Source organism: Metopolophium dirhodum, chromosome 7 (assembly GCF_019925205.1).
Source record: "Metopolophium dirhodum isolate CAU chromosome 7, ASM1992520v1, whole genome shotgun sequence".
In the NCBI taxonomy this organism is placed as follows: Eukaryota; Metazoa; Arthropoda; class Insecta; order Hemiptera; family Aphididae; genus Metopolophium; species Metopolophium dirhodum.
Genome location: NC_083566.1, coordinates 17,638,895 through 17,710,983, shown reverse-complemented (window position 1 = coordinate 17,710,983; position 72,089 = coordinate 17,638,895). Strand labels below are relative to the sequence as shown.

Here is a 72,089-nt window from a genome sequence, read left to right as displayed (position 1 = left end):
CGGTCTTCGAGGGGAACAATAAATTGAGGCCAAATAAAGGCTGCATACTATTATAGTTGCGGTCATGACGATTTTTGAGATAAACAGATATAATAGTTGCGGTCACACCAATTTAGGTAATATCTTAGTTGCGGTCGTAGCTTATCAAAGCTGTATATAATGCACACAGCGTATATATGTGGGAACACCACTACTTATTAGTAATGTTTATAAATAAAATAAATTAAATTGTATACTCCGATAGTTTCGAATATTTGAGACATCCACCGTTATTATGGACTGAATGTTCGTCTTCCATAACACGAACAACCTATGCATGCGAAAGTTTTCATTCAAAGCTCAATAGCATGTTTTACCACTCTCGTCCTAATATTTTTATATTTATTGACGCTTTAAATTAAATTCAAACGAATGGCTATTTAAAAATGAATTGTACAAAAACCAGTCGTGTTAATAAAATTTCAATAGAAAAAGAGCATTTTTTAGCGCAACAAATACAATATTGTGAAGAAGGTGAAATAAATCGGCTTGAATATCTAAAGTCAATTTCCTTTAAATTTATACCTACAAAATTTTAAAATTTAAAATTATTATTATTATTATACTATTATATATATATTATATTTTGACACAAGTTTACTATTATATACTATATTTTAACACAAGTTTAACCACGTAATTTAAACATAAGTATCAACATTCTTAACCATACCTACACAAAAAATAAAAGTGTAGACAGTCCTAAGTATGTAACCTTTTTGATGGGTGACCGCAACTAGTATGTAACCTTTTTGAGGGGTGACCGCAACTAGTATGTAATTTTTGATTATGACCGCAACTAGTACACACCGCAAATAAAGTATACTTATATCGAGTATCGACTATCGACTATCAATATAAAGGAGCCTCAATTGCCTTCCCCTCCGGGAACGCCACCTCAAATGTATTTAACATAGGCGTGGACTATCCATATATTTATTATCTATGGGCTTCATCCATAGCATGGATTAAGGTGTCAACAATCAAAGGATCAACTCGATAATCACACACTTAAGTTCGGCAACCTGCAACTCAGGATCTTTTTATTCAAAGTGTCCTAATGAGTCATAAGAAAGTTAGTTAGGTAAACCTATGGTTAGTTGAAGCCAAAGAGTCAATAGGGCCTTTGCAATTCAAGATCTTTTCCTACGTATTCGGCATTGTTAACATAACTATTCTACCTTTACACTTTTTCTTCCCCCGTCTCCCACAGCTATATACAGGTTCAGCCACTCTCATTCCACACCTCCATATGATCGGTATTCTGTCTATCCATCTCTTCTTCAGTCTTCTCGTCCATCATTTCTCCCCTAAATTAACTTCTATAGCCACTCTCACTATCTCTTATCATACAGTGACCGAAACACCTAAACCTATTCTCTCTTGTTTTCACTACAATATGCACACTACCCTACACTACCCTTAATTAATTAATTTCTTATTCTATCCTCTTTTGTACCTTAACACCTTACTTATTATTCTCATATCTGCTACTCTCACTCCGCTTACCTACCCTAACCTTACATTTCTTTTTCATCTTTCCCTTTCATACACCAAACATTCTGAAATCCTGTTGACCCATTTCCTTATCTTCACCATATCACACACTTCCTAATTCCTATTCACTCAGTCTCTAGTTACCTACAAGTCATCGTACTTGATTATCGGTGAAAATATTTAAATATCATTGAGCGAATTCCCTACTCGAAAGAATTGCTTAAAAAAATATCATACCTCACCAATTTTCTAATTTTGAACACGACTTTATTGATAGCCCAAATAGTGTTATACCAGTATAGTTACAATACAAATATTGAAAATTTTCGGGCAATACATCCCCTGATCAATTAACTATAATAAAAAAAAAGCCTACTGAGAAATAAGAAAATACATACCCCGTGACGGAATCAAAATCTGCTACGAAACTTAGTCTTCGAAACACTGAAACGTTCACACATTTCAATCTGCTTATGATATATTATTCCCAGTTTGAAAAGGTTCACTGACGAATACCATTTCTGAAATAACACGCATCTTATGCAGTAAAATGTTCTACAATATTATAATGACCTATGCGTTACAGTCTACAGATATTATATAAACCTACCAATAAATACCTAATATTAATTTTTATTACACAGAGTTTGTATTTTTAAATGTTGTATTCAAGGATTTATTAGTTTTATTTTTATACCTAACAAAAATTACATTTATTCACAAGTCAGTTATCAACTAGAACTCGACTATGAGTAAGACAGCGTTTGGATTGTCCGGACTGGCGTATAATTCATTATTATTATACATTGCACCTTTGGTAGGCAGTAGTAAACGTATATGCTTCTACGTTACTTAGTTAACAGATTTTCCGCGACAATAAGTATTTAATTCAAGTCTAAAAAGTAAATGTAACACCAAAATAATATAAAAACAAACTTACGCATAAACATCGACTCTTCCAGTGAAACCTAGCTGTACTGCAGCACACGCTGTCGTCGAAGAAACAGCTATCTTCATCCGTCTACATCTAGCTCCATCTCCATCTCTCTCTACATCTCGCTAATTGAGACTTATCTAGTATACTATACTAGTATCTTTATGATCTGTAATATATTCTGGTGTTCGATGAAAAAGATTGAAATAAGATAAAAATACATATTTTTTTGGTTTTGAATATGAAAACTGTGAGATGATCAATATGAATTTTGTGAGAAATCTAGAGGTACTAGAAAACTGAGACGAGTGTGTTGAATGAAATAAATTAAAAAATTGATTAACACAGCAATCGCTTAAAAATGAATTTAATTCAAATAATGAGATCAACCTTATTAGATCATTTAAATTTTCCAGAACAAGCCCCCAGTTGTTGGTCGCATGCCAATTTTAACCATATACTAGACCATAAGTTTATAGACATTCTATAATGCATTCTGCTGCCGGTGGCCCTAGACACTGTTGGGGAAATTATATTTCTTTAGTAATTAAATTACGATACGAATTATTAGCTACGTAGGTACTTGTGCAATACTCGACTACCAGAATTTAAATTAAAGAATGTGATATACCTAGGTAACATATCGATCGATTCTAAAACAGAAACTTAACCTAGGTACAAATTATATCACAATATCAAATAGTGAAATGTGAAAATTTGAAGAAAATTTCCTATAGGTATATCCCGTAAAACCCCCAAAATAAAACGTACGTTTGAGGTGTTCTCTTAAAACCCAAATATTTAATGCCCGTATGCATAGAAAATGTATGTTTCACATTTAACGAAAACTAAAACTATCTTGACGGAACTGAATTACGAAGAACGTATAAAACAAAAATAATCGTCACCAAGTGATAGGTATAATCTGCTATGTACTTACAAATTATATTAAATAACATTAATCATTATGTATTTTCTTATTTTGTTAGGTAGGTATAAAAACCTACCTTCCTACTTATAAAAGCATTACCTAATCATTGATTTAAAATTTTAAAAATTATTCTACTATAACAATAAATGAACAGTTGTAAGCAAAGTATTATAATTTTGTATTTTTCATAATATCCTAATTTTTGTACACCTATAACAACTGGATTTTAAAAACTACTCTACGTCTAGCGGGTATATAAGTTTGTCTGACAATAAATATTTACATTAGGTCTACCGCGTCAACAGAGTAGTAGGACAAAACTTACGTAATTATTTATTCTTCCGGCGAAACGCGGTCCCTTTGAGTGTATAATATTGTCTAGTGTCAGAGCTGTGCGTCTTCGCCAAGCAAAATGCAGCGCACGTCTTCATATCTCCGATCCAAAAGTTCAGTCTGGAAGTATTGAGATTAATGACATTTATAAAAATAGGCACCTTGCTTAATAACCAGAATGGAACGAAATATGTGAGTACGTATTGGAATCTGTTCGTCTCAAACGATTGTCATTTGCCATAGATTATTTATAATTATAACCTAACCGTCCCAATTATAGAAAATATATATATGGGCATAACCGATGGATGATGGATATTTTTACATTATCTTCAAAAAAACATTTATTTGTTTCTACTAGACGCAAATGCGGTAAATTGAATTCAAATTTATAATATAGATAACGATTTTTTTACTTGGTAACGAAATTGTGTCACTCCTCCTTAGAGTGGTGCGCCCCTTAGGTTAAGAGCCCTTGAAATAGTGCATGTTAAAAAATCAGCCATATCCCCCCCCCCCACAAAATCATTTGACTCATTTAGCTACTTTTTGAATTAAGAACGATATATTGAACGTACAAAACTGTACCTACCTACATAATAGTTATCAACCTATTAACCCATCAATAGTATTATATTTTTTATTGTGTACACTTATCGATTGGTATATACAAAATAATGTTAAGTTATAAATAGGACGTGGATTTAAATGCATTAAAAATAAGAAAAATACCTTAAAAGTACGATTTAATGCACTTATAATATTACAAAGCTTAATAAAATGGCCAGAAAAATTAAAAGTCCAATTTAAACGAATTTAAATTGAATTTAGATAAGTGCATAGGTAGTGTATTCGTTATATTTTGAGTTTCATTATAGCACATCAGTCAATCAGATGACTATTTAATATTTTAAAATAAAAAAATTCGACAGTAATTCCATATTGGCAAGTGTTGTTTTCTATAACTGATGACTGAAGTTATAGTATCGAACATAATAGGTACGTAAAAAAATAGAAATATAAGAAAAAAAATTACCTTTATTTAATTGTATTTAATTTTTTTCTAATAAGTTTTTATAAAATTGACTTTATCCTATATAAATGTTCTAATTTCATTTTTCAATTCGTTGATAATATATGAAACGAATTCTTTGCTTGGAAAGCAATGTTTTAGAAAATTCAGAAAATGCAGTTTATATTTAAATAATATAAATAATAATTTCTGATGCATTGATGCGGAAGAGTGAGGGGGTGGACAATCAGCCAAACCGAAATCTAACATCTTAAACACTTGATATAAACAATTTTTCACACACGCGTCATGGTATGAAAATAAAAAAATATTTATAATTCATATTTATACCGATTTTCTACCGAAAAAATAAATTACTTTGATCTCAATATTGTTTATTAGTCAACGATATCTTTGCTCAGAATCGTTTTTCGTTTGTTCGTTTTGTATTTTAATAATTTATACGTGGATATATTATTATTACTAATAATTATAGTAGTTGTGTTTGTTTTATTTCATTAATTTACTTAGTACTATACCAATAAATTATATATTAATTAATAATTTTTAAATCATTGTGTTCAAAAAAATAAAAAAAAAATGTGATTTTAATTAGATTCTTGTAATGTACCTACCTATACTTAAAAAATAAATAAATATAATAATAACTGTTGGACTTTTAGGGACATAATAGGTAACACATTTGTGTATGTAGTACTACACTATTTATATAGGTATATTTATATACCTTTACGAGTATAATATGAGGAGGTATATTATTCATAAGTGCGCACACGTCAGGATAGGCAGTTGACCATTCCGTGAATATACTTTTATGTGTACATGGTTATACATTCCTGATCCCTATGATATTGAATATATATATTAGGTGAACAATAGAAGTTAAGTATGTGACACTAAATTAATAGTTACCTATAACTTATAACGTTGTATTTGGAAAAAAAATTACCAGTTATTAATTAAAATTGTATCTTATGACTATTATCAGTTATAAGTCATAACATATATTTCTATAAATTAAACCAAAATATTTATATATTTATATTAAGTACCCTGTATTGAGGTATGCACCTATTAATTATAATTATTCTACAAACAGGGACTGGAAAAACGACGACGGCGTTTATATCTCGCGTATTTTATACATTTCTAGTCCGGAACTAAAATATGCGCCTACAACACTTGGATAGCACATTTTTCGTGACATTAAATATTTGTTTTAAGTCTTAAAAGTAAATTTAAGCCCCAAAAGAATATAAAAACAAACTTACTTTAATTATCGACTCCTTCGGCGGAATCCGTGACGTGTGTGAACTGCGACGCCCATGAGGAAACGCTCCAGAATACAGCCAGAACTTAGAATATTGTGATCTATGAAAAATAAAATTATACGAAACGCAGTAAGTTTTTTGCTCATCTCTTCTTTGCTTATTGAAATTTTAGAATTTTTAATCGACTGTGTCTTCTGCAACGACTTTGAGATTTGCCATAGATTAAATAAATAAATGATAGATATTATACTAGGTACGTCAATATGATAAATCCACGGATATAATATAATGCAACTTTTTATATCAAAGAGTTCTATGTTAAGGAACAATTTGTTCATTGAAATTTGATATGACAATAAACCAAAATAGTTTATAATTTTGAATTTTAATTTTAATAATATGATATAGGTATTATTTAAATTATTATTTTCGTATATCAATTTAATTATTGATTAAGGTGGTGAATAGATATCAGAAGCACAAGAATATTTTTATAAGAGCATATTGTATTTTATGAATTATTAAATAAAAATGTGATTACTGGATTTTAGAGTTAACATAAAGCCATAAACGTATACAGTAAATTCATCAAATACTATAATACCAACTATATTTTTACAATGATGTGTGTTTTTTTTAAAAATATTTTTAATTATTTTTTCTTGTGGTCTGTGTAAACGATAAGTATTCGTAATAAAGATTCAATTTTCATATATAATATTATATTAAAGTATTTAGTAAATAATAATAGATATATGAAATTGTGTTTTCGAATAGCAATTTATTGTTTGTATTAATACCTACACCATAATAGGGAACTAAAATTTTGTAAATGATGTACAAATGTATTTTTGGTGTTTTAAGGCTGCTGTAAGATCAATTTATGAGAATCCTTGCATTAAATTGTTAGGATTATTTGATATGAATAATTATTTTATTACATATTGGTTTATTACATATTGGTAAGTCGATCAGAAACTATATTTACACTGAATGTTAATAGTAAAAAGCTATTAAAAAATCTATTATTTGTATTTATTTGTTAATAATTAAGACTTAAATATTAGCAGTAATCTTGTTCCTTTCACAAAATGTTTTTTAATTATTTTTAATTTAATTTACATTTATCCCAAAGTGATCTCTGAATAATCATTCAATGATGAATTTAATAGTTACATTCTCGGTTACATTAATTGGATTATAAATTTAAATAAACTACAGTTTCCAGCTTCTACTACAACATTATTTTATATTTTATTTTATGTTTTTAATTTTTTAAACGCAGTCTGCACCTTGTGTTGGTGATTTTACGCGTAAAATAATAAAATTGATACTAGTGATGAGTAGGTAAGTACCTTATTGTTTAATCAAATTATTTACACGATTATTAACTAAAAAAATATCTATGAAATATAAACATCCGCATTTCCATTAACTATAAATTCATAATTGTATGAGCTATACATGTTACATATATTTTTCGAAAAAACTATTTAAAAAAACAAGAATAATTCCTATTTGATGTCACACGGGTTGAACTAGCAACTGACTGCTACGACAACTGTGCAATTTTTTTTAAGCATAATACGTTTTGGAAACGTCCAGAAAAGAGTTTGTTTTAAGACTGTCTGTCTTGATAACAACTAATTTAATTTAGAGTGTATTGTTATATTATATTATAATGCAATTAATAATTATAGTAAAATATATAATTGCAAGACATTTAATACCTATATCTATAGCCATCTAGGGTATAAACTACACTAAAAAAGGTGTAAGTATGCTAATAAAATATATGAGGTGTATAATGTATTTATGTATATAAAAATATAAAATATAAAGATTAATAACATTATATTGTTTTAAATACTTCGCGCAAACCTAAGGTGATACACGGCGTATAGTATAACATGGAAAAAGGTGCGTATTAAATTTGGCGTGGTGAAACGAAGACGGTCTCGCGTATTTTATACATTGCGCTTTAAACTTATAAATGCTTCTACGTCACCTAGTTAACAGATTGTCCTCGGCAATAAATATTTAATTTAAGTCTAAAAAGTAATTGTAAAATAGTAGGTAATAATATGAAAACAAACTTACTCGTAAACATCTACTCTTCCGGTGAAACGTAGCTAGATCGCCGCCATCGCCGAAGAAACAGCTATCTTCATCCATCTTCATCTAATCATCTCACTCCGATGAGCTGAAACTTGAAAGTATCGAAATATTTTATGAAAATAACCTGATCAAACGAAATTTGCGAGTTTGTGTTACAACTTATCCGGTTTAACGAACTGTCTGTTTGTGGCCTATTATTTTTTTTTTCACTGAAATCAAAATATACAATATATTATATTTCTAATACAATAGTATTTCTGAAACTATTAGAATTGTTAACCGTCGCCGACAAATTTCGACAATTGACGATTGCCATAGATATTATAAAATATATTATGCCATAGATATTATAAAATATATTATAACATAGATATTATTAAATATATTATTTACTATGATAAATCCAAAGAACTTATATATTATTATATAAGTACTCAGTATACCTATACGGTATATTTATAAATCGTATGTTCTTTTACAGAAATCTTTGTGATCTGCAATGCACCTATTCTGGTTTTCTATTTCAATTAATACAGTTACGTTATAACTATAATATAATATAATATAGTTCGCATGCCAAATTTAACTAAACAAACTGGTCCGAAAGTTTATGAACATTCTAATACATTCTCCCGCCAGTGCCAATAGACAAAGTGTTTGAGAAGTTATATTTTTTTGGTACCTAATTAATTTACAATATGAATTATTATAAGTTACCTATGTAGGTACTTGTACAAAACTCGACTACCTGCAAATCATTGGTTTTTATGGTATAGCCTTACGAAGTTCACGATTTTCGGTGTTATACGCACCCGTACAACGCTTAAAGTTTACCGAGCTTAAGTATTACAAATTAATTTTTTTTTTAATCTAGGTAAATCAACTTTTTAAAATTGATGATGCAAAAATAAATCTGACACCCACCCATGGTGGTTTTACATAACAAGTCGAGGGATGTTTTTGATTTTAATTGTTCGAGCAAGCGCAGTGTGGTACACCGGGTACATATGAAAATACCAAAAATTTCAATTAGTTATAATACATATAACTTAAAAATAAGACTGACCGTCCAGTTCAGACTTCCCTGTCGTTTTCAGTTAAAAACTAATTATTTCCGGCAATTATTTTTTGCAATATCGTTCTTAATTCGTTGTTACTTGTAATATATACATATGCCTATTTTAAAAATATTATTCGTCGGTAATTGAAACGTCTAAAATATATTATCATATACAAATACGATAATAAACAAATAATAATAATTCAACTTAACCGGCTACGGTATTAATAATATTTAATAATATCAATATAAATATAGTATACAATATCCTAGGCTGACAAATCGTCTCCACTTAAAATCGTTTTTCGTATACTATGATATTATATCACTGAATTCAAATTTAACACTATCCATAACAGTCACCCACTTGTAACCTACTGTTCAGCAGAGTCACTTCCAATTTTTTTTTTTAGATTCTGAGGGAAGCGATGAATGTATTGATTTTACAATGATGTGTGTTTTTTTTTTATTTTTTTTTGTGTCTGTCATCACCTTTTAGGACAGTAAAAGTGCTTGAATTTTCTTTAACAGTAAATTTTCTGATAGGAAAGTGAATCTAGTTGGTACTTTGGGGGGGTCAAAAGTAAAAATTTCCCAGTAGTTTTCACAAGCGACGTGAAAAACAAAAGAAAAATTAAGGAAAAACGGGAATTTTTACGCAAAATCGATTTTGGTTTTTGGTGTAACTCTAAAACAAATGACCATAGGGACATAAAATTTTGACTGAATGTTTATATAAGCATTTTCTATACACCATAAAATTTACAAAATATTTTGACTCTTTTTGAGCTGTTTACGGCCATTGTCAGTTTTCAATTTTTTTAGTTTTTTTTTCTATAAATATCAATAAAATTTTATCTGTTGATTAAAAAAGCTTGAAAATTTAATAGAAGGCTCCTAGGTTATTGTTTCAAAGGCAGATGAAAAAAATTAAAAATCCTTAGTCACAGTTTTTAATTATAAGCATTTAAATTCAAATTTTGACAAAATACGGAAAAATCACGAAAAATAGCAAATTATTTTGAGTTGAGAATTCATAAAAATTTTTCTTTTTAAATCTAAGATTTGAAAATGTAATATAAGATTACTCATAAGTTTGTCTACCTTTATCAAAAAAAAAATGTCTAGAAGAAACTTAAATTAAATTTTTATGAACGTCTGAAATTTATATTTTTACAACATTTGATATTTACTCGATTTCTCATGTAACAATTTTCTTATTTTATTGTAATTAAAAAATGAATGACTGTAGATACTTGAAAATTTCACTGAATGTTTATATTAGAATTTTCTATATACCAAATTTTTAATATTACCTAAATTTACAAAATATTTTGACTCTTTTTGAGCTGTTTACGGACATTGTCAGTTTTCAATTTTTTTAGTTTTTTTTTCTATAAATATCAATAAAATTTTATTTGTTGGGTAAAAAGCGTGAAAATTTAATATAAGGCTCCTGATATATCGTTCTAATAGCAGTTGAAAAATATTAAAAATACATAGGCACAATTTTTTTTTATAAGCATTTAAAGTTCAAATTTTGACAACATTTATCAAATTTATAATTTAATAATTATTTTGTAGTTAAAAATTTATAAAATGTTCAACTTTTGTAGCTAAGGATTAAAAATTTAAAACAAGGTTCCACGTAAATAGGTTATATATAAATTACTTTATTCACTATAATATCATCAAATATACTTGGTAATATCATAGGCTGATTGACCGTTTTCGCTCAGAATCGTTTTTATTATACAATGATATTATATCATTGAATTCAAATTTAACCCCATCCATTACAGTGACCCACTTGTAACCTACTGTACAGCAGAGCGACATCCACTTATCCACCTTTTGGCGTGGTCAGAAGTTCAAATTTCGAAAGTGGGGGGCCATTGAAATGGACCTTAAGATATCGTCGTTCACATGAGCGACCGTAGTAATTGTTTTTCTTGTGCACGACAGTCGTCGCTAGTCGATCGTCGTAACTAAATACCCCTACGATTTATAAGCACAAAATGTATAGTATAACTTAAAGGTTTATATTAATTATTAAAAGTGTTTAATTATAATAAAATATAAATGGTAATAAAATCGAGCGTTATATTTTAAATGTCAAAATATACAGTCCACTAACGTCACAATACAATCGTGGCCTTCATGGCTACAGGAACTATTTATGAGAAATCTTGTTTAAGATTTTAAATTATTAGCTATCTATGTACATATATCTATATGTGTTTACAAACCAACAGTACCCTCCCCTACAAACAAACAGCTAATGGCCATAGTTGCCGGACTTCATGATCAATGAAAAAAAAAATGAATTTATTTTATAATATTGTTCAACCTACAAAATAATATGCAATTTTTCGTGATTTTATAGAATTTTGTCAACTTGAACTTTCAAACAAAAATTGTACTTTTGTATCTTTAATATTTTTAAACTGTTGTTATAACAAATTACGAGGAACCTTGTATTAAATTGACAAGCTTTTTGACCCAAAAAAAAATTTTATCAGTTGTATCAGCTGTATTTATTTGATTTTTCTTGGAACAATTTTCTTAATTGTTGTCCAAAAATGAATAACCGTACGTACTTGAAATTTACACCAAATGTTTATTTTATCAGTTTCTATACTTACTTGATAACATTTTTAAAATAATTTGACCCGGTCTTGGCCGTTTACGGATTTTCTTTTATTATTATTGTTCAATTCGCTTCAACAACAAATACGTTATATTAGCGTATAGAATTTATTTTTATTATTATTACAATTTCTATTTCTATTTCTTTAAATGTTAAATTAATTACTAAATTAGTTTATTTAGTATTAAATGTTATTTTAATATATTTTTGTGCATTATCGTCATCATCGACACAAATACACTATTGGCAGCGCGTGCGGATTCGACAGTCAGACTCTTGTGGATCGATGAGTGGGTAGACCCAGTACCTACTTACTTTTACGTAAACACAATATGGGGTTCATAGAACAATAGTTATTTCGATTTCGGGCCCGTTTATTTTTCCGAACACCATTATTATTATTATTGATATACCAATACTGTATACTAACGTGGTATACTATATTGTATTACAATATTTTAACGATGATTTATTTATCCGAACTATCAACTGTATTATATACTGTTGTACTTGATTTATACTTTTATAGGTGAAGTCTTTTAGATTCTGATCGTAGGCGTATTGATATTTTACAATTATGTGTGTTTTGGTGTATGTGCGGAATAGGTACACGGCGTTTTATGGTAGAAAAATGCTTTGTTCTTGAACATTGGGTATGATTTCAGATTGAAAATTGGATCTAGTTGGTACCTACCTTTGAAGGTTGACATTAAAAATTATTTTCTTAATAGTTGGGAAAAACTTTTTATTAGCATCTTCTATATAATATATTATATGGTATACATTTCAAATTATAGACATTTTAAATTTTCTATTTATTTTTCCTTTAAATGTGTAAATAAGTACCTACGTAATTTGTTATTTTTGTAATTTTCTTCATAATCTAGACTAAGATAGGTTATACCTAGACTAACATTGAATTTGCATTTAAAATAATATTTTTAATTGCATTCATTTTTATATTAATCTTACTAATAAACGTTGAAATTCTGCAGCGTATAGTCCGGATTAAAGTCTGTTGAAGTTATCCTTCTGAAAAACGCGGTAGGTGTCTACAAACTCAACAATATTGTAAAATCGTTTAGATAATTTTGTCATTAATTGTACAGTGATTGTTGTACAAATCGCGAATTATATCAAAAAATCTATCTACTTTGTATCTATAGATCACGCGATGTGTACAAAAATCACTGCAGTACCTACACATTGCGAAATTCTTCTTCACTTCTTGCCTTTTAATTATTCAGCAGATTTTTTTTTGAGAATTTTGTTGTATTTAAATCAAAATTCAAATTTTTAAGGATATTATGTTAATGGGTAATGGGTTAAATAGATTTGGGGGCTTAGATGATTTGAACATTTTAGGATTACTATATTGATAATCTATCAATATCAATAATTTGTGAATATTATCCAAGTATAATGAATACCAAATCTAATATGTATTAGATGTAGCTTAAATTTTTGTAAAACCATATTTAAGGATTACTATCCTTAGTACAAACATTTTAATAGCTCAGAAACTACTAATTAGAATTTTGATTTAGATACATAAATATATATTTGTATCAGCACAGCACACTCCTTAAATAGGTAATTCAAAAAAATATCAGAAATTTGAAAACATGGTCTTTAGGTGTACTTAGAAATTCTAAAAATCAGAATTTGAATACGTGTAATATTAGGGAAAAAATTTGGGATGAGCATGTTTAAAAATATCACTCTGTATACTATATAAAATATTATCTATACTTACCCCAGTTCTACATAAGATAAAATACCTAACAAATATATATAGTAGGTACCGTAGGTATGGGCACACAGTAAATAATATGTAGATATATACATAATAATATATACTATATAATAATATAGTACCGTGGTTCAGACTTTCAGAATTACCTACTACTTCAAGTGGGGTTGGCCCCTTTGCGGGTTTTCAAAAACTCAACAGCCCAATAATTGACTAATAGAGCCTTAGAGCATCGTGAATTTAAATTGTATTTATATTGGTACAATTGATCATCAGTTACTGCTTTGTATAATGGTATGTAATATCATTGGATAGGCAATTAAACTATTACAGTTATGATTTATTTATGATATGGTTATATATTTACGTATATAATACTAATAATTACTATAATGCTATTATAAATTACTATACAAATATTTATGATTGTAGTCTCGACCGAGACCATGATAAATTAAATGTACCATGACCGAGACTAAAAAATAATATGAACGCAACGACGATTTGCCGCCATTCGGTCATATTTTTATTATCATCGTTCCTTATTCGCTTTTTTCCGTTTTATCCTCCATGAGCACGTAGATCAGATGCTAGCTCACCAATATTATCAGACAGGCACACCGAGCAAGACGAGGTACGAAATCGGCATTCGCCGACATTCGATTTTGATAATAGAGAAAATATTAACTACAGCTACAGCACCACACGCGTTTTACAGGTTCGACATAACTTTATAATATACCATAACTATACCCAGAAGACAGACTCGGCCCAGTCGGTCCATCAATAATCGTCGTTGCCAAGCGGAAACATGGCCACAATGTTGAAGACCAGTAAATTAATCTGTTACACGCGTAAGTCCTACAATTTTTCTTAGTCAATATCCTAGGACGTGATTTTTCTAATATGCCTACGTACCTATCGTTGCTTTACTTCCAGTGCCCAAGAACAAATCGCCTGCACAGCTGAACAGATACTTTCAAACGCTGCGCGTGAGTATGCGGGATCGGGCGTATATTTATTTTTTATTATCATTACCGACTGTTTGGGTTTTGCACAGAAATACAATGTTCCCCTGCAGAGGTGCCTAAACGACGTCTTACGAAGACAGAATGCCGTCGGTCCGGTCGTGGGTTGTGCTCGAATGTACGCTGCGCCATCTGAAAAGAAAGTATTCCAGAGGGTCAAACCGCATTGTAACATTGGCACTATTGGACACGTAGATCACGGCAAAACCACACTCACGGCTGCCATCACTAAAAGTAATGTCACATTTTAACAGATCTCAAGTGTCAATGTACCTATTGGGTATTATGAACATTGGCTAACTTTGTATTTTTATTGAACTCAAGGTTTAATATACATAACTGATTATTACTCGGAACAAATACTTTTTTTATGTAAATAATTTTTTATCATCTTTTCAAATATACGTAAGAAATTTAGGTATATTACCTATTGGACTAGGTATATTATAAAATCTTATCATTTTAAATAAATAAAATAGCAAACCCCTCATTGCCAATCCAAATTAATATTTCCTATTATAAAAAAAAATAGAATGATAATGAATTTCTGTTTTTGACATTTGAATTGTAATTATTGTAAAAACAAAGTCATTTTTGTTTGTAAAATTGTAGGTATACAAATTACCTATACATTATTATAATATATTAATCATGTCCTTATAGTTTGATGGACAAAATTAAATGTATGTTATGTTTTGTCATAGATATCAAATATTCCATTACACATTACACTCATAAGCGTGCCACACGGGGTAGTTATGGCAAACACTTGATGACTCAGAAAATTTTCTCCCCTCAATATTCAATTATATTATGATAGTCGATCATTTTATTTTTATTTATAAAATACTTTTTACCACAGTAAATGTAGTTAAATGAGGTTAACCTATCCAAATTAATTTGTATAACTTACGCTTGAATAAAAATATAATAAAGATGTATGTGTGTGTGTTAATAGGTTATGCCATAAATGTCTGTGCACGCTTATGATTACACTATCATTAACAATGTCATCAATTTTAAAAAGAAATAACTAGTCAGATATTAGAACAAATTATAATTAATATTCTATACATAATACAATAGGTAAACTAGTACAACTATAATTTTCCTGTCCAAAAAGGGGGCACTTACCAAAAAATATTTTAATTTTTTTTATTGTTTAAGTGGTTAGTCTGATTTTTATTAAATTAAATATTATTTACTAGTATTTAACATTTTACAACATTTGGTTTTTAGTTTTATCTACAAAAAAAATGGCTAAGATGAAACAATATGCTGACATTGATAACGCACCTGAAGAAAAAGCCCGTGGAATCACCATTAACGTTGCTCATGTTGAGTATGAAACTGAAGCTAGACATTACAGCCACACTGACTGCCCAGGACATGCTGATTATATTAAGGTAAAAAAAAAAAAATTAATGAAATATTTATTTATTCATTGTTTTTATTGCTAGAACATGATCACTGGAACTAATCAAATGGATGGAGCTATTTTAGTAGTAGCTGCAACTGATGGTGCTATGCCTCAAACCAGAGAACATTTATTATTAGCTAAACAAATAGGAATCGGTCATATTATTGTTTTCATTAATAAAGTTGATGCAGCTGATTCGGAAATGGTTGAATTAGTGGAAATGGAAATTAGGGAACTACTTACTGAAATGGGTTTTGATGGCGAAAATTTACCAGTTATTAAAGGTTCAGCACTATGTGCCCTTGAAGGAAAAGAACCGGAAATTGGTAACACAATATATATATTTTCTATATTTCTTTTAAAGTTATGTAATTTAGAATTTTATGTGTAGGAGAAAAAGCTATTGAAGCTCTACTGGCCGAAGTAGATAAATATGTTCCACAACCAATACGTGATTTAGATAAACCCTTCATGTTACCAGTAGAACATGTTTACTCCATTCCAGGACGTGGCACAGTGGTAACTGGCAGATTAGAACGTGGCATAATTAAAAAAGGAAATGAATGTGAATTTGTTGGTTATAACAAAGTTATAAAATCTACAATCACTGGTAATATTATATTCAGTGTTCATTAGTTGGGTCCATCATCGATAATAAAGAGATTGATAGACCCTACTATACAAATAGTTTTTAATATTAGTTATTTCAGAATATGATAGTAAGCACTAGACAACAATATTTGTTGACTTCATGTTATATATTATAATAATATTATATGAATGGTTAATAAATAATAGATTTTAGATTCATTAAATAAAAACATTAACACGTGTGATTTATTTAGTAACCTTATGTATTAATAATAATTTATATAAAACTTTTAATTAACCAGACCAACTTTTTTTGAGTAAAAATGTATTAATCATCTATGTACATTTTCTTCTTAAAGAATAAATAAAAATAAAAATAAATAAAATGTACTCACCCATTTATTATAGTTTATAGAAATAATCAGATGAATTGACTTCGGTTAACAAAATATCTATTGTATGTTAAAATCAAATAATTAAAATGTTGTGTGATTTAATTAAATACTATTTTGGTCATAAATTTATATTTTATTAACAGTGTAACAAAATATAGTTACTGGTCAGTTATCTGCCTGCTACAAACCTTAAAAAAGTTATCGCTTTATAAATATTTATTTTTTACATGCACTGATTTTGTCCAAAATATACGTAAACTTGTCTTATGACTTAATTGCTCATGTATAATACTGTTAGCTAACAATAATAATATTGCATTATTATTAAATACTATTGTTTGATTTGATTATTATATAATATTATTTAGATTGTAGTGCGTAAATTCATATTTTTTCGTATTAAATAGATTTTATTTTAATTTATTTGTTACAGACTTATGTAGGTACTTAATAGTTGACACTAAAATGTTTGTAACTGTTGTGTATGTAACATAGTATATAATAAATATATGCAATTAGAATTTAAAATTTTATTTCTCCATTAATTTAAAATAATAAATCATCTAATATTAAAATACATATTTTAAGGAGTTGAAATGTTCCACAAAATCCTTGAAGAGGCTCAAGCAGGAGATCAGCTAGGAGCTTTAATTAAAGGTACAAAACGAGATGATTTGAGACGTGGCATGGTATTGGCCAAACCAGGAACTGTCAAAATGCAAGACTTTGTCTCCACTCAGGTATATGTGTTAAACAAAGATGAAGGTGGAAACGGTAAACCACTTGTACCCTACCAACAAATGCAAATGTACTCAAAGACTTGGGATTGTGCTTGTCAATTGAATATTGTTGGCAAAGAGATGGTTATGCCTGGTGAAGATTGCTCGTAAGTATAAACATTTTTACAAGACTATTAGCATAATTATTAGTTATAAGGTACAGTTAATTAAACAAATTACCATATATGGTTAAATTTGTTACATTATAAGAATTTGACAAACTTATGGACATTGAAATTAAACCGAGGCATTAGATAAGAAAGGTTAGGTTATGTTAGTTTAATTGCTGTTACGGTAAACAATAAATGGAGAATGAAGAATTTTTTCAGCGTAATTTATTTTACATATTATATAAATTAAGATATCACTTAGTGTCACTAATAAACACAGTGTCAAAGTGTATCAGCAGTTAAGACATATTTTTAAATAGGGATACAATAAGATACAAATATTGATCGGTTTTATAATTATTACTTAGACTAATTATTTTTAGCAAATGGTTATGGAATATACCATAATCTATATTTTTCATTGGTAGATTCTACACTGACTACACTTCATATCTTATAATATTGTCTGTTATTGCCAATTATTCAACCTATTAGGTCATTTGTACTGTATATTTTGTAATTCTCAGAAAATAAAAGGTTTCATACATCAAAATGTATGAAAATAATTGTACTAACATTTATTTCAACCCCGCTCCCCTCCCCCCCACAAAAAAAAAATCTGTCTACGTGCCTGGATATAGGCCTGATTAAGTTGTTATTATATGCTAATGATTCAAATAAATTATTATATTATGATTGTTTTTAAAAATGTGGTATGGTCTTTTGTGATATCTTTATTATATATAATAATTACAATTAATGCATTGTTCTAGTGTTGAGTTGAAGATGATCAGACCCATGGTTCTGGAAAAGGGACAACGATTCACGTTGCGTGTGGCTGGCGCTACAGTCGGAACTGGAGTGATTACTGAAATTAAGAAAAGACTATTGGATGATGAAAGGCGAGGATTGTTGGAAGGTAAAAAAGCACGAGAAAAGAAAAATGCTGAGTAGGTGATTAGTATTCTTCAACGGCATTGCAACTCCAGTATGTACATAAAGTCATCGTTTCTTTGTAACTCTGTAACTCGGTCACAAAGTGCATTATTGATAACATTGTAGTTTTAATATATTTAAATGTAAGCACTATCATATGTTTTAATGTTTAACAGTCATGTTATACTTTTGAACGTATTTTAAAAAATAAAATACATTTTATTAAAACATCCGTTTTATTTTGTACTATTGAATATACAATTCATAACTGATTTGATAATTCTTAAACACTGCAAAAATAAATAATGTATACTGTATTCGGAATGAGATTGTACCCTGGCGGCCAAGTTGTGCGCATGGGTGTGGCTTTGTTCCATGGCAGCGCCTAACGCGTCTCCGTGATGGGGATGGTGTCTTAATAGGTTAATTTATTTTCCATGTGTTACTGTTTATAAAAATGAATACCTAATGCTGACCCTTGTACACAATTGTTCTTGATTTGTTCAAATTATTATTATAACTATTTTCCCATCGGCTATTATTTTTGATTCTGAGCAAAATGATGCGTGTATTGGTTATACAATGATGTGTATTTGTTTTTTTTTTGTCTTTAGTGTAGACCTTAGATCATATACAATAGATGGAGCTACGTACGTGTTGCTGGTATACTGAGTTGTGTTCACCACCCATTTCATTTTAGGGAACAATGTGTTATTGCGCATGTGTCACGCCAAAAATTACTATAAAATAATTAATAAATGGAGGGGTTGGGGTTATATTGTACACAGCAATTATAGATTAAAGTAGCTCTATCCATTGTATATGATCATAAGTACTGTCTATATAATGAAAATATTACTCATAGTCTGTGGTATGTGGTATATATAACCTATATGACTATATATATAGGTACAGTGTACACTATATATTATATCGGATTATATATAGCTTGTCACCATTCTTCAAATAACTACCACATTCTTGGTTCAAATTAAATTATATAAAAGTCAGTTGTTATGCACTTGTCAGTGACAAGAGGTGTATTGTGATAAAATTGTAACAACTGACAAAGCTAAAATCAAGAACACAATTTTTGAAAAATCAAGTACCTATTTGAAGTTTTTTTTATCATAACTTCGAAATTAAGTTTGAGTGACTTTTAAAAGTACCATAAAATTAAGCATGCAAACACACACATTTTGAAAAAAAAAATCCAAAAAATTGCTTGGGGTTGAGAGCTAAACTGCATTTATGCTTATTATAGTAATATTTAATGTATACAGAATGTTCAAAAAGTTTGGAAACATTCATTAAACCAGTGGTTCCCAACCTCTTCAATTCTACGTAGATTTTCAAAAATATCGTAAACCCTCCTATAAATTGTTAAACTCTCGGTGAACGGAGTGGCGAAGAGCTAAAATGTAATTAAGGACAATACTGAACACTGCAGTCGTGTGCAGTGTTCGGACTTATCTAGATAGTTATTTGTTCATCTTTTATCTTATCTAGATAAATAGTTACAAGACGTTCATCTTAGATAATTTTTTTACTAATCTAAATAAATTCATCTAGATACATTTTTTATTGATAAAAATCGCGAACTTGTACAAACGTATTATAAATATTTATACAGATTCTCAAACCAAGTTTATGGTTTATAAATAATGTAATTATTTTTATTTATATCGTTATTATTATTATGTTCCTAGTGTCCAACTAAAATATAGAAATAAATTAAAAACCCATTTTAAAAAAAATTTACCTTATTTTATCTGGATAAACAAGTATTTATCTTTAACTTTATCTAGATAAAAAAAATACTTATCTAATCCGAACACTGGTCGTGTGCCTGTTTTGCCTATACTATACGCCGGGCTAGTGGGCAATACAATGTTTGAGTGAATTATTTAAAACAATATATTATTATTATAATTATTATTTTATATTAATAAAATTGTATTTAATATACGAGGAGCTATAAAAATCTGAAAATAATGTCACGACAAATATTTAGACCAAAAAATATTTCAGCCGAATAATATTATCTTTGACGACATAGTATACGTTTATCATCGTACAAATATTTTGGTCGAACCATATTTTAGACGACGAATATTTTGTCCGAACTGTATTTCAGCCGGAAAGTGTTTGACCGACACGTATTTTAGCTGTCGGCTATAATATTGTCCGCCAAAATATTTCTGTGCAAAAATACAACCTGCTGGAATAATATTTACCGGCTAAAAAATGCATTAATTATTAATGTTGAATTCTCTAGAACCAGATTCGTTCCAAATTAATATTACGTTTTTATAAAGACAATTCGATGAAATGTCAAGCAGGAATTAATCATCGTTCCGTGCCGAGAACTATATCACGCGAAAGTAAGTATAATATGTAACCTGAAAAATGTTTCGTTCGTCAATACCTGCACAATAACATAATATTATTGCATAATAAATAATAATAGGTATCTACATGGATATATTATACATTATTATGCCACTAATTGCCGTGCTGCATCGTTCGACTATAGGGCCCAAAATAATGTCAAATACCGGGCCACTGTAAGTTTTTTTTAACGATCGTATTGATCGTTCATTCTCTACCGGCTGCTATAGTATAGACAATTGTGGGTTATAGTTTAATTTTGCCTTCATATTATTTAAAATGTTTAAATTACACTAACCCTCCCCCCCCCCCCCTCTCCACTATATGTTCAACCGACCTAACCCGACATTAAGTTTTCAAACATATGATTATGATGTATCTTAAATAATGATGTAGGTACCTATGTATTAAATCCGCTTGTACGTTTAAATTCAAAGGTCGATTTATGAATATTAAATTAAATCCACGTATAATCAATTATAAATAATAATATAATATACTGTTACATGATATTATATACAATAGTATTATACAAATCGTGAATAAAACATGAATTTATTTTGATTGATGTCCAATATGTTTATGTATAATTAGTGTAATCATATACTTGTCTTACAAATATATAATATTTACCTATATATAGGTACAGGATCATGCAATATGTAGTTGATCGGTCGACGAGGCAAGTCATCAGTTTCTCCATAAGTATCCTTCATTCCTGTCAATATATTATATATGTGTCTGATTGTTCTAAACACTGTCGTATTCAACTAGTATTGCTGGTAAGTTGGCAAACGGGTAAACGTTTATTTTTGAAGATGTCTGAGTAGAGAGTATAATATAGCTTTTTGAGCCAATTGTTCTTTTACTACCCATCGAGGGACGTCCAGAAAGTAAGTGTACGGTATAGCTCCCACGGTCGTATATTATAGTAAATAATAACAATTTCAGTTGTAAATAATTTTAATTTTTAATGTGAACTTTTATTCTTATTAGTCATTGTTGAAATTCAATTGTAAAGAATAATTATTATTCGTAGTTCCATAGTACAAAGTATACGCACATAAAAGTACTCAGAAATCCATTAAGGCTTAATATTTTCTAATATTAAATACTTATATTTGAACATAATAATATAATATGAAAACCGATATTAAAATAAATGTTTAAATTTAGGTCGTTTTAGAAAATGGTTACCGAGACAAAAACGGTATCGAAGAACGAGGACAGCTTAATGATAAATATGCGATTAATGAAAAAAACTGGATTCTATCAATTATTGGATTCGCGCAGTCTAAAAGTGTTTGGCCACAACGTATTCAAATGCATGTCCGTGGTTCAAATGTCGGTCCTTTTGTCGGTGGCTGTTATATTTGTTGCAAACATATATTATTTTTCGGACGACATCAATACAGTAATGATGTATTCGATTTTAATTACATCCGATGCGCTCTCGATGTTAAAACTCTATTACATACTACAACATTCAGATACGATATGGAACTGCACACATATGACGTCTATCGACGACTTGTGTTACAGGTATCACGATAGGCGTATACTCGAAGAGGGCCGATCGAAGTCTACATCGTATTCGATACTGATTATGTTTATGTGGTTGAATCTCGTGGTATCTTGGTCATTGGGTCCGCTGTTTGCAACAAATTATTTTTTAATCGCAGAACACAAAGACGTGATTTACCGTTACCGTTTCAACATACTGAATTTCGTATTCCCGGCAACCGATCGATTCTACAACGACAATTTCATGATTTATTACGGGATAGAATTTATCACGCTAGTGCTATGGTGCCAATGCACAATGAATTTCGATGTATTAATGCTGTCGATGAATATTACGTTCAAGTATCAGTTGAAAACTATTGCGAATTCTTTCAGTGCATTCAATTTCACACGATATAATGACTTTAAGAGTAAGTTATTATACCTACAAAATATTACAATATCTGTGTTATAATTTGTTATAGAGGATAGGTATTTAAATAACTTAATAACTATACTAGTCTACATCGGTTACCATTTTTTTTTTTCATTATCGTGTCGACATCAAGATAATCGTACAAAAAATGTTAAACATCACAAAGAATCAGAATCGATGTTTGATTTCAAGAGTTTGATTTACGACCAACAGCGTGTTATTGAGTAAGTATATTTAGGTATAAGTGTATAACCTATAGCTACTGTGGCTATATTCGTTTAAAGTTTATTTCTCATTCAAATATTTAATTCACGTGTTGATACAGTTTATTATATAGACGTATAAAGGGGGGTCATATGATAGTATTATACCCATAACTGACTATATGGCGTGTATATTCTTATTTTTCAAAAGTATTGTAACCAAAATAATAAAATATAGGTACCTATATCGGGCTATATACCAGCTATACATGTATGGCTATATATAGATTATTTATATATAGTTTTTTAACTCACAAAATGTTCACCAAAGATTTAAATCAGTATTTCGACGCATTTTGAGCTATTTAAAGCCATGATAATTTTTTTCTGATCGTGTAAGCTATTTTTCAGTTAGAGATTCATAAAAGTTTTTTTTTTTTCATAGCTAAGATAAGAAATGTTTATAAAAGGTTCCCAACAAAATTGTCTACTTAATAATTTAATAAAAAAAATAATAATTTTTGTCCCAATTTTCAAAATTTCAAGGAAGCTAAAACGGTTGAGGTCAAATCGTCAGTAGCGCCTAGACTATTTTATGCAATCGTATGAAATATACTTTTTTTTTTATCGAGGGGCATTTATACATTATTGACCTCTTCTGACAATGATGTTAATAGTGGCTACATCGTAGGCATATACCTAACTATACTTTTGATTAAAGTAATTTTTTTTTTGTACATACCTGGGTAGTAGAAAAGATTTAAAATCATTTTTATAAAATAATAAATGTATTTTCCGTGAACTCTTCAATCTTACATATTACATATAGTAATAATATGTAAATAAGAATTATCTACTTCAGGGAATCAAAACTCATTATAGTATACATACCTATCTACTGTTCAAGCGCTTGAAAAATAATTGTTTTAACGCATATGATCGATCTGTGACTATCTAAGCTGTTTATTCCATCAAATTTATGATGTGATTCGTGAATAAAATAATGTGATTATTTATTATTCCAGAAACATGAGAGACATTTACCAAGTATTTCGACCTGTGGTACTTACTCAACTAGCTTCCGAGTCTTTAATAATAATGCTACTGTCCTGTATCATAATGCTGGTAAAATTAATTCTATTTAGTTTATTATTATAATCATTATACGTATAAATGGCTAAATGCGAGAAATTTGATATTTACTGGTGGTACTTTAATTTGCATTATTCAGAACTACTTTAATGGTATTTCATTGTTATCTGCGTTGAACTTGAGAATATTTGCAGCGATATCGACGTTTTTATTTCACATATATGTTATCTGCTACTTATTCGACAACGTCAACGAACAAGTACGTTATACATAGTTGAATAATAAACTAAATTTTAATTAGTACTATTATTACGTATAAAAAACTGTTAGTTATTTTTAATAGTTTATTGTATATAACATAATCATTAATTCGACGCTTTAATTTTTCGTACACGCTTAATGTAGATTGTATAGGTAATAGGCATACACGGACATACGTTATTGTATTAATAATATTATTGTTTTATTACATATTCTACACTACTGCCTGCAGACTGTCTGCTATACTTGAACTAGTTGAACTGACTGGCCACCTGTTACGTGCAGACCAATCTCAAGTGACATCGTACAATTTAGTTTTGTATAGACAAAACCTATATATTATTACTGTAATTTATATCAAAAATCGATCTTCTTTCTACCCGCATACGCTTTATACTCAACAGGTCAACACTAGGTACACCAATACCGGACTACGCTGCACATCTACTCAACGCCTCCAAAAGTCCACACGTTACATTGTTAATTATTATAGACTATAGTATAAAATACAAAATACGAGGCCTGTTGGTAGTTCTTCGAATCTCGAATGATTTAATAATATTTAATACATTTTAATTATTTAATTTAGGTACATAAAATACCGCATCGATCTACCCATCGACTTATTGTAACGTTACAATCTTATCTTACGTCGTTCTTCACATTATTTTTTTAGAAAGATTCGATGAATCTTGCTTTGTACAGCAGTGATTGGACGACAAGCGATCTACAACATAAAATTCTACTACTTCAGGCCATGCGGATGAATAACGCCGAAAATCTGAGACTACAAGTGACGAGAAATGAAATAGTAAATTTTCAAATGTTTACATATGTACGTATGGTTTTTTCTCTTTTTATCATAGTGGCTATTGCGGACATGCCATTTATTCAGAAATATAATTTTACGTTGTAATAAATTATATGTGGACTGATTCATTTGTTAATTTGTTTTATTTAAACGATTTAGAATAAATTGTGATACAATTTTAAACTATAAAATTATGTCTATGTATTAGGATTCTCGGATCACCAAATATTTCTAAGTGTTTAGGGAATAACAAATATGCAATTTATTTGTAACACGTTAACGAGGTGTATCCTTTGCAGCTACATTTTTGATAAAGTACTGCGTAGTTACATTAACAACAATCTTCTTCATAGGGTAAAACTACCTTTAAGACCAGACATCCAATCTGTCTCTGTCCTCTGCAGCTTCTCTTCATCCTGTTCCATGTTCTATCGCTCCAAACATCCCTGATGACGAGGTCTACTCAAAGGTAGTTTTCCCGCAAGATTATTTTTGATCATTGTCCTTATTATTGATTTCTGTTTTCTTCATACATGTCCTCCCATTTCAGTCTTCTGAAAGATATTTCTTTTGTAATGCTAGGGTGTTGAAAAAGGACCTGGGGTTCCCGATTATGTCTTTTCCTCCATTCGTCGGTTTGACTATTCTTGTATGGTCCGAAAATTCTTCATAGAATTCTCCCTTCGAAAATACCTAATCTTATTTCTTCCATTTTTCTAAGGAGTCATGCCTCTGACCTATAAAGTACCACTGTGCGATGTTATATATGTTATATTAATATCACTGATGCACCTATTATTATAATATTCGATCGCGCTTATAGCATTTATCATTGGTCATATTCTCGTGCAGTGGCGTGTCCAAGGTATTATTTTGGAGCAATTGCTCCTTCAAAACTGTTGGTTGGTGGGTGGACCCTCTGCCACAAAATACCTAGTCACCTAGGTGACTGGGTATATCATAGAAATATCATATCCGATTACACAAATGTACGCATATTTTGTAAATTTTTGATTTAAAGTTTTTTGCTGAGTTTGAAATGCCGTTATAAACATTAATGGGGTAGGTGGGTGGGTTACCTTGTATACATTTTTGCTCCTCACCACCAAAAATGAGTTCAGCATGCCACTGTTCTCGTGTGATTACTAACCCTTGTTTAATCTTACACGCTCCCCACGCATTATCTCGTTTCTTGGAAATGATTTCTCACGAAGGTTCCTTACTTTTATATAACCTGCCACTTAGCATTTCGTTGTGTTTGCGTTCCTAGCAGAAGTATTCGAATTCGGAATATATTGTAATAACAACCGTCCTAACCCTGAGGCTAGTCGCTGTATAGTAATTTTAGGTAAACTCTCATATTATTATTATCATGTGGGTATATGTAATAATATGTAATATGTATAGCTAGTCTCCAGTACGTAGCAGCTAGTATATAACTTAATATATTTTAATCCAACAGCGTAGGCTGCAGTTTAAACGACTCTAGTGCAAGCAACATCAAATAGCGATACAGTGCATTATTTTATAATACATAAGTACATTTAAACCCAATGATGTTATGTTCTTAAGTATTTTTGTTTTTTTTTTACGTATGTTTATATAGATCATGCGGACAACGTATTCGATATTATCGGTGTTGGAAAAAATGTGTGCAAACGAGACGTAAACTATAATATTATGATGAAACTCGTAGTGGGCGTTGAATTCGAACGTTTAAAAACAATAGAAAATATTATATTGTTATAATAATAATATAGTCTATAGAATTCAGAATGAACACATAAAATAGAATTAGATTGAATGTATAAATCCTGTTTACCGTTTGACATTTTGAATGTGTAATTCGTATTTTTTCAATCAAAATAATGCCAATTACGAGCACAGCTGGGTTTCAATGATAATTGTTTGTGTATTTCATTTACGATAATATATTAATATTGTTGTTGATGATTGCAATAAAGCTATTCAAAATAAATTGTTTTTATTTTTCACATTACTTCACTAGAGCTTATGGGCTATTAGTCGTCAGTGGCGGCGATCCTATAGTTCATGTGCAGTTACTAGTATACTACACCTTGTAACATTGTCCAATTTTTTTTTTTATTATTAACGTATAGATCACCATTTAAATAAATAGTTAAGTGCACTTTGAGGCGTCACAATAAGCTCCTTCCTTTAAAAATTTAATAAATTAGTTCGTTTTAAAAATTGTTTTCAAACCCTATCCTAGTTAGAACAAACATATGCATATGTGGCATGCCAACATATCCGTACATTTTTTTGGCAAAATTGTTATTCGACATTACCGTAAACTATCTAGCTTAGCTTTGAAGTTCCCTCGGAAATCCTTCCACCACAATATTATCAACAGGTATGTCGCTAACACAAGTTTGAAAAAAAGTACCTAACATTTTCCATTTTTTTTTCTATTACCGTATAAATCACCATTTAAATAAATAGTATAGCGCAGTTTAAGGCGTATAAATAATCTCCTTCCTTTTAAAAATCTATATAACATAACTTTCAATTCCATTCCTAGTTAGAAGTTTAGAAAAAACATTATTTCTGAACATTTTTTTGTCAAAGTTGTTACTTGATGTTGACGTTAACTATCTAGCTTAGTTTTGAAGTTCCCTTAGAAATCCTTCCACCACTGCAAAATTCACTAAAAGTAAAATTTATATTAAAAAAGCAATCAACAGGTACCTATGTCGCCAACATTTAAGTTTGAAAAAAAGTAACATAAATAATTTTTATAATTATTTATAATTTTCCAATTTTTTTTTCGTTAAACGTATATATCGCCATTTAAATAAATAGTATAACGCAATTTTAGGCGTCAAAATAAGCGCCTTCCTTTTAAAAATCTATGTAACATAAACTGCGTTATAAATACTGTTTTCAATCCTTTTCCTAGTTAAAACAAACAAATTAAAAATTTTTTTAGCAAAATAGTTATTTGACGCTGCCGTAAACTATATAGCTTAGTTTTGAAGTTCCCTTGGAAATCCTCCTACCACAAAATTCACTAAAAGTAAAATTTGTATTAAAAAAGCTATCAACCGGTATGTAGACAACACCTACATTTGAAAAAAGTAACATTTTCCAATTTTTCTTCTCTTAACGTATAGATCGCCATTTAAATAAATTGTAAAGTGCACTTTGAGGCATCAAAATGAGCTCCTTATTTTTAAAAAATTAACATAAATTTCGTTATAAATACTGTTCAATCCCATTCCTAGTTAAAACAAACATTTCTGACAATTTTTTTTGGTTAAGTTGTAACTTAACGTTGCTGTAAACTATAGATATAGATACAACTATAGATATATCTAGCTTAGTTTTGAAGTTTCCTCGGAGATCCTTTCACCAATTCACTTAAAGTAAAATTTGTATTAAAAAAGCTATCAACAGGTATGTCAAAAACACCTTAGTTTGAAAAAAGTAAAATTTTCCAATTTTTTTTTCTATTAAAATATATATCGCTATTTAAATAAATAGTAATATTGTATACCGGTAATGATTAAGTTAATTTATTTTATACTATGAAAATATATGATTTGGTTTAAAACCCCTCCCGATAATTTGTTCCAGTTACAGCATTGAGCTCAGTATAATGTTTTGTACAAAAATACATGACGTATATGTACATTATTGTTTTGTAAGTATTTTATTTTCATATTTTATGTTCACATTAAGAGTTATGATTTTTTTGTCAGTCAACATTAATCACAATTTCTTAGGAAAAACATTTATCATGTACCTCTACTACAAATTACACATTTACATTTTCCGTAACATAGCAACAATTAGCAAACAAAAAATCTAAATATTAAAACTCCACTATGCCGTATACACCTTAACTAAAAAATGAAACAAATTGAAGTCATAGCGGTACTGTCGGTCGAGTCGGACGAAGTTCGATTCACAGTGGTATCGACCAGGGACGGCAGCGAAGTGGTCACATCGGCAGAGACGTTTACGTTAATAACCGCAGAGTCGAAAGACCGGAGAGGCGGCAGAAATTGTGAAAGCTCAGATCAGCAGTCTGTGGCGGCGGTGTCGTCATGCGTCGTGGGGACACCCACACCGGCCACCAACGTGGTAACCGATGGGGGGGTGAGCTATACCGCAGAGAGGGAGTCGCCGATGAGTGAGGGCGACGTAGAACAGGACCCGGACGTTGTTTGGGAAGCGGTGCTGCGGGTGATCGGCGACGCGTTGGACAAGATGTGTCGGGACGGCATTCCGGTCACGTACATTAAGTCAGTAGCCATCATAAACGAGATGGCCACGTTGGTAGCGTGGAACGCGGCCACCGGCAAAGCGGTGCACAACTTCATCCACTGGACAGACGTTCGGATGGCCGAAGGTGGGACCGCCGCGGCCGTGAAATGGTTGCTCCAGCGGTCTTTGGCCGTGCAGTGCGCCGCGGACGACTGCCGGTTTGGCACACTGGACGCGTGGCTGACGTGGAAGCTGACGCGCGGCCACACTTACCAAACGGACGTGACGAACGCGTCGTACACTGGGCTGCTGGACCTGGCTACGCTGAGCTGGGACTTCGACGCCATGCGGTCCCACGGTCTGGCGCCCGCTGCTTGGCCCGCGATCCGCAGGCTGGACAAACGCTCGGCCTCGGTGATCGTTGTTGACCGCCTGTACGGGCTGTCCATTCACGTGACGATGGCTCGTCCCAGCGCCGTGCTATACGCTCAGGCGTGCTACCGCCGCGGGCAGGTGGCCGTCACGCTGACAGACCGGACGGCTGTAGTGCTAGGCGCGTACGACCATGGCCCACCACGCTTGCAACCGACCTTAGGGCCATGGCCCGTGGTCGGCTACTGCGAGCCAAACATGGCTGACCGGAGACGTCCGACAATCGTGTACGGCTTGCTGGCAGTGTCCAGGGCCAGCGCCGTCGTGTGCTGGTTGAAGAATATGGGCTTGACCAAGTCGTGGGACGATTGCATGAACACCTACGCTTCGGGTAGGCCGACGATGACCGAACATCAGGCGTACATGGTGCCGGCGTTCGGTGGCCTGCCGTCGGCGCCGTACGGACGATCGGACGCACGCCCTGTGGTGTGTGGCATCGGTGGCCACACCGGGCGCGTACACTTGATCGCCGCGGCCGTCGACTCGATCTGCCACAGCGTCAACGACATTGTCCGGTGCGTGGTGGCCGGTTCGTCATCAAAACTAGCAGACCCCGTGTACGTGGACGGTCAGTGTGCTGAGCTGGGTGGCCTGATGCAGCGGTTGGCAGACGTGTCTGGCAGTCGGTTAGCGGTGAAACGGTTGGACATGGCCGTCAGCGGCGCGGCACGGATGGCCGCGGCCGCGATAAACGTCGATTACGCGGACCGACTCGAGGCCGTCGACTACGAGCCGACTTCCACCGACGGACAGCGGTTGGCGTGGGACGGTCAGTGGGCGAAGGCGGTGCGCAGGAGTTACGGCTGGGTGGCCATGGATGGCCGCGAGTTGGACGACCGGTACGCAAAGGCCCACGCCGACAAGCAGGCCGGCTACTTCGGCATTTCACAGTTGGCCAATTTACTTCGCCGCGTTGGTTTCTGGTACAACAGGAAGGTGTATGATCTCCTCTACGCCTTGCGTAACTATTTGACGCCCAACACACCACCGCATAACGTAAACACCGATAGCTCACTCGGAACGCACGATACCACGTCATGTAAAATGTAAATCCACGTGAACGTTTTAATAATATTTTAATTTAAATCATTGAATTTTTTATCGCACTCTGTGATTTTACGATTACGCGTATTTTTCTCGCTCAATGCGACTCTTTCTTCATCCAGTCAATTTTGGCTTTAGAGCAACAGTTATGAGATCGATTTTTTAAGAAGTCAAAATGACTTAAAACAATTTGGTATTGAAAACGAAAGAACACACTAGTACACTATACAGTCTACAATATAAGTACTAAAATAAAGAAGTTAATTTCTAAATTCTTAGATTAATTATAGCTAGTCATTATTTAATTTGGAGCTTTATTGAATAATAGTTGTTAATGCTACTTACGGCCTAAAAAGAAAGATCATTAATAATATTTTGACAACGTGATGCTATATTAAATATTGTGTATTAGCTATTAAATACTATTAGAACGCTACTATTGCTCGCTCGGCTCTGGGTTTAGTCTTCAGTGCCAACAGAGTGCCTCTTCTATTGAAAAAATATTTATGTCTACCCCCTCTAATTACCAATACTTTAATCAATAGACAATAAGCCATTTAAATATTCAGATAGGTACGCAACTCTTTTACACTTTTGCATTTACCATTAATATAGTAAGTATATTTAATGATATTATTGTAAATAAAGTAATTTATATGTTTACCTATTATTACGTGGAACCTTGCTTTTAATTTTCAATCTTTAACTATAAAAGTTGAACATTTTATAAATTTTTAACTACAAAATAATTATTAAATTTTAAATTTGATAAATTTTGTCAAAATTCGATCTTAAAAGTTTAAATGCTTATAAGAAAAATTGTGCATATTATGTATTTTTAATATTTTTCAACTGCTATTGTAACAATATACCAGGAGCCTTCCATTAAACGTTCACGCTTTTTTACCAACAAATAAAATTTTATTGATATTTATAGAAAAAAAATTAAAAAAATTAAAAACTGAAAATGCCCGTACACAGCTCAAAACAAGTCAAAATATTTTCAAAAATGTACGGTGTATATAAAATTAAAATATAAACATTCGGTGAAATTTTCGTGTATTTACAGTTATTCGTTTTTGAATTATCTACAACAAAATAACAAAATCGCTACCTACATGAGAAATCAAGTGAATATCCAATATTGTAAAAATATGAACTTCAAACGCTTATAAAAATTTAATTTGATTTGCTTGTAGACATTTTTTTTTGTTTAAGGTAGATAAACTTGTGAATAATATTGAATTACATTTTCAAACATTAGGTTTAAACAGGAAAATATGTATGAATTCTCAACTCAAAATAATTTGCTAATTTTCGTGATTTTCTCGTATTTTGTCAATAATTGAACTTTAAATAATTAAAAAAAACTGTGACTAAGGATTTCCAATATTCTTCGAATGTCATTGTAACAATTTAGTAGGAGCCTTGTATTAATTTTCCAAGCATTTTTAGCCAACAAATAGTAATAAAATTGGAAACTAAAATTGTTCCTAAACAGTTTAAAACAAATCAAAGTATTTTGAAAATTTTATCGTGTATATAAAATGCAAGTATAAACAACCAGCGAAAATTTCATGTATATACATTTCTTTGATTTAGAGTTACACCAAAAACCAAAATCGATTTTATAGAAAACCGATTTTGCGTAAAAATTTCCGTTTTTCCTTAAATTTTATGTTGTTTTCCCCGTCGTTTTTGATAACTATTGGGAATTTTAAAATTTGACCTGCCGAATTCACCAACTAGATTCACTTTTCCATCGAACAAGATACTGTTGAAGAAAACCGAAGCAGTTTTACTGCCCCAAACCATGATGACACACAAAAAAAAACATACATCATTGTAAAATCAATACATTCATCGCTCCGCTCAGAATCTAAAAAAGAACACTTTACAAGTTTGATCAGCAGGTAATAAAAAGGTTGTGAATTTGTATGATTTGATAAAATTATATGTAGTAAAACACAACCTGATTAACATACGGGCAACTAAAAATGTATTTTATAGGTACTTAAGAAAGTCAAAAGTTGGTGGAAAATATGACTAAAAAGTACAAAATAAAATAATGTAAATTAATGAATATGTAATAATAAACATAGCTTAAAAATAAATTATTTATGACCAACAAAATGCTATTTCAAGTTCAAAATAATCTGATGGCACAAAAAAAAGAACATTAAGGCTTTTTTCTAATTAATTTAATTACAATTTTGATACAACATAATATGAAAAATTATTATACACAATTATTAGTACAAATTTAATCTATAGTAATTATAGACATCAATATAATACAATGATAACCATAACATATCTATGTACTTACTTATAAATAAATACTATAATATAATCGTTTTAAATTATCCTTAATTTTTTTTAGAACACATTTTACTTAATCCGATATTAAAAATAATAATATAATTTAATTAGTTTAAAATTTAGACTGTTTTTAGTAATTTTTTAATGTATGGTTTCCCAACTTTTAATTTGGTTTTGAGAATATTTGCATTCAAATTCAATGCATAAGAAATAGTAAGATTGATTAAAAAAAAAACAAATTGATAGTAAAATTTGTACAAAGTTAAGTTAATTAAGGCTGGGATTTTATTACCCTAAGAAACCAAAAATTCTTTTACGTAAAATTCTGAATAATGTACTTCATTAATTATTATTATTTTTGACAATTACGATATAAATACCGTATAAATGATAATGCACATTTTAAAGGATTGTAAAAGTTTTACAGATAGAACTGATCGTTTTGGACTTCTATAATTTAGAAAAACAACTACTTCGATAAATTATTTGTTTTTTTTATAGGTTTAGATTATTTATTTATTTACTTCTACCTAATTATAGTTTTTTAAATGTATATAAAAATCATGTAAAAGCATGTGATTTTAAAATATCTTAAAATAAAAATTTTGGATTCAAAAACTTCAAAAAAACTTAAATCGCTATAATAAATGAAAAAAAAAATGATATTAAAATTTATAAATTATAATCAACAAAAAATGCAAAATTATTATTTTATTAACAATATGTCATTGTTTATATCTTAATATTGTGTACTAACTATATCATTTACTGATGTCCTGAGATTTTAATCCCTTGTGTTGGAACTAATTATTCTAAGTCTTAACACAATCAAAAACATAAAAAAAAGGAATATTAAATTGTATTATTTGATTTATACACAGTAAAAACCCTACAAGACCAATATATTATACTAAAATGTTTTAAACAATTAGAATTATCAACATACAAACCTTAAATGTTTAGAATGCCTACAATAAGAATCTATCTATTTTTAGTTGTACAAAATAGGTGGTTGGGTGGTGAAATATTCAAACATTGTAGTAAATTTATTGTTTACTCATTGTAGTTAAACAAATTATTTGGACAAAAATTGTGATGATAATTGCGTTTAGACATATTTTGAAATTATACGTGAGCACAATACCAAACCTTATGTTTAAAAACAAATACCATAGAACTTTGGAGTATTGTTAACATTTTTATCAGTTATAAATGTAACCAAAACACGACAAAACAAACAACAACAATAGTTACTGGATAGCCAATAAAATTATTTATACAATTTAAATAAAAAAAAAAAAATAAAACACAATAGGTATAATATCCTAGGAACAAGTTGTTTTCATACCAATGCTCTTAAACATAAATTTTTTCGTACAAAACGAATCCATTAGTAAGCTAGTTGCTTAATGGACTTCTAAAATTAAAACTATTAAAAAAAAAGTATTGTAACTTTTTAACAACATGATATTGTTTATTCGAATCATTATAAAGTATTATAATTCATTCATAATTTACTGTGGTTAATAGTCGCACATAATTTTAAAAGTATGTACTTATACACACAAAAAAGTTGAATCAGAAATATTTCCATGGTGAAAATCTCATAACAACTACTGTTAATATATTTTTTTTATTAAATATATATTAGTTTTATTTTTATCATTCTGTGGGCAAACCTATACAACTGGATTTTAAGTTTTAACTCGGAAATACATTTTTCTTATAATATTATATTTTATGTACAAGTACAGGGAGTTGGGCTCAGCAGGCGCAGGCACTTACGGTACTGTTATGAAGTGTCTTGATGTTACAAACGGGCAGTCGGTGGCGGTGAAGAGGCTGCGTGACACGATGACTGGACGCCGAGGTGCCCACGACCAGAGATACTGCGAGATGATGGTGCGTGAGATTTGTCTGCTGAGAGCACTCAATGACGATCATGTGGTACCAATGATTGAAGCATTCAGGCACCATGGTCACGTTCATATGGTGTTCCCGTTGATGCGGTACAACCTTTACAGATATTTGGAGTTAAACGGCGGAGCTTTAACAGTAGATGCCACCAAAGAATGTGTATACCAAGTAAATATATTTCCATGAAACTACAGTATTAACCTAACTTTATCTGTCCTGACCTTGGAAAAAATTTTAAAGGTATTGAGAGGACTTAACTATGTACATAGTCAGAATGTTGTGCACCGCGACGTCAAGCCAGAAAACATTTTGCTTTCAGCCAATGGCATAATCAAGATCTGTGACTTTGGGGTGTCCCGCATGTTTAGCAAAAACCGAACACTAGACCTCAGCACTGAGATGGGCACTGTCTGGTACCAGGCCCCGGAAATGCTGATGAATTCAACAAATTATGATGCTACTGTGGACATTTGGTCAGTCGGTAAATGTACAGTCAATGAGTATACCGAGAAACATGGATATTGTACATGGATATTTTATGTTATTTTATAGGCATTTTGTTCACGGAATTGGTCAACAAGATGCCTCTTGTCGCTGAAGACACGATCACCAGTCAATTGTATGGCATTACAAAAATACTGGGATGTGACAACTGTGACTTGATAGTTGTAGACAAGTTCTTACGTAAACACGGTTATAGCCTTAATTTAGAGGCTAGTTATGCACCATTGTCTCAATCTTATACAGCTTCGAAAACTGCCTTGGCACTTCGAAAAGTGTATGCCTGTTGGCCGATATACTTGGTAGAAATAGTCACATATTGTCTGCAGTTTAACCCAGTTAACCGCAAGAACGCTGCACAGTTACTGGACATGAAGTTTTTCACTGCCGGAACGTTCTTATCCCGCTTTAATAAGGAGATGAAAATCAAACTGAAATACGACAATGCAAGATACCAATAAACGGAATAACCATTTATCGATGACCACGAGACTTTGCAAGAGTCTACTATACAACAACAACATTAATCAACAAGTCTCCATTTAGTAGGTTGTGTACACTCAATGTTCTCCCCACAAAAGCTATTGAAAGTAGTTTCTACTGGCAATCCAAGAATTTCTCTCTCCTCTTGAATTCGGAATGAAAACGTGGATTTGGATGTTCCAATGAAATAGCTAAAAATAATAAAATGATTTTAAAGTTGTTGTAACTAAATCTTAAAATAACAAAAATAAGAAACTCACTTTGCTTGTGAACATATTATTTGATCAATTATTGCTACCCCACCATCCAAAAAATTGTTCAAGGTTTTCTTATCAGCCTCAAATTTAAACATTTGATTAGGTTGTAAATAATTTTTAAGTTCTTCAACTTCTAAAACAAAAATTATATTCAAGTGGCATTCAACATAGTTATAACTAAATCAAGTATTCATTATCAAATATTTGCCTGTTTTTGAAGCGTCGGTTGCTACATAAACTGTTTTAATATTGTTCAACAAACTTAATTTCTCTTTAATCTGTCTAGCTGTATTTTTAATACTGGGTACATCACTAGGATGGCCGTATAAAAAATCTCTGCGACGCAAGTGTGCACACAAGTAATCTTGATTTAAATTTTTTTTCTTAAACTCCTTAGCAATTTCATGCAGGTTTTTGCTGAATTGCATACTTTTTCTAATCATCCAATACTCTTGCCCACCATAATAATTGTGCAATGCCAACTCCGCATGGTCAAATATAATAGTTCTAATATTAAAAACAAACAAAACACTTAATTAATCATAGTAATTATATAAAACAATTAAACACATTACTAAATTTAATTTGAAAAATTACAATATGCACTACAAACATTTGACTACAAACGTTTCTTTTCGGTATGACTAACATGGTATAAGACAAAAATAATTTTACGATTGATAAAACCACCAATTAGTATTTACCTACCATTAACATTAAAACTGAATTTTTCACTCGCCAGATATTATTATAAAATTGTACCTATATAGTAAGTATTATAGGTACTGGTTTTAAATTAAAAAACTTATTTAGATAGTTATAAATTTATTTTTATTTTTTTAAATAATAAGTTTAAAAAATAATAATAATTTACTTAACAAATTGTTAAAAAGTCTTCAACGATGATGATATCATAGACATAACTTGGTTTAACATAACAAGTTTATTATTAGTTAATCTGATTTGTGTCAGTCATAATTAATAAATTGATATGGGTTGTACCTATAATATCTTCGTATTAAATTATTGAATCTATTACCTTGGTTGTAACTCCTGAACAATGTCAGCTAGTAGAGTGGAAATTCCTTGGAATGATATACATAATGATTTGGTAAATGTAAGGTTTCTTAGGTTCCAAAATTCTTTTTGGACTTGATCTTTGCAATGGGCTACTTCCCATTTGTCTGAAAAGTCTGGGTATTGTTCAAACGACTTCACATTAAAATCTTGTAATGTAACTTGGGCATCCAATGGTCTTAATCCATTCACTAATGTGTTACATGTTATAAGGTTAGGTTAATATTATGGTAAATTATGATCAGAGTTCAGGACTTGTTCCATTTTTATTATTATTTGACATATTATTGTTTTTTTTTTTTTACTGTTAAGAGTCTACAAATAAAGGTATAGTACGAGTCATAGCATACTGATTTTTAATTTTAACTTTGTGAAATTAAGGCATGTGTAGATAGGCAATATTTAGTTACTCAACATCAACAATAAAATTAAAGAAATTGTTAAAACTTAAAATTTAATACATCAAGATTTTTTAGTTATTTAAAAATAAGTTAGGTAGTTGCATATTTAAATTATTTTAAGTTGCATATTTTTAATAATGTTGGTGCTATAAGTCCCAAACCCTAATTATGAAATATTTAAAAATGTAATATAGTTACTTTGGAAAAATTCATGTAATTCAACAACTGGAGTACTTTTTTTAATGGAATCCACATTAAAAAATAGACTCCATGGAAGACAGTCCTGCACAAGATTTGATGATCTCCAATGATATAAACGATGCCATGGTGGCAACACCTAAAATAACAATTTAACAAAATATAGTTATATCTATAGGAATTGGAATAAAAATAAAAAATGTTTACCAAAAACCAATGATAATCAGACACCTTATTCATATGATGTATAAAAGATGCCATTCGTATGAACACATCACGGCGTAAATTAAATCCTTCAGGTTTGTTGACATCATACAAAACATATCTAAACAAAATCAAAAACCTATCATTCTATTACACAAACATTTATATTAAGAACCATTAAAATTTAAAATATTATAATTTAAATAATATAATATTATAATTATCATATTTTAAAAGTAGCTTTCTAAACAATGTTCCTAACCAACGTCCAACACCAAAGATCATTTAGATTAAATGTGTAGATAACATCTATCACATTTCAGAATTTATAAGTTTATAACAAGAGAAAAATATCTTAATTTTGGACCTAACTTGATGAGAGCTGAAATAAATGTTTTCAATATCTACCTATAATTGATGATGATACTTAAGTCCAACTAACCGAGGCAATGTGTCGAGTACAGAATGACCGGCCAATATTTCTTCTTCGTCCAACTGGCTGTTGTCAACCGCACACTTTGAACACCTGAATTGGATAGCAGTTAACAATACCAACGCGTACCAACGCGCAGTGTCCAGATGCATGTTTCGGTGATTTTTAAATTTTAAACTTAAAATTCATAACGCGACTCTGCATGGAATGCGGACATTATTTACAGCATTGCCGCTAAATTCCGCCTCACAGTCGGCGGTCGTCCGACACGAGTAAATAATTTTACAGCATACAAATCAATAGGCCTCTAGTCTCTGCAATATTATAGGTACTTGGCAATTTGAAGGAGTCATTCGTTTCGTCGACTTATAGAGTGAAGTGAAGAGACCACTGTCTAGACCAGCGGCCACCACGCCGCTGCCGCCTCGACTACAAAAAATTAAAATAATAATAATAATAATAATATGATTATCTTATCACTGTATCACACGGTATTTTCGTCGCGACCATAAATGTAAAATTATTATCAGGGGTACGACCACTCACTCACGGGTCAGTGGTCACAAGGTGGGTATCGACTACGCGCGGCTGCCGCGTGCGCCATGTTCGTCCGCGGCAAACCAGACATTTGCCGCGAGAGCCATATTTATCAAAAACTTTTATTAAGAGGCAAGTGATCCAGCTGTTCGCCCGGACATCACAGCAATCAATGCTATAGCAAACGGCCGCTAATTCCGACCCTTCAAGCTTTTCAAACCGACCCGCCAAGCTAATTGATGTTTTGAAAGTATATTCAATAAAATAAGTTACTAAAAACAATTCTTATAAATCTTTAATTTCATTACCTCTCTTGCCTATCTAAAAAAATTTGGCCCGTGGTGCCGAAGCGTACCACAGATTTTACCCGTCTTAAATTTTGGTTGGAGACCCCTGCAGTAGTGGTATATTGGTATAGTTGTATGGCCTTGAATCCGTGGTATACAGGGCGTCATAGTCACAGACCACAGAACAAATAACAACGATAGTAGCATAATACTAACGAATGTCGAATACTATTATTAATAATTTATATAATTAATAATTATATATATAATTTATATATATATATTAATAATTATTATTTATTAATGTATATTCAATATTGTATTTAATAATAATTATTGTAATAATAATAGTAGGTAATAGGTATACTATGAACACTATAAAACCATGACAAATTTAATTTGTTATGTATAGAACCGTGTTTTGATATTTATATTAATCAGCTGACTGGCATATTATCACAGACTATTATTTCCATATCAGACGTTAGTATGTAACCATTAGTACGAAATCAGTCAACACTCAATACAAATTTCTATATAATATTTAAATAAATAATAGGTATTATTACATATTATATTATTTCTTCTATATTATAATTTATAGCATAGAATTCTGTGATTGTCAACGTAAATAAGCTAAAAAAAATTTTATTTATTTAGCGTTACCATCAAAAAAATCAAAATAATTATTTGAACAACAACAATATTATGTATTGTTGTTTTTAAGTTTCATTGAGCGTAGCTTTTGCAAAATATGTCTTTCAAATAGACTTCATCTTTGCATTGTACCTACTGTAATTGGATTCAATAGTATGAAAACTTTAATGTTCAGCTGTGGCCCAGACTGCACGTCATCAGTTGTTTGACAGCAAAAGTTGTATCAGAAATGTTTTGCGCCAATGGCTTAAGGAAGCTGTGTCTTCAAACGCGCAGTTTGCACATGCACCCATATGGAAAATGTAAGCGATTTTCGTACACCTGTCGCATGCCTACCACCGTCCATTGGTACCGGTCTCCACTTGTGGTCAATGGTGGAACTAGTCATCTGCAGTCATGCAAAAAGTATTTCAGGTATACTTGGAGGAATACTATGAAATTATTTCATATTCTAAATGGAAATATTTTTATTTTAATTCAGTGTTTCACCTGTCAACCGCCTTCCATTCCCTCCAATAGCAGCAATAGTGTTGCGTCCAGTTGCAAAGTTTTTTGCTATGATGTTAGGGATACGAATACGCCGCTGGTGGACAAAGCTGAGTGCAAAAGAGAAACAACAGTTCTGGTACACCATACACAAACGTCGGAAGCAAATAACTGCTGCCATAGCTAGTGCCATTGGTTTGTTTTTCGTGTACTGTGCTGCTCACATGGAGCTTGACCCAATAACTGGTAAACGTCGGTTAATTCTTTTTACACATCAACAAATGGAAGAGCTGGCAAATTCAATTGCCAAAGAATTGTTGAGTGAAAACCAACAAGCTGTGTTGGATACATCACATCCTCTTTACAAGCGAGCTTTGTCCATAGCAATGCTGGTAATCAAAGCCAATAAGCCGTTTGACCTCTTAAAAAATCGAAAATGGTCTCTGGTAGTTGTCAACGATCCAAGAATTAACGCTATGGTTCTGCCAAATGGCATGATAATAGTCTTTACAGGGTTACTATATGCAGCTAATGACCAGCAAGTAGGTGTTGTCTTGTCACATGAAATTGCTCATTGTTTTCTTGATCATCATGCAGTACGTTTGAGTAGAGAACATTTACTTGAAATGCTTTGGCTTATACCGCTGACCATAATGTGGGCTGTGTTTCCAATGCCAGAAGCTATTTTGTGTTATGTATTCGGTCATTATTTTAAAAGTATAGCAATGTTATTGCCCTATGAACGTGACCAGGAAATCGAGGCTGACAAGTATGGCTTGATGCTAGCAGCCAATGCGTGTATTGATGTTCGTCAGGCGCCAATTTTCTGGAAGCGAATGGAAAAGCTTGATCCAAATAATGACGAAACATGGTGGTTGTCCATGGTGGTTGTCCACACATCCGACTCACAGAAAACGTGTCAAATATATTGAAGATCTTTTACCATATGCGTTACAATTAAGACAACAAAATGGATGTCCGTCCTTAGATATAAGTCACTGGTCAAGATTCTCATTGTTTTAACAATTAAGAATTTTTGTCCAAAAATTATAAATTGCTTATAATAATATGGTGCTTTTTATTATATAATTTGATAAACACAATGTTGTCATGAATTATAATTTTAATATCAAGATAATTCATTTGTATTCTTAATTTAAACCACGGTATATTATAATATACAGTGATTTAAACTAATGTTACCATAATTTACTTTTGTTTTGTATTTAATAATGATGTGGTTCTGTGCAATGGTAGATTAGTGATATTTTTCACCCCACGAAATATAAATCTAAGCAAAACACAATAGCCTTTTTTTCTTTTTTAGTAAAAAAAAATGTTCTCTGAAGAATTTTGTTGTTTGTTTTCTACAAATGTTTTACATCCTCCTATGCTTAAAATATTTATCACAATATATTCAAACAATAATTATACTTCAGTGGACTGTGATGATGAAATTAATATTTTGCTTGCCTATATTTAAAATGTATAACAATTATTAAACTTAACATATTTTTTTATGTAGATACATTATAAACTTAAAAAAATTAACTTTAATCAAAAATCATCCTGTATAAATAAGTAATGTATAATATAGTAGTAGGTAATTCAAGGAAGAGTTATTCGGATAAAATTATTATACACTCCTAGTGAAAAAAATTCTGCATATGTCTATAACTCTGATACCTACTCTAGTGCACACATTTTAAGTTGTCTACATTTTTATTATACCTAAATCTTACCTCTAACCTTATCCTGTAATTGAAGAATTAAATAATTGTTTTGCTATGTCCTACATGCTAAAACAAAAATTAATATTAAAGTTATTGTACTTGAGGTGAACATAAAAATGTATAACTTAGATATTAATATGATTACTGCATTTAGGTAGATGGTATATTTTTGTATTTTTATTTAGCTATAGATGATAGCATAAGTAACATAGGTCAATATATAACAATATATTGAAAGCCTTGTATTAAATTTTCAAACTTTTTTACCTAATGAATAAAATTGTATTGACATTCATAACAAAAAAAACTAAAAAAAGGTGGGTATGTGGATGTCGCTCTGCTGTACAGTATATTACAAGTGGGTCACTGTAATGGATGGTGTTAAATTTGAATTCAATGATATAATATCATTGTATTAGAAAAACGATTCTGAGCGAAAACGGTCAGTCAGCCTATGATATTACCAAGTATATTTGATGATATTATTGTGAATAAAGTAATTTATATAATATAACCTATTTACGCGGAGCCTTGTTTTAAATTTTCAATCCTTAGCCATAAAAGTTAAACATTTTATACATTTTTAACTACAAAATAATTAACAAATTATAAATTTGATAAATGTTGTCAAAATTTTAACTTTAATGCTTATAAAAAAAAACTGTGCCTATGTATTTTTAATATTTTTCAACTGCTATTAGAACGATATATCAGGAGCCTTATATTAAATTTTCACGCTTTTTTACCCAACAAATAAAATTTTATTGATATTTATAGAAAAAAAAAACTAAAAAAATTGAAAACTGACACAAAAATAAAAAAAAAACACATCATTGTAAAATCGATACATTCTTCGCTTCGCTCAGAATCTAAAATTGAAAACTGAAAATGTCTGTAACGTAAACTACAAGTAGGCCGCGCCGCAGTTGTTAAGTGTTGAACAACTGTGGCGAAAAACTTATAGCTATGAAATATCAAAACTCCTGACGGCGGTTGTATGAAAATAATTAATTTACGGAGAAATCATTAATTATAATTTATAAGAAATGAGATGGAATAGTAAAATGGCATTAACGATCAAACTGTGGGAGAAGTGTTCGTAATGGACGAGTTTAGTAACTCACGACACGACAATGAAGCAGTGTATTAGGTTAGCAATGTCGGCTACGACACTGATAAATGCCATTAGAACTGTTAAATAAATTAAAATACGGAATATTTTAACATCCAATATTTATTTTTTTATTTTTATTTTTTATTTTATAAAATTGATATATTTACAATCTGTATTTACATGTTATGCAATAAGTAAATTTGATGAGATTTGATTGACGGGAGGGGGAAGTCACCCAGTGACGACACCCCGCAAATCGAATATTATATTGATAAATCTGCACTAATATTTTGTAGTTAAAACTACGCAGCGAAAATACTTTTCGAAAATGCAGTGGCACAGGATATTCTAATATCATTACAAAGTAGGTACTAAGCTCAGAATATAAAACAGTTCATTGTGTTATAAATAAATGTATTTCGAGTTAGAAAGAATTGCTGAACCCGTGCTCCGAAAGGTATTTATGGTTTTATATTCATATTACTTTAGACATTAGGTTAAATTGTACGTTAAACTATTAAAGCCAATAACAATTTATCAAATAAAATACAAACAAATAAATAGCTATGTGATAAACGTGTTTAGGTTTCCAAGTAGGTATTTACCTATTTATATTATTATAATATTATTTATTATGTATTCAATACAGGTGCCTACTGCCTAGTAATTATATGAACTACTATGAAGTGAATAAAAAAAACCTATTTTGTTGAGGGTCTAACACGTTTTGACTTTTATACATTATAATTTATTTTATAGTCTTTCTGTTTTTTATTACCAGAACATATTATAGAGTTATGATATCAGAATACAAATTAAAAATGTAATTTAATATTTAATTTCCATTTTGTTTACAATATTTTTATGGTCTGATAATCTCTTGTATTATAATTATAATACAAGAGATTATAATGAATCCATAATAGGGAAAAAAAACCGACTTATTTATTTATAAAAATTAACTGTCAAATAAATTATTAATTCTATAAAAATAGGTAGCAAAAGTACCTATTGTTGTATGCGGGCTGCCGCCTACCAGCGATCCAGATATTGGTGGTTTTTTAATAAGTAGTTGAAGACAATTTTTCAACAATTAATGATAGTTTATTTGGCAAACATTATAACAGTGTACAAGTTGTGTCGATATGAGTGGCGTGAAGTGACTTTGGTCTCAATGGCTATGGCACATTGGTATATCAGCAGATCATCTTCCGATGCTGTACTCCTTATAAGGGATGCCGGCTCTTTTGATATGGACGACTCCTTTGGTATGGACGGCATGCGTATTTCGCAAGTGTCGTTCGTGGAAAGTCGTTGTTTTCATGGAAACATTCGAACATGAAATGTTTCTTCATAGTGTTACGTGCTGCCCCTTCAGGATCCAGAAAGATGTTGTTTTGAAATAAAATAATAGTCAAATTAAAACAGTAATTGTATATAGTTTATTATAACAAAATAATGTATATAATATATATTGTTGTTGTAGTAGTAGTCGTCTTGTATAATGGCTGGTGGCGTGAAGAAGCTTCTGTGTCGCAGGTCCAATACATCTGATGTGACCCACTTGTAACCTACTGTACAGCAGAGCGACATCCACTTATCCAACTTTTTTTTTTAATTTTTTTTTAAATTTTTTTTTTTATTTTTGTGTCTGTCATCACCTTTTAGGACAGTTAAAGTGCTTGGATTTTCTTCAACAGTAACTTTTCTGATAGGAAAGTGAATCTAGTTGGTACTTTGGGGGGTCAAAAGTAAAAATTTCCCAGTAAATTCACAAACGACGTGAAAAACAAAAGAAAAATTAAGGAAAAACGGGAATTTTTACGCAAAATCTGTTTTCGAGAAAATAGATTTTGGTTTTTAGTGTAACTCTTAAACAAATGACCGTAGGGACATGAAATTTTGACTGAATGTTTATATTAGCATTTTCTATACACGATAAAATTTACAAAATATTTTGACTCTTTTTGAGGTGTTTACGGCCATTGTCAGTTTTCAATTTTTTTAGTTTTTTTTCTATAAATATCAATAAAATTTTATCTGTTGAGTAAAAAAGCTTGAAAATTTAATAGAAGGCTCCTAGGTTATTGTTTCAATGGTAGATGAAAAAAATTAAAAATCCTTAGTCACAGTTTTTAATTATAAGCATTTAAAGTTCAAATTTTGACAAAATACGGAAAAATAGCAAATTATTTTGATGAGAATTCATAAAAATTTTTCTTTTTAAATCTAAGATTTGAAAATGTAATATAAGATTACTCATAAGTTTGTCTACCTTTATCAAAAAAAAAATGTCTAGAAGAAACTTAAATTAAATTTTTATGAGCGTCTGAAATTTATATTTTTACAACATTTGATATTTACTCGATTTCTCATGTAACAATTTTCTTATTTTTTTGTAATTAAAAAACGAATGACTGTAGATACTTGAAAATTTCACTGAATGTTTATATTAGTATTTTCTATACACCATAAAATGTTGAAAAATATTAAAAATACATATGCACAATTTTTTTTTATAAGCATTTAAAGTTCAAATTTTGACAACATTTATCAAATTTATAATTTATTAATTATTTTGTAGTTAAAAATTTATAACTTTTATGGCTAAGGATTGAAAATTTAAAACAAGGCTCCACGTAAATAGGGTATATATAAATTACTTTATTCACAATAATATCATCAAATATACTTGGTAATATCATAGAATGACTGACCGTTTTCGCTCAGAATCGTTTTTCTTATACAATGATATTATATCATTGAATTCAAATTTAACACCATCCATTACAGTGACCCACTTGTAACCTACCGTACAGCAGAGCGACATCCACTTATCCACCTTTTTTATATTAAAATCTTCATTCAACTTAATTTCAACTTATCCAGTAACTATTCTGGTGGGAAAATTAATGAGCGGTCATAATTTTCAAAAGCGTCGTGGAAAACAAACAAGATTTAATATAATAAGTAGTATTCATACAGGCATACAGTAACATGTACATTTAAAAAAGAATCATCCTGTACAAAGACTTAGTAACCTGTAACAAAGTATATATACGATATTATGCCAGTGACCAGTGACGGGTTCGACACGTATTTTACGTATTTTTACATGAGGTGACCAAATGGCAAATATTAAAACATTAAATACACTATTACTCTAAAACAGTAACACACGTCATATTGTCTAATATGTTAAAGTATTCTTTACAATTCAAATTTATGGATAATGGATGAAAGATTAGCCAGTTTTATGATAAAATCACTTACAGGCGAGCGAGTAGCGCGGGCGCGCGGCTGTATATAGTGTAATATTCTCGGGAGCTTGGTACCTACTATCGTAGTTCTAATAGTAGATAAGTGGCTCCCAAGATATTATAGTTGCAGGTCGCAGACAATTTGTTTGATGTTTTAGTCGTGGTTGATAATAAATAAAAGACAGTTGTTGTTTTATTGTGAATTTTATTATATTGTTGATAATTTTCTAAGTCCAAAATAATGTTGTACAGAGTGGCGTGAAGGTGCTTGCACTAATGGGTGGTAGTACACGTCTGAAAACAGGCCGATTCGGGCTCCCTTATATATGAAGTTCCCCCCCCAGTGGTGTATTGGTACGGGTACGCGGGTATACGCCGTATACCCATCAGAAGATTTTCGATTTTCGGCGTATACCCAATGTAAAATCTTATTTTACGGGTATACGCTTCCAAAATAATCAGAAAACCAAATAAGATTTAAAATTTATTTAATATTTCATATAGGAAAAAAACGTAATTCGTATTAATGAATTTATGTATTAATGAATTATTTATCAATTGAAGTAGGTATTGAATATAAGTTATATAACAATATGCGTTGTGTTTAATGTATTTTAAGACTTTAAGTTCAATTTAGTAAACCCAATATTGAATTCAAAAAATCTTTGTGGAAAATTCTATAGATTGTACCTATAATAATAATGTTATTATAATTTTAATTTTTTTGACATTCGAGTTGATTTTGTTTTATTTTCTATTGTTACATTATACAAAAATTAATAAAATAATGTTAAAAACTATGTACTAATTGAACTGCAATAACGTTATATAATATATACGATGATATAATTTAATCGTTTAGGTTACATACATATTTTATTGGTGCGTATACCCATAAATATATTTACCAATACACCACTGCCCGTACCCCTTGCCTATGGATACTGTATCTCGGCTCACGGATGTGATGTGTGTGACCATCGTTCCGGCCCACGCATTTTATGACTTCCTTATATTTCTACGTATTGCTAAAAATGCTAATCTATGATTCAATTGAATAATCATTCTACTCTTTTATATTTCTATATTGAACATCGTCGCGTACAGCGTTGTAATTAAAATAACCATTATTTTATATTTTTATATTTGAATATTGTCGTTCACAGGACTCCCCGAGTAATTATATTATTCAGTGAGCCTGTCTTCTTATGTTAAACAGTAGGAAATCCTATTTCCGTTTCTAATATCCGATTTATGCCGAATTACAGTATAGCTAATTTATAGTATAGTATAATTACTATTATATTACAATGATGTTGTTAAGTAGTAACTTGCTTACTACAATAGTGTATACCATGACCAAATAAATGTAAACTTATTTACTCATGGTTTACTATGTACATTGTACCCGGTGGCCAACCGTTTAGAGGCAGTCGATTTTGGCCTTCTCGGCCAGCGTTTTGCCCACTATTTTGCGAGTGTGTGTGCGTAGACCCACTGTTTAAAATATATATATATATATATAGGTATATCTTAAGCCGTAGACCCATCTAGCATTCATAAAATATGTGTCGGATGTCGAGCCGGGTGCGGTGGCGGTGCAGAACGGAGTATTAAACGCACGATGTATATAGAGAAGATCATAATATTATATATTATAATAATATTATCTTCTCTACATCGTGATTAAACGTCAACGGCTATTAGCTTATAAGTTTATGTAACGTTATACAGCGACGCGGGAACATTCTCGCGTTTCGTGTGAGTTCTGTACAAAAAAAATTTAATATTCCAAATTTTTGTTTATCAGGTTTAGGTATCTAATGCATATTTTTATCTTATAATATCATGGTTATGAAATATAGGTACCTGTGATATTTATTGCTTTATAGTAAAGCGCTCCGGCGGTTCCCTACGTTTATAACACATAATCAAATCAAAACGGTTATTTAGTTAGTAGTTACCGAGTCTTATATAATTATTTATTTAATTTGTATTTTTTTACGCGTGGCTTATTTTACCTGTGGATCTTTTTTCAGATTACAATCAACCATAAACCCTTGGGAGGGTAGATATTTATCAAAAATTTCGATTATTTCTGATACAATAACGAAAACACAATGAGACGCCGAAGCGGCGGGACAGCTGTAGACAGCATTGAAGAGACCATTATAAATCTTCCTATTCTCGTTAGTCGTTTCTAAGAAACCAGTTAATAAGATTATACCAAATTATAAGATGTGAAGAGAACATACGAGTAGAAAGGGGTTAGTATACCCAACTACAATAATGTCATATAATTAAAATCCAAATCAGTGGCGGATAACCTTCTCGGCACACTGAGGCATACTCAGTGTTAACCGTCCCCCTTTTTTTAATACTATCCAAAGATCGTAATTTTAATGGGCTAACATCGAAGAGTGATGGGTAATTGGGTATAGCCGTCCTGGGAGTGAGAAATGGTTCTATGGTATTATGGTTGAATAATTATTAATTTACATTTTAATTCAAAATATATTGTATTACATTATAATCTTACAAGTTAAAATGTATAAATAAATAGTTCGAATGATTTAATGCAGTTCTTTTCGAGCTTTTAATTGGGGAAAATCTTTTATCAAGTGGTCAAAGTCTAGCTCGTTTGTGATGTGGTTCTCAATACACAGTATGGACAAAGCGTTTTTCTTCCAGTAAATTGGCTCGTAAATACATTTTTTATTCTTTTTAGCGCGGAAAAGGACCTTTCAGCGGTGCAGTTAGATACTGCTGTTATAATCTAACAATTGAGTTAACTGCTTAGTTTATAAATTTGCAGGTGGCAAGACCGTTGGTAGAGGATTTCTTTAGGTAGAGTTGATAAATAATTAGGTAGACTGGTTGAAAGTAAAGTTGTTTATTGAACTGTTATGCACAAATACTCTAAGTCTAATTTGACAAGTTGTTGCGTTGTCTTTCGTGAAGGTGCTCGCCTGTACTGTAGTGTTACACGTCTAATCTACAGGCCGTTTCGGGTCTGGTTTATAGGGCCTCCTGCTCTCCTACTTTCCCCTAGTCAATCGACTTATCTGTGGATTTCACAGGACGTTGTTCAATATTAATAATTGATACATTCCCACGCCTGGTTATTCCGAGAATCGTGTCCTGTTATCGTGTTTGCAATATATGTTATACGCCATCCGTTACTATTTAAATACTGTGCGCCAGGGACTGGAACCGAACCTAAAAGAACCGGTTCTGGAACCGGAACCTTTATTTTAATATATAAAAGTACCGAAACCGAACCGGAATTTTTATTTATTTATTTTTATTAGATAAAAATAGAGTATTTACAATCTGTAATATTTATGTACAATAAGTAATTTTTTTTTTTATTGATTTTTAAAGACCAGCGACTATGGCCATTAGCTGATTGTAGGGTTTTATGATTGTAGGTACTATTAATACAATTATTAAAATAATATTAATTGGAATTATTGGAAATGTTTTCTCCTATACAGTGAACACCATAATCATAATATATTGAAAATTGAAATCAATTTTATTTTTAGAAATGACCTCGTCAGTTGATACTTGATAGTTTTCGTTGAGTGTAATAAATTCAAGTCTATATAGTATATACATTATAATAAAATCTTAAACATCTCACCAATTCACCATTCAAAAAGATTACAATTCACAAATAAAAAAATATCAATCAAAGAATTACAATAATATATTCCATAGTTAGTGCCTACGTATTACGTAATAATGTTAATATAATAGTTATGGTAAATGGTTATACAATATTATTTTGTGTTTGAGTTATAAATAATGGTGAAAACTCAGATGACTCAGAAGTACAGAATAGTTTACGATAATAATATTATATTTTCTACAATTATTACAGTCACAAATGCTATAATATACCTGCAAATTGTTAATTTTTAGCATAATTACTAGGAAGCATTACATTTACAACAAATAATGTAAGCATTGGGAGAGTGGTCTATACTGGACCACTGACTGATATTTGCATTTATAAAACATGTTAAAATTGTTGTCAGTTATTTTTAATAAGCAACATGCATAACATTTTTTAGAGTTCTCAGATGTCCACTTATCACAAAAACTTTAGTTCAATATTAATTTTTCCATATTTTTGTTAGAAAATTACATTCATAGGTACCTATTATCTATAAATACAAATTAATAATAATAATAATATTTATTTAATGTTCCTACTAAAAATCAGGTGGAACCGGTACCGAAATTATCTGGAACCGGTACCTTTATTTTTTTTCATCAAAGAACCAGAACCGAACCGGAACCGTTATTTCATTTTTTGGAGAACCGGTACCGGAACCGATACCGATAAATTCAAAAGGTTCCAGCCCCTGCTGCGCACTATATATATATATATATATATACATATACATATACATATGTATATTCCATAACAATATCTAATTATTATATTCATACATTTATGATTTATGATTAAGGTGAGATTACAGTACCTATTGTAATGAGATAACAAGATTCGCATTGCCCTCTCGGTATCTTCCCATAGGTTTTCTAATCAGATATATGACTTTGATTTATCTAGTCGAATTTCTATGTGCTATTGTTTATCTAGTTTTTTATGTTGCCAAATGTAGCTGAAAGCGAAACGACCACAATAATATATTATGCGTATTATTGGGTTCGTTACACTGCTATGGAAAAAAACAGATAGGTGCACCTTTAGTAATAAAAATTGTAAGTACCTACAGTAAGTTGAATCTCAATTTGACAAATATTATACTGAAATTAAATAATATCATATAATTATAAATGAATTAAGATTTTTAAAATTAATCGTATTCCTGTTAATAAATCCTAACATCTTAAATGATTTTTTAACTTAAGTATTAATATGTAATTATATACTACAACTATCAATTTGATAACAAAAGTCATAACTAATAACATTATCTACTATCAAGACAAAAAAAGTAATAGGTAACACCGCAATTATTTATATTTAGTGGGAGATAATTTCGACGACTATTATATAAGTAACAAATTTGTTTAGATTTTACTGTAAAATTAGAGTATCATTTAATAGTTAATCATATTATATAGCATTATAGCCCACCCCAAAAATTATTTCTATATACGCCACCGGAGTGAATTGACTTATTATAAAATGTAAAGTTAAGATTATTATCTAGGCAATATCGTAGGGTTTTATATTATATTTTAATTTTAAAGCGAGTTATGAGTATATTTATTATTTTATGATGTACAATTATATTAATGTATTTACTTTGGGGATTTTGGATTTTATTCATTTATTTAACGCCATCCATTACAGTGGCCCATTTGCAGTGTTGTGTTTTATCTAGATAGGTATATTTTTATCTTTTATCTTATACAGATAAATGAGAAATATGTTATCTAAGCTATTATCTAAGATAAATAATTAAGACATCTAGATAAATTTATCTAGATAAAATTTAATTTTTAAATATTTGTATTATAAATTATAATTAATGTTAATTAGGTATTTTATATTTTCTGATTACAAAATAGTAAATTTATATTTAAACATAATAGGCAAAAATTATTATTTTAACTATTAGGTACTTGTAATATGTATTTGTATTATAATTTATAATTTATATATTTAGGGGGGACGAGGTGGCCGAGCGGTCTAACGCGTCGACTGCGGCGCTGGCAGTCGCGGGTTCGACTCCCGGCCACTGGGCGGCATTTTTCTTCGGGCAAGTCACGGTGTCCGGAGAACAAGTGCCGCCATCCCCCCACCCCGGGGCACGGCAGAAACCTACGGGTGCCCCATTAGAAATTCTGCCAAACACAACACACACGTGTACCAACCTACCCAATATAAAACCTACCAAACCTACCCAATATAAAACCTACAGTACCCTCCCCACACCCAATGGCCTATGTTGCCGCGGGTTACTCAATAAAAAAAAAAAAAAAAAAAAAAAAAAAAAAAAAAAAATTTATATATTTACATAAGGCTGTTCGATTATTTTGATTAATCAAAATTTTCTCCGATTAATCGATTTAATCGATTATTTTACGTATTAAAAAAAAAGATTAATCGTAATTTTGATTAATCGGTTATTAATCGATTAAATCGATTAATCGGAGAAAATTTTGATTAATCAAAATAATCGAACAGCCCTACTCTTGACAATCAATCTTCCCTCAACATCTTTCTACATTTTGCCTGCCTGTGTTATTTTACACTCATAGTTTTATTTTTTTTATAATACCAATATTCGATTTATATTTTGTTTGGATACCTACCTATGGTAAAATTATCAATGAACTATTCCATAATACAAAACATGTTTACGTTATTAGCAATTATTTAGCAATTAATTTACTGGACTGTGTTAACACTAGAAGGTACTCTTAAGTTATATCTAGACTCTCACTCGGTCTCTCATTGTTGATTCGTGCATATTACGGCGAGTGCAGTGAATAATAATCATATTATTAAGGTCGTAAGGAAGACGTTAGCGTGTTAGACGGGAGAGATACATTAGAAAAAGTAAATCGTACGCTTAATCTTTGAAATTAGAGACCTATAGGATATAGCTAACACCAGTAAAATCTAAAATGTGTAAAATAAACACATTAAATATAAAAAATGTAAGTTGCCTGTGGTACTCGGAATTATGGGAATGCTGAACCCGAGTTTCTTGTGCGTATACATATAGACGTATAGTAATAATCGTTAGTCATCACTCATCACCCTAGCTCCATTTCAAGTGTTTATATATTAATATTATGCAGGTTCGTGTATATTGTAGTAAGCAAGTTACTACTTAACAATAAAACAAATTACACAGGTACATAATTATACTATATACTATAATTTAGATACTGTAATTCGGCATAAATCGGATAATAGAAACGGAGGTAAGGGTTCTTACTTGTATGTCTATACGAGTAAAACACGACAAACCGGATAATTAAGATAAACGAAATAGTATTTGATTATTATATTATTATATTATTACATGCAGCCAAAAGCCAAGCAGTGTTCAAAGTCCAAAAAAGTAGTTATTGGTACGTACATACTTACCTACAAGATTATTTATTAATTTGTCAGGTAAATAATTTAGTTACAATTATATTAATACTAAATGGAAGTTTGATTGTGCATCACATCGCGTATTTTTCTTTTACCTAATATTATATGTACCGGACTTTTTCACCTCGGACTTTTTAGACCTAGGACTTTTTAGACCTCGGACTTTTTCACCACGGACTTTTTAGACCTCGGACTTTTTAACCATGGACTTTTTTACTCGGACTTTTTTTCCTAGGACTTTTTTACCACAGATTTTTTTACCGCGATTCGGAAGCTGGTTAGCTGAGCACCAAGACTGAACGCTATTTATATCAGTTTGTAAGTCAATCGCGCTCCTTTGACTATCAATTATTTTAACGAGTTTATATATATGGTATATATGTATACCTACGACCTATCTTTGATCTACTGACTGCTGCTCGTAATGTATTATAACATAACGTGCATAATATAATAATAAAATATTTGATTTGATTTTCTTGTAGACATTTTTTTTTTGATAAAGGTAGACAAACTTATGAGGAATCTTGTATTACATTTTCAAATCTTAGATTTAAAAAGAAAATTTTTTATGAATAATAATTTGCAAATAATTTGCAAATTTTCGTAATTTTTTCGTATTTTGTCAAAATTTGAACTTTAAATGCTTATAAAAAAAAATTGTGACTATGGATTTTTAATTTTTTTCATCTGCCTTTGAAACAATAACTGAGGAGCCTTCAATTAAATTTTCAAGCTTTTTTAACCAACATAAATATTTATTGATATTTATTATAGAAATAAAAACTAAAAAAATTGGAAACTAAAAATGTTCCTAAACAGCTCAAAATAAGTCAAAATATTTTGAAAATTGGAGTTACGCCAAAAATCAAAATTGCAGAAAACTGTTTTGCGTAAAAATTCCCGGCTTTTCTTAATTTTTGTATTATTTTTCCCGGCGCTTTTGATAACTATTGAGAATTTTAAAATTTGACCTACCAAATGCACCGACTAGATTCACTTTTCGATCGAACAAAATACTGTTGAAATGAATCGAAACAGTTTTACTGCCTAAAACGGTGGTGAAAGACGCAAAAATAAAAAAACACACATCATTGTAAAATCAATATCGTTGTGCTTAAAATTTAAAACAAAATTAAATGAATAAAAATAAATTTCAAACACACAGAGCTAATGACGTTCAACCCCTACCATTATTAGATTTTGAGCGGAGCGAAAGAGTGTATTAGTTTTACAATGATGTGTTTTTTTTCCTCCGTCTGTCAGCAATACTTTGGATAGTATGCATGCTTTGATTTTTGAGATCAGCATCTTTTCTGATAGAAAAGTGAACCTAGTTGGTACTTTTGGGTGATAAAAATTGAAAACTCCAAGTAGTTTTAGAAAGCATCGAGAAAAAACTACCGACAAATTACGAAAAACAGCTAAAAATGGGATTTTAATTTCTTTCGATTTGTTTATCACCATAGCAAAGTTTAAAAAATAATAATATTATAAGGACTAAGCTAACCGCTCAGAATCGTTTTTCGTATACAATGGTTTATCATTGTGTTCAAATATAACACATCCATTAAAACTACTGTACAGTAAGAGCGGTACCCACTTGTCCATCTTTTTTTGTATTGTAATAATGTATAGTGTTGGTGAAAACACCAGCCCCCCCCCCCCCCCCGATATCCACCTCTGGACGGACACTCCTTTGAACATTGGAAACGGTGTATCGTGGTGTTTATTGGCGTGGATGTTGTAAATCAGGCCTTCTTGTGGAAAATACTGTTAGGCGTTAGCGAGTCGATTTTGTATGATCCTTATGTAAGATGATTTTGGTGTGATCCCTTCTTCCGAAATGCATCGATTAGTACGTTTAAATATTGATATGTTTATGATTTTATTTTGAGCTGTGTGATAAAAAATAAAAATACCGTTGGTGATTTATTGTGTTATTATGTCCAAACGTCTTGATCGGGAAATTCGAAGGGGGCTTGAAGTGTATGAGTTACAACGGTGTCATCTGGCGCCGTTGATAATTGATTGTCTTGTTTTTACGAAACGTCTGGTCGGAGAGCTGTTGAATATTATTTAAGTGTTGCATGAGTCGCGTACTCGCGTGCATGTATAAGACGAGTGCGTAAATATATACCTAATGCGTATATATGCGTGTATATTATTGGATCACCCCATATTCCATCGTTTATTAGTTATACCGTGTTTTTATTTTAGTCTAAATATTATATTATATTACACACTCATATTATTATTGGTACCAACAGCGAAAAAATGAAAATTACAACTTCTTTTGATATTTATCATTTGGCCTGTCCTAATGACATTTTATAGTTTCGCCTATTAAAATGGTTATAATATATTATTGACATTTCAAAACAAATTTGACTGAAACAAAAATGGACTATTTGTATAAGCTATTTTATATATAATATGTATATTTTATGTCTATAAATAGGTTAAAATTGTACTACAAATGTATAATGACTAAAAAATATTGAATGTTTGTTTTTAAATCATTCATAGACTGTCATTGAAATCTTGAATATGTGTCAGGTATTTTTATTATAGGGTTTTTTTTTCCGGGGTTATTTATTATTTATTAAATCATTATTATTATGTTTATATATAGCGTAGTTTATGTTTAACGTAGCAGGAAATACAACTCATCCAGTGCTTTCGACGGTCTCTGGCCGAATTAAATTTTATGTATTTTATTATTATTTTTAATACAATATATAACATTCCTCCGCCGTACTGCATTGTTAGTAACGAGTTCGAGTTCCGAGAAGGTACGACACATGCATAAACGCTACTTTCATTTGTTACTAAGATCCTCAATGTTATACTATCCTCTTGTGTTCGTTGTAGGTACCACCTCTCACTGTGGGAGACTGTCTTTTGAAGTATTTTAAAGGGACACGTTCCAAGAAAAAAAAAACATTAATCTTGTGAATATAAAGATCCTAACCATTCATTTGGATTCGGTATAACTGCAACAAAAGAATATATTTTATTGTTAGATGTGAATATTTGGGTTATATTTTATCCCGTTGCCAGTAACCGGATACATTAGTTCTGTGAAATCCTACTTATTGTTACTGAAATACGTGACATATGTGGTATTCATATATTGAGAAAGAAATAATCCAAAGATTTTATTATAATGTCCAACTGCCCTTTGTGTCACTACCTTGCAGGGTCATTCGAATTTCTGTATATAGCAAGTAAAGGTATGCCATTGTGTGACCAAAATATGTCAAGGTACTTTTTCTCGAAAATATATGTTTGGAAATTCGTCTCGGATATTTAGGCATACGTATATAAACCGGATGACCAATTTATTTAAAACGTTCATTATTTCAAAAACCATAATTTGTTTTACATTATTTTAAGTTGTTAAAAGACAATAACTTTTCTAAAAAATATATTGTAAATTCTGAGCGGAGGGATGAATGTATTGATTTTACAATGATGGGTGTTTTTTTTGTGTCTGTCATGACTTTTTAGAACAGTAAAAATGCTTGGATTTTTTTTAAACAGTATCTTTTCTGATAGGAAAGTGAATCTAGTTGGTACTTTGGGCGGTCAAAAGTAAAAAATTCTCAGTAGTTTTCAAAAGCGACGTAAAAAACAAATGAAAAGTTAAGGAAAATCGATTTTGGTTTTTGCTACAACTCTAAAATAAATGACCGTATAGGTACATGAAATTTTGACTGAATGTTTTTATTGAAATTTTCTATATACCATAACATTTTCCAAATATTTTGATTTATTTTGAGCTGTTTACGGACATTTTCAGTTTCCATTTTTTTTAGTTTTTTTTTTCTATAAATATCAATTAAATTTTATTTATTGGTTGAAAAATCTTTTTTTTTATTATTATTAATAAAATACACAATCTGTACACAATAAGGCACAATAAGAGTATGGGCTATGATAAATAAAATATGAATAACGTGAGGAGGGAGGCCCACCAGTGTGGATACCCTCTAACTTGGGGTGTAAGGATGTCATGGAGTGGACGAAATGGGAAGTGAAAAATCTTAAAAATGTAATTGAAGGCTCCCAGGTTATTGTTTCAAAGGAAGATGAAAAAAATTAAAAACTAAAGTCACAATTTTTTTAAAATCAATAAAAGTTCAAATATTGACAAAATATGTAAAATTCACGAAAATGTGCAAATTATTTTTAGTTAGAAATTCATAAGTATTTTTCTATTTAAATCGAAGATTAGAAAATACACTACAAGATTCCTCATAAGATTTTCTGTCTTTATCAACAAAAAAAATGTCTACAAGCAACTCAAATTAAATTTTTATGAGCGTTTAAAGTTCATATTTTTACAAGATTGGATATTCACTCCATTTTTCATTGTAATAACTTAGAAATAAGATAAATATAAAAACGACTCCTGTCGATAGTTATATTAAAATCAGATGTTAAACTAGTAAAATTACGCTATTACCTTCCTCCAGGTGTTCGGAGGGCTCTCGAGATCATGTATTCGAGAATTAGATCAAATACACCGTACAATGTAATTTTATGTAAAAAGCACATATTATAATGTATTAACTGCAATCAATATAAAATATTATTATATGACTTATTACCTGATCCGAAGTTGTTTGTAGATAATACTGTAGGAGTTTTAGGTTTTAAATGAAACAAAGTAATACTTCAAATACAAAAATTGAATTAAAGAACGCACTGATTATAAGGAGTCCAGTTGTCGCTCGTTGAAATCGGTTTTTTTTTTAGACTGAGAGGTTGTTACTCTGGTGGTTAAACTGATTCATATGTTGTCACCCACGTATATTATTCCTTCGAGGAAGACTGTTTCAAATAGCTTACTCTACCCCAAATGTACGAATCAGTAATTCAAAAGATTAAGACTCAGTTATAAAATGTATCCGCTGTATGTTTAACCCGTGATGGTGTTGGACATCGAGAAATAATCAAAGTCTTATTGCAATAACCACACATTTTATAGATCCTGAAAAAGATATTAAAGTGTTTTGTTAGGTTACATAAGTTTTCCCCGAGTCATACCGCTGAAACATATCTAAATTTATGAAGGACACTGTGGCCGAGTGGCGATTGTCTGATCGATCCTCCCCCCCCCCAAAGTAAAAAAGTTTAAACTGCGCCTATGGTGCAGTGTCTTTGTTACAGTCTTACAGAAACAATTATACCTAAAGGTTCTTCATAATCAATAGTGGGAGCGAAAACGGTCAGTCAGCCTATGATGTTACTAAGTATATTTGATGATATTATTGTGAACAAAGTAATTTATATATAACCTATTTACGTGGAACCTAGTTTGAAATTTTCAATCCTTAGCTAAAAAAGTTGAACATTTTATAAATTTTACAAAATAGTTATTAAATTTTAAATTTGATAAATTTTGTCAAAATTCGAAATTTAAATGTTAAAAAAAAAAAATTGTGCCTATGTATTTTTAATATTTTTCAACTGCTATTGTAACAATATATCAGAAGCCTTGCATTAAATTTTCACGCTTTTTTACCCAACAAATAAAAATTTATTGATATTTATAGAAAAAAAAACTAAAAAAATTGAAACCTGACAATGTCCAAAAACAGCTCAAAAAGGGTCAAAATATTTTGAAAATTATATGGTGTATAGAAAATGCTAATGTAAACATTCAGTGAAATTTTCAAGTATCTACAGTCATACTTTTTTTAATTACAACAAAATAAGAAAATCGTTACATGAGAAATCGAAAGAATATCAAATGTTGTAATAATATGAATTTTAAACGCTCATAAAAATTTAATTTGACTTTCTTGTAGACACTTTTTTTGATAAAGGGCGCTTTTAAAAACTTCTCGAGAAATTTTTACTTTTTACCTCCCAAAGTACCAACTAGATTCACTTTCCTATCAGAAAAGTTACTGTCGAAGAAAATCCAAGCATTTTTACTGTCCTAAAAGGTGATGACTAGAGTTAGGATGTTGATGACCTAAAAAACACACAAAAATGCCCTAAAAAAAATGCAAAAAAGCCCTTAAAAAAGTGCGAAAATGCCCTAAAAACTTCAAAAAATGACCTTAAAAATTATCTAAAATACTAATTAAGTAAGTGAAAAAACTTATTTATAAATAATAATTTTTATTAGAGATATGGGTATAAATAAATTTCAATATTAAAAATAAATTAAAAAGTAAAATATAAATAAAAAAAAATAATATTAAAAATATTTTTATTATTAGTGTTGGGATGTTGATGTTATAATAATATTCATATTGCATTGTTGCATTGTACAAATACTAATAGTCCAAATCCAAAGTTAGATTTTAATAAATTAAATTTGTTTCCAAACTTGGATGTAACATTTGCCCTAAAATCTATAATTTGTGAAAAAATGCCCCACATTGTATAAAAAGTACGAAAAATGCCCTAAAAGATGAAAAAATGACTGATGACCGACACAAAAATAAAAAATAAAAAATAAAAAAAAACACACATCGTTGTAAAATTAATACATTCACCGCTTCGCTCAGAATCTAAAATGAAAAAATATCCAAACCGACAAACCGTCTCCGCTCAGAATTGTTTTTCTTATACAATGATATTATATTATTGAATTCAAACTTAATACAATCTATTATACAGTGGCCCACCCACTTGTAACCTACAGTACAGCAGAGCGATATCCACTTACCCGCTTTTTAACTTTTTATTTTCAAGGTTTGGTACATTCGAAGCTTATAGATCATGTAATAGTATGTATATGATTTCAGTACTTACCTAGTATATGATAATATATAATAATTATGGTATACAGCTCACAGGGATGGCAATGGCACCCCCCCCCCCCCCATCACGTGCTCGCACTAATGGTTTTAATACTGTCAAATCCAAGATTCTATAAAGAAGTATTATAAAATATTATCTATAGAATTGTGAACTGTACCTATATAGTATAGTAGCATACTGCATACAATTATACATTATTCGACCCCAACAACAAAAAAAGATCATATCTATATACTTTTCATGTTCGCTTTTTTTCAATTTAATTTATAATATAATATAATATAAAATATATATTATTATGTGCCGTGACATTTTATTTTCAAAAGATCTTTGTATCAATAGGTCATTAATCCTGGAGAGTTAATAAAATAAAAAAACTCGTCTGGACAACTGAGGTACTATACAATGCCACAATGGTGCGTCAGCAGAAAGATGAAATATACGGCAGGAATATCCTGTGCAGGTGTTCTAAGCCTCTAAGGAATAAGAATACACATGCCCTTTTTGCTGACCACCCGCTACGTTAACAGTTTCCCATGAATATTGTTCGGCATATAGTCTAAAGAATGTACATGAATGTTCACAGTGTGAGGTCTAAGCGAGTAAAACAGGCACTATATACCAAAACGAAATAAAAACTGCAGAATAGTTAGATTTTTGCTTGTTGTGTGTTTAATATAGGTAAAACAGAAGGTATATGTTTATTGTCTAACTTAGTAATGGATGTTCGAACTAAACCGTATATAAACAAAATATGTAAATATTATAAATTATTATACAATCAATAACTATTAATTAATCTTCTATAATCTATAAAATAAAAATAATTTTATGCTTTATTGCTGTCCATTGATAACTAGCTATTTTTTTTAGATTCTGAGCGAAGCGATGAATGTATTGATTTTACAATGATGTGTGTGTTTTTTTTATTTTTTTATTTTTTTATTTTTGTGTCTGTCATCAGAGTTAAAGTGCTTGGATTTTCTTAGACAATAACTTTTCTGATAGGAAAGTGATTCAAGTTGGTATTTTGGGGGGTCAAAAGTAAAAATTTCCCAGTAATTTTCAAAAGCGACGTGAAAAACAAAAGAAAAATTAAGGAAAAACGGGAATTTTTACGCAAATCTGTTTTCGAGAAAATCAATTTTGGTTTTTGGTTTGACTCTAAAACAAATGACCGTAGGGACATGACATTTTGACTGAATGTTTATATTAGCATTTTCTATACACCATAAAATTTTGAAAATATTTTGACTCTTTTTGAGCTGTTTACGGACATTGTCAGTTTTCAATTTTAGATTCTGAGTGAAACGATGAATGTATTGATTTTACAATGATGTGTGTTTTTTTTTTTATTTTTTTTTTTATTTTTGTGTCTGTGTACACGATAAGTAGTCGAAATAATGCTTCGATTTTCGACTTCAGTATCTTGTTCTAACTTAAAATAATTTGCACATTTTTGTGATTCTTACGTATTTTGTCAAGATGTGAACTTTAAATTTTTATAAAAAATTAATTGTGACTGGATTTTTAATATTTTTCAAATACCATTGTAACAATAAAGCCTTGTATTAAATTTTCTAGTTGTTTCACCCAACATATAAAATTTAATTGACAGTCATGGAAAAAAACTAATATTGGAAACTGAAAATGTCCGTAAACAGTTCAAGACAAATCAAAATATTTTAGATTCTGAGTGAAACGATGAATGTATTGATTTTACAATGATGTGTGTTTTTTTTTTTATTTTTTTTTTTATTTTTTTATTTTTGTGTCTGTGTACACGATAAGTAGTCGAAATAATGCTTCGATTTTCGACTTCAGTATCTTGTTCGATGGGAAAGTGAATATCGTTGGTGCATTGGGGAGGTCAAAATTTTAATTTCCCAGTAGTTTTCAAAAGCGATGTGAAAAACAAAAGAAAAATTAAGGAAAAACGGGAATTTTTACGCAAAATCGATTTTTAACAAAATCGAGTTTGGTTATTGGTGTAACTCTAAAACAAATGACCGTAGATGCATGAAATTTTCACTGGTTGTTTATATTTGCATTTTCTATACACAATACAATTTTGAAAATAATTTGACTTTTTTTGAACTGTTTACGGACATTGTCAGTTTTCAGTTTTTTTAAATTTTTTTTCTATAAATATCAATAAAATTTTATTTGTTGGGTAAAAAAGCTTGAAAATTTAATAGAAGGCTCCTAGGTTATTGTTTCAAAGGCAGATGAAAAAAATTAAAAATCCTTAGTCACAGTTTTTTTTTATACACGTTTAAAGTTCAAATCTTGAAAAAATACGGAAAAATCACGAAAATTTGCAAATTATTTTGAGTTAGAAATTCATAAAAAATTTTCTTTTTAAATCTAAGATTTTAAAATCTAATACAAGATTCCTCATAAGTTTGTCTAACTTTATCAAAAAAAAAATTTCTACAAGAAAGTCAAATTAAATTTTTATGAGCGTTTTAAATTCATATTTTTACAACATTAGATATTCACTCGATTTCTCATGTACCGATTTCCTTATTTTCTTGTAATTCAAAAACGAATAACTGTAGATACATGAAAATTTCACTGAATGTTTATATTAGCATTTCCTATACACCATACAATTTTGAAAATATTTTGACACTTTTTGAGCTGTTTACGGGCATTTTCAGTTTTCAATTTTTTTAGTTTTTTTTTCTATAAATATCAATAAAGTTTTATCTGTTGGGCCAAAAAGTGTAAAAATTTAATACAAGACTCCTGATATATTTTTACAATAGCAGTTGAAAAATATTGAAAATACATAGGCACAGTTTTTTTTTTATAAGCATTTAAAGATCAAATTTGGACAGAATTTATCAAAATCTCGAAAATTATCAACCATTGTAATTAATAAATTATAAAATGTTCAGTTTTTATAGCTAAGGATTGAAAATTTAAAACAAGATTCCATGTAAATAGATAATTCGGTTACCAAAAAATCTAAAAAATACACAAGCACAGTTTATTTGTATAGTCATTTTAAGTTCAAATTTGGACGAAATTACATAAAAACCTAGAATAACTATTTTAGTTATTTTGTTGTGATTGTATAATATTATTCGTGGGCACTTGAAACTTCTAATTTGTAATATTTTCATCGATATATTATGATGATAGTATCACGGTTTGTTGTTGATGTATAACGCGTTATATGTACCTAATGGATATTGTGATATGATTAATTTGGAATTTATTATAGGTCAATTTTTTTTTTAATACCATAGATAAGTGTATAATATGTCTTATACCTAGACTGACATATCGTCTCCACTCAGAATCGTTTTTCTTATACAATGATATATCATTGAATTCAAATTTAATACCATCCATTATACAGTGACCCACTTGTAACCTACAGTACAGCAGAGCGACATCCACTTGCCCACCTTTTTTTAGTTTTTTTTGCTATAAATATCAATAAAATTTTATCTGTTGAGTAAAAAAGCTTGAAAATTTAATAGAAGGCTCCTAGGTTATTGTTTCAAAGGCAGATGAAAAAAATTAAAAATCCTTAGTCACAGTTTTTATTTATAGGCATTTAAAGTTCAAATTTTGACAAAATACGGAAAAATCACGAAAAATAGCAAATTATTTTGAGTTGAGAATTCATAAAAAGTTTTCTTTTTAAATCTAAGATTTGAAAATGTAATATAAGATTACTCATAAGTTTGTCTACCTTTATCAAAAAAAAAATGTCTAGAAGAAACTTAAATTAAATTTTTATGAGCGTCTGAAATTTATATTTTTACAACATCTGATATTTACTCGATTTCTCATGTAACAATTTTCTTATTTTATTGTAATTAAAAAACGAATGACTGTAGATACTTGAAAATTTCACTGAATGTTTATATTAGCATTTTCTATACACCATAAAATGTTGAAAATATTTTGACTCTTTTTGAGCGGTTTACGGACATTGTCAGTTTTCAATTTTTTTAGTTTTTTTTTCTATCTTCTAAATATCAATAAAATGTTATTTGTTGGGTAAAAAAGCGTGAATATTTAATATAAGGCTCCTGATATATCGTTCTAATAGCAGTTAAAAAATATTAAAAATACATAGGCACAATTTTTTTTTATAAGCATTTAAAGTTCAAATTTTGACAACATTTATCAAATTTATAATTTATTAATTATTTTGTTTGTTAAAAATGTATAAAATGTTAAATTTTTATGGCTAAGGATTGAAAATTTAAAACAAGGCTCCACGTAAATATGTTATATATAAATTACTTAATTCACAATAATATCATCAAATATACTTGGTAATATCATAGGCTGACTGACCGTTTTCGCTCAGAATCGTTTTTCTTATACAATGATATCATACCATTGAATTCAAATTTAACACCATCCATTACAGTGACCCACTTGTAACCTACTGTACAGCAGAGCGACATCCACTTATCCACCTTTTTAATGTTCATAACAGTTCAAATAAAGTTTTTTTGGAAATAAATTGGAAAAGTTGCCGGAAAGAGGTGCTCACGCGAGGATTTAGGTTGGAAATCGTAAATTGTCATTTGTTTATAAATGGTTGCTATCGATTACATCTTACAGATTATAAATTATAACAGTAATAGTAGTAGAAATAATTAATTGAAATTAGCATTTTTTTCTTTAAGTGGTTACTTTGGTAACAATTACAATATTATCTTAAAACAAAAATAAAAGAGTTGATTAGCTGAATGTATGTTTGTAGCTGATATTATACTCAAAAACTACTTGACTGATTTTGTGAAAATTTCAAAATGTCTTGAATATATCAGAAAAATGTAGAGAGTTGTTTGAACTATGTTAGTTTTATACCAAGTGCTATATTATCGCCAATCATTCCAATCCGCTGCCGGTGAATTGTTAATCTCTGTCGAATTAATTCACAAAGCGAGGTAAAGCGACGCGGATTTCAAACTGAGATACACTAAACTCAAGAAACGTAAATGTACGATGTGTAACTCGCTATATAATATATATTTTTATTTTTTCACGGATGAAGTCAGGTGTTTAATGTTTATACAGTTTAATTAATATATGTTGGTTTACCCAAAGTTAGAAGACTCAAAAACTACTGGACCATTTTCAATAAAAGTTATATAAATAGTTTCTTTAAAACGATGGTGTTTAGAGCTTATTTTTTAACCCATATAGCTATCAAAGGGTCGCTCAAACAAGTATATTTTTCAACCATAGAAAAATAATATTTTTTTATTAATTTATATGACATTTCCATATATTATATGACTATTATAATTATTAGAAATATAGCATATACGTACCTATTATTATCCAATTTCTTACAAATATATTTATAAAAAGGCGGGTAAATGGATATCAATCTGTTGTACAGTAGGTTACAAGTGGGTCACTGTAATGGATGGTGTTAAATTTGAATTCAATGATATGATATCAATTATCATTGTATAAGAAAATTATTCTGAGAGAAAATGGTTAGTCAGCCTATGATATTACTAAGTATATTTGATGATATTATTGTAAACAATGTAGTTTATATATTTACCTATTTACGTGGAACCTAGTTTGAAATTTTCAATCCTTAGCTATAAAAGTTGAACATTTTATAAATTTTACAAAATAGTTAGTCACTGTAATTTATGGTGTTAAATTTGAATTCAATGATATAATATCATGATTCATGGTATAAGAAAAACGATTCTGAGCTATAAAAGTTGAACATTTAACAAATTATTAACTACAAAATAGTTATTAAATTTTAAATTTGATAAATTTTGTCAAAATTCGAACTTTAAATGTTAAAAAAAAAAAATTGTGCCTATGTATTTTTAATATTTTTCAACTGCGATTGTAACAATATATCAGAAGCCTTGCATTAAATTTTCACGCTTTTTTACACAACAAATACATTTTTATTGATATTTATAGAAAAAAAAAACCAAAAAAATTTAGAATAATTATAGGCAAAGCATCCCTAATTTTTCTTCTATTTTTCTACACATATTACTTAAAAGTACATAATAATTCGTAATTAATTGATTGATTTTTATAAATAAATAAAGTTTTTTTGAAAACCGTATATTTATTATCAAATTAATAATATTGTCGATATATTATATAATATTATAAACTAATAATTATTAGTATACTATATAAATACATTATTTATACAGAACATATTTAGGTCATGCATCATCGTTTCCGCCAAAATGAAAAAAGGTTTGGTTAACATTTCGCCAAACTATTTTTTTTTCCAAAATTATATCGTTTGATATATCTCATAACCACTAAGTAGTCACAATTTTTGTTAAATGCTGTTATTGTTTTATGGTATTCTGAAAATTATATTTCCGAAAATAGTACATTTACACAATTCCACCCACAGACCATAGTGTGGTACTGTGGTCCAATTTCAGTAATACTGTTTATGCAGAACAACAAATAATAGCGAATAATTCCATAGCCCATGCACATTTCAGCGAATAGTTCTACTACAAATAACATCCTAATATTAATATATTTATAAACATTTTAGTTTCAAGTATTCAAACTACCATGGAATAACTATTATGTGTAAGTATATAAATATATTATAGTTTTAAATTAAATATTCAAAACAGATTAATTAACACGTTAAGTGTTAACTGCAAAAATAAAACATGTGGGCAAGTGGATGTCGCTCTGCTGTACAGTAGGTTACAAGTGTGTCACTGACATCCAGTGGCGTATTTACGGGAGGGTCGAAGGGGTCTGGGCCCCCCCCCCCCCCATTGACTATCGTGTCTCGTACATGTTAAATGTTGTGCTTTTACATGATTAAGGAAAACAAATTTTATCATAAGATACGAAGGATTTTGTAAAAAACAAATTGGAAGCTTCAGTTATCAACATTTTCAATTAATATCGTGATTTTTTTTTTTTGGTTTGAGTTTGGTACCGAAAACGGTTTAAAAGTACCGAGTTCATTTTTGAATTTAAATATTTTGTAGTTTTGAACATTGCCAGTATCTACAGCCACTCCAGAGAGATATTTTTCAACCTTACAATCCTCAAACCTTTAGGAAATATTTTTACAAAAGTTATAAGTTATAACATAACTATATTAGATTCTGAGCGGAGCGATGATGCTGGAGATTTTATACAATAGTGTTCATTTTTTTTTTTTTTATCTTATGTGTATACATAATTTCTACCAGAAGGAGTGCTTCGATTTCAATACATAGTACCTTATCTTTTAGCAATTTGGATCAAGATGGTACTTTAGGGAGATCATTTTTTGATTTTCTCAATAGTTAATTAATGCAATAGGAAAAACCACCAAAAAATACGAAAAACCCCCTAAAAATAGGAATTTAATTTCTAACGCTTTGTTTATCACTATAGAAACGAATAAAATAAAAAAAAATATTTCAATATTAATTCAACTTACAGACTATAACATAGGCGTGTTCAGACTTTAGTGGCCAAGGGGGCACAACAAATTTTTAAATTGTGAAACCTATTTTTTTTTTTAGAAATTAAAAAACATTCATTTTTTATGTTACAAAATTCACAATGATAGAGAATATTTTTTAATTATGATCAAAAAGTATAACCATTGTCAAAACAATAAAAATACTTTTTTCCCATCCATTATACAAGGTAAACAACATACAATTTGTAAAACTATTAACTAATTAGTAGGTAATATATATTTTGAGTATCTGACAAAATTTAAATTATTTTAACAAGTCGTAAAATATCTAAAAACATTTTTGAAATTATAATCGGTAATTGGATAATATCAACTGATAAAACTATAATATGATGAACATAATATTATAATATACTAGTTAATAAATGCGTAACTAAAAAAATTACAATTAATCAAAATCTATAGGTACTGCAGGGTACACACCGCACGACTTTTTATTTTATCCTGGCATTTTTTTTTTTTGGAGACACAGTCTGCCGGGGGGCAGTGCCCACCCAGCCCCTCCCGTAAACACGCCTATGGGCTATAATAAATAATAACAATATAAAATATCCAGACTGACAAACTGTCTCCGCTCAGAATCGTTTTTCTTATACAATTATTTGAATTCAAGTTTAATACAATCCATTATACATTGACCCACTTGTATTTTGTCAATAATTGAATTTTAAATACTTATAAAAAAAATTGTGACTATAGATTTTTGATTTTTTTCATCTGCCTTTGAAACAATAACCTAGGAGCCTTCTATTAAATTTTCAAGCTTTTTTACCCAACAAAAAAAGTTTTATTGAAATTTATAGAAAAAAAAACTAAAAAAAAATTGTAACTGAAAATGTCCGGAAAACGCTCGAAATAAAGTCAACATTTCATGTACCTACGGTCATTTGTCTAAGAGTTGCACCAAAAACCAAAATCGATTTTTCGAAAACAGATTTTGCGTAAAAATTCCGGTTTTTCTTTCATTTTTCTCGGCGCTTTTAAAAACTACTGGGGAATTTTTACTTTTGCCCTCCTCCCTTCCCCCATCCAAAGTACCAACTAGATTCACTCTCCTATCAGAAAAGATACTGTTGAAGAAAATTCAAGCATTTTTACTGTCCTAAAAGATGATGACATACACAAAAAAAAAAACACATCATTGTAAAATCAATACATTCATTGCTCTGCTCAGAATCTAAAATGCTCATTAATAATATAATATTGTCAATATACCATTATAGGGATTTCAAAATTATGAATAAAATATAAAGACGCATAAATATAGAGGCAAAAAACCTCTAAATAGGTAAAATAAAAATACCTTGAAATAGATGTCTATGTCATCTAGCATTAAATAAAACTTACCAAGATTGATATGGAAATACATGAACTTACGAGCCCTGATAATTACTCTATTCTATTGTTGGTTGGTATTGACTCAAATTAATAACAATGATATAATTTATTATATAAATATATACCACAATAAAATAATTAATTAAACCCCCCTACTGTATTAGTAATATTAAAATAAATTACTACAGTAGCGATATTAATATAATATAATAAAATGTACTCGGTAATATATCCTGACAAACCATCTCGACTCAGAATCATTTTTCATAATTATTTATCATTAAATTTAAAACTATTAAATAACAAGGTTGTGTACAATGGACATATTTTACTGTACAGCGGAGCAGGCGGTACCAAGTTATTCACTTTTTTTTAAGTTTTTCTTATTCATGAAATTTTTTTAAAATATCCCAAATCAAATATATTATGAATTGTTACATTGTGCATATTAAACGTCACTGTATAGAAATAGCACATTACAAAATATAATGCCTGTAAAAAAGTTGCTGTTGAAATTATGTAATTAAAGAAAAATATTTTTCTTTTTATTCTTTTATTTATCAATACTTTAAAAAATATCATATACAATTAAATAAGAAGGATTTATCCATTTATTTAATAGGTTAATAGTAATCACCAAATGTTTTTATGCTATTGCTTTAACAGTACAAGTGTACGTTATAAAATAAAAGGTATAATGGATGGCTCATCTTAACAATCATCAAATGATAGTTGGTCTTGCATTATATGTATTACAATTTAATATTTACATAATTTTAGATATGTAACACATTAAATAGTAATTTTACTTTTCAACTAAATAGGTAGGTAGTATACTATTATAAGTTATAACACATTAAAATAAAGTTAAAAATAATATTTCAGACTTTTAACTGAGTTATAGTATTAACTATAGCCACAATATATTAAGTTATACATAAAAAATAGTAGTAAATATCATGCTAACAAATATCTAGACTTGTGTCTAGACTATTGGAAATATAAAAATATTTTTAATCATCAGCATTTCTTTAACAATAATAACATACATGAAATCCAAAAATTAAAGAAATGATTTGGCATAAATGCATTAATACAATCTATTTGAAGTGATTGGTAAAATTTAATTAATACTGAATACTTAATTTAGCTTGTATGTCATCTAGAATTTGTTGTAATTCATCGTCATCAAATCTACCTTCCAAACTGGGTATAAGTGATTTGGCTTCATCGGCGAGTTGTGGGCATAAGTTACCGATTGACGCCAGTTCAAACTTGTGTAATTTTTTGCCGGCAAGTAAGTTCCTTACGGCAACAATGGTTTCTTTGTTTTTGAATTTGGAACACTGTTCTGTGTAAGTCAAAGTTTTGTTAAAGACTTCAGAAAATTCTTGTTCTTCCTCCGCACTTTCATTTTGGTTCTTGCGAAATTTCAACAACATATTTACCTAGGATCGAAATCAGATTATTACACTTGATGGTAAGATGTATCATTTATAAGTAAAAATGGTATACCTACTTCGGAAATAAGCAAGGTTTCAGCGTTTTCAAATTCTTTGGGAAATTGCAATAGCGCTGCGTCTTCATCTACAGCAGCGTTCATATGTTGAGCCATGATAGTGGATATGGTAATATGTGGTAATATGGTATTATATAAAATTCAACAAATTATTCGAAGAACTTAGTTATTATATTATTATTTGTTAATTGTTATAGAGCCGCAAAATCTCAAAATGTTAACAATAAACAGTAAACACTAAACACTTTAAACGTGTAGAGACATAATTGATAACGATATCCGATGATATGAAATAACTCAGTGTAGCCAAAATGAAATTAATCAGCAGAATATTGCTTGAACCTTTAATCATTATTATGATAAGTATTTTAAATTTTAGAGAATTAAATTAACTAAATTACTATAAAAATGTATTTCATAATAATTCATAATAAACATTTGTACAAAAGACTCCTTTTTCACATATAGTCATGTAATTCACACACACACACACACACACACACACACACATACACACAGACTGTTGTCTGTTACGTGCGGCCCCGTCAGGGATCCAAAAGATGATGATTGAAATAAGCTTGTAGTCAATTTGAATAGTAAAATGAAATGGCGTATTATTATAACAATATATTAATAGACTCTTGTCGGCTATGGGTACATCTGAATGTGCCGTGTTCTTTACCCTCCTATAAACGATTTCGGCTCCTTTGATATGGTCGCCG

General features: G+C 30.0%; 6 protein-coding genes and 1 pseudogene across 9 annotated transcripts; 5 read left to right on the top strand and 2 right to left on the bottom strand.

The window, feature by feature from the left end:
* Nucleotides 1–14,262: 14,262 nt before the first annotated feature.
* LOC132949369 (elongation factor Tu, mitochondrial-like) lies at nt 14,263–19,124 on the top strand. Its single transcript, XM_061020227.1, has 8 exons — nt 14,263–14,473; nt 14,559–14,611; nt 14,680–14,881; nt 15,887–16,053; nt 16,108–16,393; nt 16,459–16,677; nt 17,642–17,939; nt 18,716–19,124. The coding sequence occupies exons 1-8, from the start codon at nt 14,431–14,433 to the stop codon at nt 18,894–18,896; spliced, it is 1,449 nt and encodes a 482-aa protein (XP_060876210.1). The 5' UTR covers nt 14,263–14,430; the 3' UTR covers nt 18,897–19,124.
* A 2,824-nt stretch (nt 19,125–21,948) lies between these two features.
* LOC132949010 (uncharacterized) lies at nt 21,949–27,544 on the top strand. Its single transcript, XM_061019751.1, has 7 exons — nt 21,949–22,051; nt 22,446–23,203; nt 23,342–23,432; nt 24,437–24,536; nt 24,643–24,762; nt 25,441–25,599; nt 27,182–27,544. The coding sequence occupies exons 2-7, from the start codon at nt 22,459–22,461 to the stop codon at nt 27,242–27,244; spliced, it is 1,278 nt and encodes a 425-aa protein (XP_060875734.1). The 5' UTR covers nt 21,949–22,051; nt 22,446–22,458; the 3' UTR covers nt 27,245–27,544.
* A 1,754-nt stretch (nt 27,545–29,298) lies between these two features.
* LOC132949545 (glycerol kinase 2-like) lies at nt 29,299–31,825 on the top strand. Its single transcript, XM_061020488.1, has one exon. The coding sequence runs from the start codon at nt 29,449–29,451 to the stop codon at nt 31,285–31,287; it is 1,839 nt and encodes a 612-aa protein (XP_060876471.1). The 5' UTR covers nt 29,299–29,448; the 3' UTR covers nt 31,288–31,825.
* Nucleotides 31,826–34,299: 2,474 nt separating this feature from the next.
* On the bottom strand, nt 34,300–39,937 carry LOC132948665 (GDP-fucose protein O-fucosyltransferase 2-like). 4 transcript variants are annotated; one of them, XM_061019239.1, is made up of 8 exons: nt 39,920–39,937; nt 39,084–39,503; nt 38,645–38,762; nt 38,438–38,576; nt 37,801–38,029; nt 36,970–37,268; nt 36,765–36,894; nt 34,300–36,695 (listed from the first exon to the last, which is right to left on the bottom strand). In XM_061019239.1, exons 2-8 carry the CDS (start codon nt 39,224–39,226, stop codon nt 36,545–36,547), a joined length of 1,209 nt encoding a protein of 402 aa, XP_060875222.1. In that variant the 5' UTR covers nt 39,227–39,503; nt 39,920–39,937; the 3' UTR covers nt 34,300–36,544. The 4 variants fall into 4 exon arrangements, with proteins under 4 accessions (XP_060875222.1, XP_060875223.1, XP_060875224.1 ...); XM_061019240.1 differs by lacking the exon at nt 39,920–39,937 and having other exon boundaries at nt 38,669–38,762; nt 39,084–39,718; XM_061019241.1 differs by lacking the exon at nt 39,920–39,937 and having other exon boundaries at nt 39,050–39,183.
* On the top strand, nt 35,398–36,482 carry LOC132948462 (uncharacterized). The gene is made up of 3 exons (XM_061018917.1): nt 35,398–35,688; nt 35,761–36,001; nt 36,073–36,482. The coding sequence occupies exons 1-3, from the start codon at nt 35,398–35,400 to the stop codon at nt 36,480–36,482; spliced, it is 942 nt and encodes a 313-aa protein (XP_060874900.1).
* Nucleotides 39,938–40,383: 446 nt separating the features above from the next.
* On the top strand, nt 40,384–42,347 carry LOC132948664 (metalloendopeptidase OMA1, mitochondrial-like; annotated as a pseudogene).
* Nucleotides 42,348–70,384: 28,037 nt separating this feature from the next.
* LOC132949544 (DNA-directed RNA polymerase II subunit Rpb4-like) lies at nt 70,385–71,631 on the bottom strand. The gene is made up of 2 exons (XM_061020487.1): nt 71,368–71,631; nt 70,385–71,296 (listed from the first exon to the last, which is right to left on the bottom strand). Exons 1-2 carry the CDS (start codon nt 71,461–71,463, stop codon nt 70,976–70,978), a joined length of 417 nt encoding a protein of 138 aa, XP_060876470.1. The 5' UTR covers nt 71,464–71,631; the 3' UTR covers nt 70,385–70,975.
* Between the last annotated feature and the right edge of the window lie 458 nt (nt 71,632–72,089).

Coding starts and splice junctions, on each gene's coding strand:
- LOC132949369 (XM_061020227.1), top strand. CDS start 14,431: ATGGCCACAATGTTGAAGACCAGTAAATTAATCTGTTACACGC. Junction 14,882..15,886: donor CACGGCTGCCATCACTAAAA/GTAATGTCACAT, acceptor TTTGGTTTTTAG/TTTTATCTACAAAAAAAATG. Junction 17,940..18,715: donor ATGCCTGGTGAAGATTGCTC/GTAAGTATAAAC, acceptor GCATTGTTCTAG/TGTTGAGTTGAAGATGATCA.
- LOC132949010 (XM_061019751.1), top strand. CDS start 22,459: ATGGTTACCGAGACAAAAACGGTATCGAAGAACGAGGACAGCTTAATG. Junction 24,537..24,642: donor TGTCCTGTATCATAATGCTG/GTAAAATTAATT, acceptor TGCATTATTCAG/AACTACTTTAATGGTATTTC. Junction 25,600..27,181: donor ATTTTCAAATGTTTACATAT/GTACGTATGGTT, acceptor ATGTTTATATAG/ATCATGCGGACAACGTATTC.
- LOC132949545 (XM_061020488.1), top strand. CDS start 29,449: ATGAAACAAATTGAAGTCATAGCGGTACTGTCGGTCGAGTCGGACGAA.
- LOC132948462 (XM_061018917.1), top strand. CDS start 35,398: ATGAAGTGTCTTGATGTTACAAACGGGCAGTCGGTGGCGGTGAAGAGG. Junction 35,689..35,760: donor CCAAAGAATGTGTATACCAA/GTAAATATATTT, acceptor AAAATTTTAAAG/GTATTGAGAGGACTTAACTA. Junction 36,002..36,072: donor TGTGGACATTTGGTCAGTCG/GTAAATGTACAG, acceptor GTTATTTTATAG/GCATTTTGTTCACGGAATTG.
- LOC132948665 (XM_061019239.1), bottom strand. CDS start 39,226: ATGCATCTGGACACTGCGCGTTGGTACGCGTTGGTATTGTTAACTGCT. Junction 38,763..39,083: donor GTACTCGACACATTGCCTCG/GTTAGTTGGACT, acceptor GATTTTGTTTAG/ATATGTTTTGTATGATGTCA. Junction 36,895..36,969: donor AACCGACGCTTCAAAAACAG/GCAAATATTTGA, acceptor TTTTTGTTTTAG/AAGTTGAAGAACTTAAAAAT.
- LOC132949544 (XM_061020487.1), bottom strand. CDS start 71,463: ATGGCTCAACATATGAACGCTGCTGTAGATGAAGACGCAGCGCTATTG. Junction 71,297..71,367: donor AAACCTTGCTTATTTCCGAA/GTAGGTATACCA, acceptor TTTCGATCCTAG/GTAAATATGTTGTTGAAATT.